Raw genomic sequence first — 72,089 nt, forward strand, 5'->3', positions numbered from 1 at the left:
GTCTGGGAAGAACATACCAGATAGCTGATGACATGGCAGAAATTCAAGTGGTATTTTACTGTGGACAAAGTGACAAAAATCCAGCCCCAGCCACCCTCAAACTCTGCAAGTTGCCAGTCATTGTTTTCATTCCTGTGACTTCAGCCTTTGCTTTTCTGGGTGCACCTGCTTCCTCAGAGAAGCCAAGCACTAACAGTGAGGTGAAGCTGAGCCATCGTTCTTCCCCCTCTCCCCTATTAAGCACAACTTGCTGTTTCAGTTGAAGTTCACAACATTTTTTTCCACATACTCTGGAGAAGAGGATTTAAATACTGCACTTGCTGCATACCAGTTGGCCCTAGTTACCGTTTAGTTGTGGCTTGGTGCATTTGTGAAGTATGAGGAACACCATTAGGATGAACAGTACAAAGTAAATAATGCCGTACCCAACAGAGTTGAGTAATGCCCCAATATTTACATTTTTAATACATATCGCACACATATGTGTAAGTTTAATAAACGTTTACACACAACAGAGCTGCAAAATGTCACAATATTTATATTTTTAGTACATATCTCAAACGTGTACAAGTTTAATAAAAACTTACACACATAGTCAATCACTGCAAGGTAGTTAAAGCTTACAACTGAAGCTTAAAATTACTAATTTCATAGCTGTGAAACAGAATTTCTTCTGGAAACTCAAATTTTCTTTTGGAAGCCTAATTTTTAAGAGATGTGCAGCAAGAYAAGCCACATATTGCTTATTTGATAGGCAAATTACTTCATCATCGAATGTATACACTTTTCATCTTGTTTAAGAACAAGCAGATCATTAGCAGAATTGTTTTCCTACTGGCTTCTGAGGAAAGAAGCGTGTGTGGATTAGATCACTCCTTTAGCTGTGTATACATCTTTCAGTACAAAAATGTTATTAAGAGAATATCTRGAGTAAAACAGACAGTAGCAGAATGAGTGGAAATCTCAGAGAAAGCATTAGGAGATAAAAGGTTGTGGAARGACAGAACTGCTCTTCCTCTGCCATCTGCTATAGACAGGAAAGGACAAGACAGGGTATGAAAGTAATGGTAGTCCAAACCTAACTGTATACGCGACTATTCTTCACACCCCCAAGCGTCCATAGGAGGCTCTCCTCACCACAGGGTAATAATTCTCCTCCTCCTCCTCCTCCTCCTCCTCCTCCTCCTTCTCCTCCTCCGCCTTCTCAGCTTTCCTGTCTCCTCAGCTGCTTTCAGACACTACAACAATGGCTTTTCCTAGGATTACGCCAACAACACTAAAGTGTTTTCCTATACAAAGAAAACAACCTCCTGCCCTCCCTACCCCAAAAAAGTTACCTGAAAATAAACTTTTAAAGTCCTTCATCTGTGCTTCATGGCGTTTAAAATGTCAGTGCACACAGAGGCAAATTTCACCTGCAATGACACAGCTGAAAAGTAGTATGATCTGAGTAAATAAGAGAAAAAAAGATGAAGTGTTCTCAGAGGCACTGACTTGACTCACTTAAGCATTTAATGCCTATTGATCTTAATGGATCTTAGGAACTCATATTCCTCGGTGAGCCTAGGACTTGCATTAAGACCTCTCAAACAAAAAGCCAAGCTCACACACAGGCTTTCACCTGCTAAGCAAGTTCACTCTGGGTCATAYTCATGTCAGCTTTCATACAGGCAATGCTGGCAAAAGGAGCAGCAGTCATTTTCCCATAGCTCGGGGCCTGAAACAAGCTCTTGCTTATACAGAAGTAAATTCAGCGTAATTCCATTTACTTCATTTGACGGGATTTGGCCTCCTGCGTGACACTGCCTGTGGTAAAAGGCAGCTGAACTGCGACATTTCCTTCCCTCCCCCTCCGTAAGATTGCATTTTAAGGAGAACGTTTACCAAGAGCAATGCCAGCTTTCTGCACCATTTTCAGAGACTGGTAGCCTCTGTATAGAGAAACACACCGAAGCGGGGCAATTTTTCATAGAAGAGAATCAGGAAGCCATGTACAGGCACAACACACGCTATAAGATAACTTACTTCACACAAGTCCATTTAAAAAAAAAAAAAAAAAAAAAAAAGAAGGAGGGGGGGAATCAGGCAGACGTAAGCACAAAGGGATCCGCGTGCTCGCCAGGACAAAAGGACGGAGAAGCTGGCGCTGCCCGACCGGGCAGGAGGCGAGAAGCAGCCCCGCCTCGGGAAGCGGCGCCGCCGCCATTTGCGGCAGGCGCGAGGCCGCGCCCGCCTCCCGCCTCCCGCCGCGCCGCCATCCCGGCGGAGGGGGAACGCAGCAAGAGGCCGGGACGGAGGAACATCCCGCGTCGCTTACGCTCCCCTGACATCATTGTTCTTCCCACTGAAAATTACGGCAGCTGGAATCCTCTGCACCGCAGCACCTGCTGCTTATGCCAAGAAAGCAAGCAAAGTGTGTCATTGCTGTTGATAGAAGGATAAATATAGTTGAAGTCAGATTAATATTTCCAAGATTACTCATTTCTACTTCAAAAGAGAAGCAAAGATCATGTGCAAAGTGACAGCTACCCATCTGGGACTAGAAAAGTCACCATATGGATGTCTTTTTGCTAATTATAGATAAATTTCTGAACAAAYGGATTCAAAAGTAGAGACCTGCGAGTTCAAAACTGCACTTGCTCTGCRACCTCATTCAGGCAGCTCTCTGGCGCTCGCTCATGAATTGAGCGTGGCCTTAGCAGGTCACTGCTTTACCCTAAACATGGCAGTTTTGCCCTGCTGTCACACAGCCACCTTTTGTAGCCCCATCCAAGGGAGCTTGGTACAATGCAGTTCCATAATTATGTAGGCTGGAGGAACCATTATAATCTTTTGCGATGGTGTGTCACTTCTCTGGGCCTCGAGATGTCCTTGTGCCATTTCCTGCTTCATTTACAACACAGCTACTGAACTACAGTATATATTTTTGAAAACATTTCAAGTGGATTAACAGATTTTTTAATAACATAATTATCACTCAAGATAAGTTGTTCCAAAAGCAATTAAGTTACATCAATGATTAAGCCTGTATTTCTGACTTTCTCAAAGTTGGTTCCTCTTTTCCTACAAGATTAATTCTTGTCGCATTTTGTCTCCTGGATTGACTGATTAATCCTCTATCAAACTAGTGAAAATGATGCATGCATATTCATAGGTTGATCACATTGTTCTTCAGCCATGGCTTTGATACTCCAAACAGACCAGGCTTCTTGACCTTGAGCAATGGTTTCTATACTTTAAATCGTAAGAGAAAAGCTCTTCTGAACCCTGTAATTTTTGGCCTCCTTCTAGGGCTGTGAATGCCAGATAATACCCCAGCAGCAATTATACCAGTGCCAAACACAGAGCCTGTGCTGTCTTTTCACGCCTGCTTAGCATTTTATAGCTTTTATACATGGATTGCATTAGCCTCTTTGTCATGAAGGTAGGAATTAACTKCAGCACATAAAGACAGGTGATGTGAAGAAAACTGCCATCCCCAGTCAATGGCGAGAAGCAGGCTTTTCTGCAAGACTGTTCCATAGTTCYGTAGACTCTTCTGTAGCCCATGCTATGTTCGTTCCCTTCCACARAGCCTCTTTTGCTGCTGTCAACACTGCATAAGCACGTTGGACCTCACGCACTGCTGCCTCACGGCTTGGAGGTGAGAGACATGCAGCAGTGTCTCGTACCTGACCAAAGTTCATTCCAGCCAGATGTGGGTTAACATTCAGGGCAACGCGCCAGGGACATTCTTCATGATTTTGTGCTCCCAACTCAGCAGGATCACACATTCATGTAATGAAGCCAGACATTTATCTTTCTGTTATGCACAGTTATACCTGTAGCAGCTAGACATGCTACAGCGTCTGTCTCCTAGAGATTGCCAACAGTTGTCCTGGATATCTTCTGAGACAGAGAATGAGATGGAACACAAAAGAGACAAACACATGTGGCAAGTGCCTGTGATCCTTCTATTTAAGAGAAAAAGAGCAGATTTTCCAGTGAAATGTAGTTGCCTCAGAAGCTGGTGCTGGCAGGAAAGCAGGCTACTGCTAAGAGCAGACCCTGGCATCTTACATATGCGCACACACTATGTAGAGTGGAGACATAACTGTAAATAAATGAATGCATTTACTTATATGACTTCTGAAGCAGGAGGTGATTTTTTTTTTATTGAACATAGTTCTAGCTTTTTTTTTTTTTTATTGAACATAGTTCTCATCCTGTGCATTTGCAATTAGATTCACATTCTTTATCCTGGATAAAGTTCTTGTACCATCAAGGAACTTTTTTTTCTACTACATACCATACCACCCCATTTAACTACAAGAGTCAGCTCCATCCACTTCACTAAAGCCTCATTTCCAGTCTTGTTTTGAACAACTTTGTTACACTTCACCTACACTAGGAAAACTGGAAGCTTAATGCAGGCACACTCATAAATGCAATTTGCCCATCCCCATACAGGCCTCAAAATGTAAGACCATCTTAAGTCACCCAACTCCCTATGACCTGCAACTTTTCCTCCTCATCTCATAGGGCTTTTCACCCCTGCTTTCAGGAAGTAAGCTTAAAGCACGCAAATGATTGAAGCCTTCTACTAAATCAAGGAGCCTATGTTTGCCAGGACAAGAACTAGGAAATCAAAAAAAGCTGCTAGCAGCCTTCCAAAGAATCAGCTAGAATCCAGCTTTAGATTCAGTCCTACCCCAGTAAAACATAGGCAAGAGCAGAAATCTGCCCCTGTACCTCCTGTGGCTTGGCACTAAAATCCTCTGTCTTGCTCCTGAGCAGTTTCCTTTGAAAGAGGATAACAAACATCTACCTCTTAAGATGGTTGGTAACTTACACACTGTTCACTACACACTAAAGGAGAATCTGTTTCTGTTTGAAGCCTGCAAGACAAAACTTGAAAGAATTTCACCTCCAAAAAGCTGTGAGCGCTGTCTCTGCCCTGTTTATATCCAGACCAGCTGGGTTCTGCCTAATGGTTAGTGCTGGCCTGGAATATGGGAAACCATCAAACCTCTTGCTTATCTGAAAAAGTAACATTAAAAGTTCCAGAAAAGAAAAATTCTTACCTTAATGGAGAATARGTTACTTTTAGAACTAAGTGTTTTAAGTTGTTCTTTATGTCTTTCATCCAGACTATTCTGACAATAATATGAGATTATGGGGAGAGGGTGCAAAACTGTCTGTGTTAATGAGCCAGTCCGTCCTCTAAGGTGACATGAGATGGGTTTAGCTACAGTTGCTGCCGACAGAGGAGGGGCGTCTGTATTCTATGATGAATTCCCTGAACTTTACTGAATTCCCTGATGATGATAACATAARATGTTAACGCGCTGCTGGGCTGGTATCTATAGGAGATGGCAATGTAGTAGGTCATGTTTAAAGTACCTGAAAAATAGCAGGCACTTTGATTAAATGGCTAGTATATTTATAGCAACTGATAAATACGGTGAACTAACTTTTAAGAAGCTAACATCCCACTTAAAAAGTTTCCAGAGATGTTCATGTTTTGCAACAGAAATCAGGGTGTTCTTTGCTCTTTTCCCCAGGCTTAGCTTGCTTATGATACCTTCTTTTACATTCAGCTGGAGGATCACTAGGAATAAATAAAAGAATTCATGTGGAATTTTTACCTATGGAAATACCTGTTCTACCTCTTTGATGCTGTCCTGCATCTTAATGTGAAACTGAGGTGAAAGGAAGACGGGAATCTCTGAGAAGAGCAGAGAAAAAACAAATTTAGCCTGCCTGATGGAGTTGAGGAGTTGGCATCATCAGGCTGTTTATCTGCTAAAAATATGAAATACAATATGAATCATTACAATTCCAAAGAAAAAAAGATATATTTGTAAGGCAACAGCAGCGGATGCTTATGCTTCCTTAAAATTAGCTTCAGGCCACTTGTTTGTATCCCAAGATGATATTCAGGAAACAAAAGAAGGAAGTTTCTGTACTGCGAATTTCTGCTAGASTCAGTTCAGAATTAGAGCAGGTGTGAGATGAGCACTGTCTGGGAGTGAATGCATGCAAAGCTCTGGTCTGCTTGGACTGCTAAGCATGCAGCCCCTTACATAAACTAATACAAAGATTAAAGTTTTACATGTAAAACTTGTCTATGCAGGAAAGCAGTAGTGTGAATTTGGGTCCTTTGATGCAATGCTATGTTTATAAGTATATGCAGCTATAYCTAGAAGAGATGGATTTAAGGTAATGACCAGTATGTCCTTGTCTAGGACATTCTAGGTGAGATGTCCTAGTCAAAAAGTTGTTAAGAACAGATGTGGCACAGCATGGCAGTGGCGTGTCTGTGTTTTTGTATGTGTATGTACCTATACAAACTTTTAACCAGGCGAAACATGCATTCTGATAGATTTACCCAAGTGATAGTAATTAACAGAGATATACCCTATTAGGCATGCAAAGTCCTTATGCTACAGAGTCTGCAACTGTCTATGTAAAATACGAATCCTGGATGGGACGTTACAATATCTGCCTAAAGGAAAATCAATATACTTCACCTCAAAGGACTTTAACAAAGCCATTCAGAAATTTATAACATGTTTCTTTGCCTTAGCACAGACTAACAAATATCAAAGCACTCAGATAGAAGTAGGATAGATTTTCTTTTATAAAACTTTTATTGGTCAGATGAAGTGTACATTCATCCCCCTACTCAAATCTACGATGGATGTTTTAAAAGCATCTTATTCATTAAGCCATGCATTATGCCCTGTAGAATCTCTACTAAGTACTACCTCTAAACGAAATTATCACAATGATTTTGCTAACAGGTTAATCTGATGACTATTTTTTTTCCAGATAGGCTATTAAATAATATAAAGAAAAGAGAAGAGCCTTGCCCCCACAGGTTGGAGTATTTGTTTCTCTGTTTACTATAAATAAGATTGTGATAGACTTTATGAAGTGAAAGTTTTCTCTTTTTGTTTTCCTTAATGGGGCATGTCTTCACCTGGCAGCTATTCTAAAGTTTTATGTTCTTCCCGTGGTAAAACTGTAATTTTGATAAGCCAGCCTAAGTTAAWGAACCTTTCTGTGACACAGTATATGTCCACTGTGTTTTGCAGCTCTGTAAAGGTACAAAATAGAGCAGAGCACACCTACTCCGCAGGTGAGCCCAAGCACAAGAGTTATCTTCAGGCGGCCAGGTTTAGGCCGGGAYGCCAAGGCTGGGCCACTCAGCAGCCAGAGGGGCTGGGTGGCAGCCGCCTGTCCAGGCCTGGGTGGCAGCCACTATCCCAGCCTGCGAGCCAGCCCCGCGCGGAGCTGGCCAAGGGGCMGCCACCAGCCCGGCCTGCGAGCCGGCCCCGCGCGGAGCCGGCCCCACGGCGGAGCTGCCCAAGGGGCACACGTGGCCCAATGGGCCACACGCCAGCTCCAGCCTCCAGGGCAAGTGTGGGATGGCAGGACATGGAAGGTGCCTGCCGGAGGCTTGGCCAGGGGCCCTCACATTAACCTCCGACACACRGGTTTTGGCTCTGCTGTGTTCCTGCACAGGGCGCTGGGGAGCCAGCTGCTCTCCCGTTTATTATCTGCCCTGAAAGCAGCRAAGCTGCTGCCGGAGAGGCTCTCCCCCTTCCCTCCACACACAGGGAGAGTGTGCTGATACTCTCCAGCAGAGCCAGTGAGATGAGGAAACTTCATGGAGGCGAATCATTGCTCTTGTATTGTAACCTGGACTTTCCTAGCTCAAATAAATGTTCAGACCAGCTTCTAAAACAATATGCATATGAGTGTAAATATAATCTGTATAATCTGTCTTGCTCTGTGAGGATGAAAAAATATTTGGATTTTAATGTTTATTGATTTATGACATTTGCTTTTACCTGATCGTCATGATACTGTGTATAATGTTCTTAGCAGGGGACCACAGTACCAGTGATATCAATTCTTTAGATGTAGTACCTAAATCAGAACTAAAACTTTCAAACTGTGTTTTCCAGAATGAATAGAAAATTCTAGCTACCAACTATAACCAGTGTAGTCAAAGCAAGTTTTTGTGCTCTCCAACATACACTTCGAATGTAATTCTGTGCTTCCAAGCCCTTAGTTTCCTCTACGCTAGCGAGCAGTCATGGTTGCCATTCACACAGTTAGGGCTTCTAGAAGAGGCGATATAAAATGGCCCATTATTTTGACATCACTATCTAATGTAGGTGGGTTAAATCACAGTCTTGTTTTTTACGTAATCATTCTATTAAAGCATTATTCTTCCTTGGTATGTGGTGTCAGGATGGTGGTCTTAGAAATGGAAGTGAAGAGCTCCTATTAAAAGTGTGAAGCACGGTGACTGTGCTTTAATACACAGTGTTTCATGCTTCCCATGAAAATTTAATATATATTTTTTGATGTTTCAAAGGAACATCTGACTTAACAAGTGCTTGAGCCATTATTCACATATATTTAAGTGTCTGACATTGTTGTCCTTTCTTCCTTCTGCTTCCACCCTCTGGAGAATGTGACTGAGAAGAGAACAAAAACAAATCCCAAGAATGTCTTGTAGTCCCAAGGCACTGAGGACAAAACAAGGATAAATATATACTTTAAAGCCTGAAGTTACTCATGAAAGCTTATTTTAATCTTTCTTCTATCTCTTGCTTCTCTGGTTGCTGTACAACTGATGGAGATCAGAAACATAGGGAATGGGAGCAAGAGACCCTGAGTCAGGAGATACGCATGACCCAGCTAAAGTGGAATCGAGTTCAGAAATACATAAACTCCTCACGTCTCAGCAAGGGATAAGCTTCAACCTCGGAAAAACATCAGGGAATGAAGAAGCAGGTAATAGGATTGCTCTGTTCTGTCAGTAGCCTTTTCTTACAGGATATAAGCAAAGAGCTTTTCTAGCAGGTGGAGAGAAAGGAGGTACATGTACATTCTCCTTTTAAGGAACCTTCTCCTAGAAAAGTATTTTGACAGGTAGGTATAAGTTAACATAATTGACACATTCCTATAACTCTAGTAAGGGTAGCCTATTAGTGTGGGATGATGTAACCTACATGACAAGAGGTTTGAAACTGAGGGAAGATGAAAGAAGATGCAAGATGAAAGAGCTGTGGAATGCGATGGGCAACTTCCACTATTTTCCCTAGCACCTCTGTCTCCCAGCTCTCATAGATTAGGAGTGAAACACCATCTGCATATTAGTGTGAAAGTATTGAAAGAGCCACAGGCAGCAACAGGGGGCGCCATGAAATTGGACAAGTATTTGAAGGATACTTCAAAGGGTTTTACTTTAGAGAAGAAAATTTGATTTTTTTATCTGATTTTTTTTCCTCTTATGATGCAATGGCTTATAAAATTCCTTGAAGAAACCATTTCACCTTCCTTCTGTGCAAGGAACAAAAATAGCAAATTCTAAAGATTATGTACGAGATCTCATTTTTTTATTACTCAGTAGAAAAAAGAAATTTATGTATTTTTTTCACCCCAGTGTCCCACAGAAATCATTACTACATGCTATATTATTTTGCAACTTAATATTACTAAATCACTTCATTGGCCAGGCTGACTTTTTTTATTTCCTACCTTTCACACAAGCCTGGCTGGAAGCCCTTCTGTCCGGAACCTGTGTTTAGGATGCATACAAACAGGATATTAAAAAAAAGCAACATACCATTTTCGTCATTATATTTAAATAACATTTGTTGTGTGAATCTGTATAACCTTCCAATTTCATAGACTACAAAACTTCACTCAAAATTCTTACAAAAACCTTTCCAAAAATATATCTGTAACTTCTTTTCCATCTTTTCCAGTATGTGAATAAACCTCAAGCATGTGGATACAAGGTAGATTTTTAAGATTTAAACCTCTTTTTTTCCTAGCAAATTTTTGGAGACTTCTATTATAATACTCCACAGACTGTGATAGAATCTCTGGTATGGAATGCACTAATGAAGTATTTTATTGGCACTCACAAAATGTGAGAATATATTTTATATAATATAATTAATAGTTACTGTAATATAAATTTATAATTTGTGTAATTTATATTTATGTGTATTTATAATGTATATAAATGTATACTGTCACAAAATGTTCAGGACATGCACTCAAAATGATAATGGCATTTGCTGTGTTAAAGAAGTACTGTCACAGTGAGTGTTCAGTTTTATTCTGTTTGTGTCACTTAGTACCTTCCAGATGCATAACCTGAGGGAGCAGGAATAAGGCAGGCAAAGAAGATTCAATATCATGTGTTGGTGCATTATGTCTAGCTACATGACAGATGGTAATAAATCTTTAAACTTCAACAGCTGCTTGTAAATAGCTAACTCAAAAATAATAATGTAAGAAACCTTATAACTGCATTATTTCTTTATCTTGTGCTGATGTACAAATGCATGGGGAATCCATGGGAGATAAACCCATAAAATTCCCAATGTCTGGAAATATTGTTTCCTCCACCCTGAGTGCAATTCTCTAATGCCTGGTCCTTATTCTCGTTCTCCTCTGCACCACCTCTCCTCGTGGCGCATTAGATCTCCTCTCTGCTTAGATCTCCTGCTCTCTTTCTTCCTCTGCTCCTCACACATGGCCTTAGCAGCTTGTGTAATATGCTCCTTGTTTCTAAATGCTTCTACTTATCTGTAAAATCTCTTCACTGAACAGCCTGTGCAGATACAGAAACAGCTAGAGACAAAATTAGGGTCAACATCTTGTGATCATCCATTTCACTACTGGAATCAATATGCTACCACACTTGGAAATATTAATATATTGTGAGGAATACACTTTCTGATTTGGTGGCTTTTTCTGAATTTTGGCTTTGCATGTTATAACATAGAAAGAGCATTAAAATCTTTGTAATAGTGTCTCATATCAAGGCAACAATAATATATTTTCAGTTGGAACCTTTATCGTCTGCAAGAGCATTTCACAGATTTATTTCCCAAGAGCATTTCACAGATTTATTTATTTCTTCTGTTTTGTCATTCTCTTACCCTATTTTTGTCCTTTTAAGCCTCCAAAGCCCTGACCTGGCATCCCTAATATATAGCTCAAGAAAGCTCCATTTGAAATCAGTAGACTTTGGACTGGAAAGGATTTCTGGAAGCTCTCTGGTCCAGCCCCTCCTCACAGCAAGGTCAACTTCAAAGTTAGATCAAGTTGTTCAAGGCCCTGCTTGAGTGTCAACACAACTGCAGATTCACAGTATCTCTAGGCAATCTGTGCCAATGTTTGAACTCACTGATTTTTTCAGGTGTATCTAGTTGGGATTTTCTTTGCTGCACCTGGAATCTTAGTGCTTTGGCTTTGCATCTGGACAAAGTCTCCTTCTCTGGCTGTCCCTGTAAGCTCCCAGGAGGTAGTTGAGCTTAGCAATTAAATCCCCTTCTCTAAGACTGAATGAGCGTAGGGCTCAGGCTGTGCAGTTGTGTTGAGAGGTCCAGCTCATAACTACTGTGGTGGACGTCAACGAGATTGTCCCCATGTCAATGTCACTCTTGGTCTGGGAGGCAAAAACTGGACACAGTGTTTGGGATGGGAGTTAAGTTTGCTCCGAAAACTTAAGTTTGCTTCCCCAGCTCTCTCAAAAGTCAGTAATCCTCCTTTCCCTTTTGGAATTAGTATGTAYTGCATGCATCCTGCTACATGCTTTGTCTTTAAAAAATCACCTTTGTCCCAAGCTAACAAAAGTAATATGCTTAAAGAGGTATATGTTTAAGCAAACAACAATATAGTCAGTTAACAGCAGGAAATAAATCTCTCTCTGAAGGCAGAGTGTGCTGGCCATCCAGCCTCTCCATTACTGGCGCTTCCGTGGCATTTTAAAGACTGATGGGCAAGGTGTCTAATCTGTTTCCCTAGCAGGCGTTCCATAAAACATTCCATTCAATTCAAATACGCTTGTGAAGACTCCGTGTAGTTCTGTTCAGAACAGATAGAAAACCCCTAATTTGTATTCACTTTATCAACTCTTCTTTGAGTGCTGACTAATTCTGAAGAAATGAGAAAAAGACCAAATGGAAAGCAGTCATGATTTCAAGTTCAATCACTTGCAAGTCAAGATTRAAAATACCATTACTAATCTGTTCATATTTCTTGTTCTCTGAAATAGTTTCAAATGAAGTGGCTAAATAAATATCATTTCATTATAGATTCAGAGTTCCAGTACATAGAAGCTTAAGAGCCAGAGGCGACAGAAGTGCTGGTTGTACTGGRACAGACATATTCCTGCTGTAATTCTACTGGAACCTATCATCTTAAATTTGATCCACAAAACACTAATATGAATAGATACTTCAGTAATAATTAGGTACTGCATTTTACAAAAGAATAGTTATATGACAGATGCCAAGCAGCAGTGATAAGAGCAGTTCTAGACAGCCTCAAGTATCCTCTGCGAAATAAATAAAACTGTGAGTTATGTTCCTGTTCAAGCTATATTTTAATAATTGGCTCTGGAAAATTAAAACCTAACCTTTCTCATTAGCCTGCTAAGTAGCTTTTCTCACTTGCAAGCTCTCAGGAGCCTTTGCAGCATGGAGACATGAGTACCTTTATAAGTTAACAAGCAAAACAATTATGTGAGCGTAGCCTGAGCAGCTAATCCGGTGTTTTGTCCTGCCTTCAGCTCCGCATGCCAATCGTTCCATGTTCTGCTCTCCAGGATCCAAGCACAGCACAATTCCCTTGCTGATTATACCAGGGACATGCGTTCCTGCTCCTGCCCCACCTCCTCTTCTCATTCAACTCTGTTACTCCTGTGCAGCCAGTCCTGCTGAAGATTCCCACCATTTGGATCCACTCCTGTCCCTTCTCTCTCCTTCCCCAAGAGAGAGTCCAAACCACCATAATCTTTATGTCAGAAGAAAGATAAATCTGTTGTGGAAAAAAGAGTTTTCTGGAGCAGCATTCCAGGGTACTGCAGTYCTCCTGACACGACATGCTGGGGCTTTCCTGTTTTGCAGAATGCTTCCCAAGGGTGAAATAAAGCAAGTAAAATGTTCCTCGTCTGTATTCTGACTTATTTATATGCCTGTCTGGACCATTCTTCTTGATTCAGGTGMATCTATAGCAGAGATAAAGTATTAATGATAATAATCACCCGATTAAGTTGTAGCATACTCTGAAGAAAGATGTACTGATAATTTGTCGGTGTCCTTGTAATAGGCAAGTTAAAAGTTTGAGTGTTTCTGTAGCTCTAGCAGACTCTTGCAGCAYACTGCTGTCTAGAAAATAGTGCTGCTGTCTGGGCTGGTATATTTAAAAACAGGACTGACTGCCAGCTATTTATAAGTACTTTTGCTTGTGCAGTTTACACTAAGCAAATGCACTGAAGTGATTTCATTAGTTTTTCTTCCAATGTAATATTGACTAATTCACCTGAAATTTGCAATAGCTAAAGGCAAAAGAATAGGAAAAGCAAAAACATTGTCATGAAAATTTACCTAAAAGAAAACCAACATTTTGAAAAATTATTTTCTGTCTTGTAGACTGTTTAAAACCAGGAAATCTGCATTCTGAGGAATAGATTCTTTGTATTCCTAGATCTTTTTGTTCCTAGATCTATTGCCCAGTCCTTAAGCAAAAAAAAAAGTGAACTAAAAAAATAGATAAACTTTTCAAATACAGTAGATATAGAAAAAGGTGTGGTAATAAGCACTTTTTCATCATGACTTGAAATTTTATTTTTGTTGATGTTCTAAAGTGATAGTTTAATTAAAAATCTGTTTTATAGAAAAAAGTCAAACTTTTTCACATAGTGAACAATAGTTGTGTACAAAAGAATAATGGCAAATGCACAAGTTTTTTTTTTTAAATTCGATCTTTGAGAAAAGCAAACATATGTGATGATTAGTATCTACAAGCTTTTCTGAAAATTGCAGCTTGCTTGATTCTGTATGCAAATTTCTTGAGTTGATGCAATAATATTTAATCTCCCTTCACCTTGGATAGTCTGTAAAACTTCACTGCTTTCTTGATCCTCATACATCTTTCTGGAAACTCAGATGACTTGATGCAACCTAAAAAAACACTATTGCACTTAGCATTTTAATGACATTATAACATTTGCTTCTGTTACTGTTCCTTGACAAGACCTTCAACTTTTTTATCAGTAGCCAAATTACACTTATAACATTAAAGAAATCTTCCTTAAAGTACAGAAAAAGTGGCCCTTCAGGAACAGGTGAACACTGCTTTGCCTTGCAGTATGTGTTCGTGAGGGCAGCAGGAGGTAATGGGGTAAGAGAAACCACAGAGTACTCAGAAATCTCAGCAGCGTTGGGAGGGCGATCACAGATGCTCCACTCAATAAACTAACCATTATCTGATACTTGTTTTTCATATGCATCACTGCAAGGTAGTCCCAAACTAACTCAGGATAACACCTTTCTTAGATTGAGTGGAAGCACCATTATTTATATCAAATTATATGTGTGCACATGTGTATGAGTATATACATATCTATAAATGAAATTGCAATTCACCTTTCTCTACATCATTCTACACTACATCATTCTACACTACATCATTCAGGGTTTTTTTTATAATGAAAAATAATTTCATACATTAGATCATCTTTCTGACCACAGATCTTAAATGCCTGTATCGCAGCACAAGTTTGTTTACTAAATCATCTAGATCACTGATATCATCTCTTAATCCATATATCAGATTTGCAATACCAATTTTAGGATTTGCAATATTCCAAACTGAGAAGAGCTGATCTGATGTTCTGCAGCTGGCCTGCAAACAGAGCCTAGCAATCAAATAACAGGGGCTTCCAGGTAAAACATGCTCCTAAACTGCTAGCTAAAGCCTTACTCGCAGAGTTCCCGGGCAGTGTGTTTACAAAAACATAAGCAATATTTATTCTTTATGACATTTCTTGAGTATTCTGATCCTCCATTTTTTTGGTGTCTGATTATTTGCTCATTATAATTAGCCTGTGTATTTGTGCATAGTATAACCTATCAAAATTCATTTCTGTTAAAATTTTCCTTTAGGCCAAGGTTAAAATTATAGTAAAAGTTCAATTTTTTGAACAAACGTCCATCTGAAAAGAATGCAGGTGAAGAGTTTATCAAAGGATTTGACAGTAAGGCATTTCATCTGGTTGGAATGAAATTTCCATTTCTCAAAGATTTTATCTTCTTTGATTTTGTTTAGTGCAAAGACTTAAAAAAAATCCCAGTTACACAGCAATTTCATGAAGCTGGAGCCCATGGGCACAGTCAGTCAAAGCCCAGTGATGGCAGCTACTGTCACACACCAAACAACCTGTACGCTTTGCAGTGTTTTTTGCATATTATAAATGTTGGTGTAGGAGAACAGGAGATTCCGTGAGCAACCCAGGCCATGCTGACAGACCTGGAAACAGAATGCAGTTGCCTTTGATTTCAGAATCAGGTGGATATTCCATTCTGGATTTTTTTTTTTTTTTTAAATGAAAAAGAGCATGGGTGGATTACCTAGAACCTGGTCAAACAAAATTTGTTTCCAATTGTTTCAAAACTTTCAATTTTGAAAACATTAACTCCTGGAATGGAAAGTTATTCTTGGGTCTCTGCTAATCTTCATACTGCCAATAGCCTGAAAAATTAACTGCTTTTCAAGTTTTCCTCCRTTCTAGTCCATTGTAGGAGTTACAGGATTGGCTTTGATATTTTCCTCAATAAGCACTAACATTTCTGATTTTACCAGGTATACTAGCACCCCTGATTTTAATTTTTAAGACAAATTTTCCCATTTGGTCCCTTCTGGTCCCTTCAAACCAGAATCAATTGGTTAGTTACTGAAGGAATGAATTGCTCTTGGCTTTTGTAGCTCCACAAATGTATTGAACCAGGTACTCTGGGCAGCATTCGCTCTTTGTTCACATACCTTCCTTTCAAATGAAGCAGGGGAATGGGAACTGTTTATTACTGATGTTGGCCCATTAAGAAACCTACCTTGCTTGCATGGGCTGTGGTATATTGAGGCCATGGAAAACTAGACGAGAGAGAMACATTTTCTTATTTTTGAGCATGCAGCCTGTATCCATTTTGTAAACATCAAACAACACTCACCAGTCCTCTGAGCTTTGCTTTTCACATTCCAAATCTCTAGGCAATCCATGAAAAATAAAAAGTAATGCTTCATTAATAATGAGGGCTTAGTGACTATTCAAACGAAGACTGAATGAGTTGCCAGTACAATATAATTGGGTGGTTACTCCAAGTGATTTGTACACCTGCTGCTTTTCACGAAACGTCACAGCTTTGCTACACCTCAGTTTCATTTTTAGACTCAAATCAACTGCCAGTGCAATTATTCTAAATTTTACTGAGTATGATGAAAGTTTGCTATACACAGTTTGCCACATTATTTTATTTCCTTCTTTTCCTTTATTTCCTTTATTTCCAATTCAGGCATTGTGATATCTTTTAAATCTTGATGCCACAGTATGGAATCTTCATACTGTAAAAGGACATGAACACTGTGCCAGACAAAGAACTAAATTCAGAAATTAGAAGAAAAATAAGTAGGATTCCAACCTGCTAAACTAAATGCAAACTTTTCTCTTTTTTTACAAAAAAAGCACTGCCAATCTTTGCTTTTTTTTTTTTTTTTTTCCTGTGGGAATTTGTCATGCTTTTTAGGGCTTAATAAAGTAGAGAGCTTAGCATGAGTAGATGATATAGCATAGGGCGTGGCGTTTGGAAGATCTCGCGATGTCACGGGAAGTTAGGAGCATAATTAATGCATGCCTTACTGATAACCCCATGCCTTTCTGAAAACCCCATGCCTTACAAGGCAAGAAGTAGAGGTTGGTCTCCTGAGTGGGCAGTGGGTGAGCTCCCACATTTTGCTGGGGTATGTAGGCAGACTGAACAAAGCAATAAACGCCATTTGCTGCCTCCCCATATTGGTGTCTGTGCTCTAGGGCCCTGGGRTGAGGACAACCCCAGGTCAGGCCAGCTAGCGAACGAGGCTTGCCGACCCCCGTCGGCAACAAGTGGTGACCCTGACGTGATTGCTGGACTGGCAGACCGCGGGCGGTCGTTGTGTGGGTTCTGGAACCATGAAGACCTTAATTAAGGTGAATTCGTTACTGGGCAGGGAATTCTGTGAGACTGAAAAGGTTTCTGTGAGACCAAAAGCCGGGGCCTGGTGTGTGGCCCGCCATGTTAAGGGCGGAGCGGGCGGTGGCAGGACCGGAATTTAAGGTTTCTGTGGGACCAAAGCCGGGGCCCGGTGTGTGGACCGCCTCGTTAAGGAGGGGGCAGTGGCGGGACTGGCTGATTGTTTGCAGCCGCGTGCCTGGGAACGATGCTCGCGCATCTTATGGGAACGGGCAGACAGGGGCGCCAGGGATGGAGAGCGGGCTGGCTTGGGGAGTCGACAGCCCTCTGCGCCTCCGGGTTCCTAGGGCAAGGGAGGTGGCCCTTTGAATGCCCGACCGGCAACACCTGCAGCTCTCCCAGGATTTGGCCCTGCGCCAAAGTACCCTTGGGAGGAACTCTTCCCCCATGTACAACCCGACGACCCCCRTCAGCAACATTTTCCTATTCCTAATAATTTAATGCCACAATCGAGCATATTCTCCTAAAACAAACAACAAACAAACAACCAAAAAGTCCCTCTGCTCTTTAAAAACCCTTCTAGACTACTTTGAAATGTAGAATTACAGCAAAAATTACAGCTTGCTTGTCTGATTTATGCCTAATTGGAAATTAAAAAATGGTGTCATAATGTTAGTTTTACTTTTTTAACTCTGAAACAAAGATTAGTAGGCTTTAGGAAAATAAAGTGGTTGAGTTATTGGAGCCTGTGAATTGCCTACTGTGCCCATGCGGGAATGTTTTCTAATGTGTGTGTCTCTATCAATCCAATGACAGCACCATGCTTCAGATCTACTGGATACTAATTACAGATTTACCTGAGAGACCAGCATGGCTCCCGAGGAGCTGTTGCCCTCTATTTAGCAAATAACTGATGCTTCTGAAAGCTGCCTAAGGATGTGTAATGCTAAATAACCTCCTCTGGATACTGTTTGGCAATACACTTTTTAGAAATAAAAGTTTTCATGAACTTCAGCTATTCCTTTTCTCACATTTGTACCTCAGCCTTGCAGAGATGCTGCAGGGCCACATGTAGCCCTGGACACTCTGATTGCCTTTGAAATCAAGAAGTCCATTTGCACAGACAAGAGATTATGCCCTTGARGCCACTCTTCAAGATGCCAGACCTAATGTCCCATTAACACTGTGATTAGTGAGAATCTTCCACTTCACACCGTATGAGAACTGAGGGGCATCYGTTGAAATTATGAAGCAGAATATTCAGCATGATGAAGTTGTGGATCTTGTGTTTCCAAGGAATTGTGGAAGTGGAAAAAAGAAGGCTCAAAAAGAATGAGCTAAATTCATGCAGAGTAGGTCCAGCAGAACCGTCAACACAGTCTGGATACACCCTTACAGTCAAGAATGATGCAAAATACTCTTTTTTTTTTTTTGCAATTATGAGGATAGGTTGATGGAAGAATTGCTTTAAGGACCCTAAGTACTTTTGAACCAACTGTTTTTCATATCTGTGAAGCAGATGAGGCTCACCTGGACCCCAGGGTGCCGACTCRAATCCCCCTTGTCTATTGCATGTATCGCATCACTGCGTGAAGGGGCAACTCAACGTGAGCAGCAGAATCAGGCTGTGAGCTGCAACCACTGTATATAGAAACTTGGAAGCCTTGGAGAAAGAGAGAAAACTGCAGTTTTTAGTGAACACTCTCCAACAGGTCATTAATACATTCATAACCTATAGCTAGAATATACTTAGTGAAGGGTAATAAAGGTTTTATACTCAAAATAAATGTGGTAGTGATAATGAGAACAGGTTTGTTGACTCAGTTCAGGGTAATCTCTCTCTCAGCTTAAAGGAGAGAAATTATTCTAAGCCAGCATCAAGAAGAATTAGACACTTGCTTATACTCACTGCATCTTTTTGTTTGAGACGCGCAGCAGCGTGATCAATTGTTCCCATCTCCTTTGGAAATCAACACTTAAACTTCTGGTTATGAATCACAGCCTCTCAGTTAAAACAAATACGTTGTGCCATTCTCTTCTGATTGCTCTTGTCTTTTCAGCTTTTCATTTTTGGATAATAAAACGCACATCACTAACTGCACTAAATAACATGCTGAAATCTGAAATACGCACTCTGGGTAAAGAAATGAAAATTAAACYGATACAAATTAAAACAGTACAAGTKGTACCACAGTTTGTAAATGTATTCAGATTGCATTGTGGAAAAATTTGTGTCATTTACATCACCTACCTGATATCTTACTCTACAGGAAAATTGGAGATTTATCCTTAAACACAAGAAGAAAAGAGAGAATCTAAAATTGTGACAGAATTTCCATGAAGGTATGATATTTCTTATTATATATATATATATTACATATATAATATATTTTTTTTCCTGTTACGTTAACAAAGGAAGAACTTTCTACAAATGGTAAATGGTTCAGACTCCCAAGCGCTCGGTCGTATCCTGCCTCTTCCTTAGGTTTAGTTGACAAACCCAAAGCCCGGATAAGGCTTTCTGCTTGCTCGCTTGTTTTCTGCAGGCTTCCCTACAGAGATTCTCACCAGTCGTTGTAGAACTGACCGGTGAAAGTACTGCTAGACACGGGATGGGAGGCGCGTCTAGGCTGCAAACCAAAGATGTGCCTTTCCTGAAAGTGGAGGTCATACTCAGTGCTTCTGGTAAGAATTCCCTGTGCTCAGGGAGAACAGGCTAAAGACAAAAGATCCAGCATGGCTTAAACTTCATCACATCATAATAATGAACTGCTGTGTTGCAGGAATGGCAGTTTTCCACACCAATTTGCTTACAAGTGTTTATTTTGTATCTGTCTTTTGCTACACTACTTAGTGTTTTTTATAGGATACAGGCGCATGTTCTTTAAGCTTTAATGGTTCAGTTCTTCCTACTTTCCAAAGAAATAATCACACCAAGCGCTTTGGGGATAGCTCAAGAAATGATTAACAGGAAGCTCCAGTTACTTGTTATTACTGACTTTATCTAATTACTGCATGCTGCTTTGTACCGAGCTGTACACACACRCACACAAAAGCCGCATACCCGCCCCAACAGAAAATAAAATTATTATAGTAACTCCTGCTATCTGATGGAATGTAATGGGATTATCTGTTCAATCTATTCACCCGGTGCCCCAACACATGCTTGTTCAAATCAATAGTTATTCTTAATAAAGAGCTGTAAAATGTATCGCTATTAAGAACAAGACAAAATTTAAAACACCATTCCTTTTTGAAGTTTATTTTTGGCTAAACAAAGTCTTTTTCTGAAAAAAAAAAAAAAAGGAAAACATGTTATATTTTAATGCAACAAAAGCTTAAAAATGGGATTTTCTAAGGAATCTAAGGAGATCAGGCACCTACTCCCTAAGCTCCTTTCAAACGGTAGCATTTTGTGTAGGAAGCGCCCGGAGCCGAGAGGCAGCGGCGGAGGCCCCCGGCGGGGCTGCGCGAGCCTGGCCAGGTGAATCCCACCTGTGGAGGCCGCAGGAGCTTCCACGGGTGAATCCTGCTGTGCGGGAGGTGCTGCACATGGGCGCTGCCGTGGCGAATCCCACCCCGGCCTGCTCTGTGGAGGCCGTGGGCACCACAGGCCAGTGGGGCAGCCCGTTCAGCTCCAGCCGGCGCGTTGGGAAGCAGCAGGAGCAGGGCCGGGCGCAGGGAGCCCCGAGCCTGGCGAGCCAACATGGGGAGGGGGCCAACGCGCAAGGCGCAGCCGTCTCCTGTTCAGCCCTGTTCTCTTTTCTTACAAATTTGAGCCCAAAGTATTAAACGGGTCTTGCTTTGACACAGTATTTAATCATCCATTAACGGACACAGTCAGGCCTTTAGGAAGTGGGTTTTGGAGCAGGCATATTAACTGCTCCATTAAACAAACGGGGCTGCACTGAACCTCTGACTAACTCAAACTGGTCCTTGCACTGACACTATTATATGTTTGCAAAGGTTTATGAACATTGATTGGACCTGTTTATATATCTTGGAAGTCACCAACTGTTCCTCTCAAAGTCTGGATATCTTTTTATCATCTTTTGTATCTCTATGGAAGGAAAGATGAATTTTCCAATATGTAACTTGCTTTTMGAAGAAAACAGATAAATGGGACATGACGCAGTAAATAAAATACATACATGCCTAAAATCRCAAACGTGCATTGAGCACATTCCTGTAACAGCAAGAAGTGCAAATAAATAATCTTACATTAGAAGTTTGCTTCTTCTGCCAAACATGGTGCAATAGATGCCCCAAAAGAAGAGCAACAAAACAATCTATGCTGTGGCCTGCTCCAAGTGCAGGGTCCTGCACCTGGGGAGGAATAAACCCAGGCACCAGTACAGATAAGGGGTTGACCTGCTGGCAAGCAGCTCTGCAGAGAGGGACCTGGGAGTCCTGGTTGACACCAAGTTAACCATGAGTCAGCAGTGCCCTCRTGGCGATGAAGGCCAATGGGATCCTGGTTGCATCAGGAGGACGCTGCCAGCAGGGCAGGGAGGGTATCCTGCCCCTCTACTCAGCTCTGGTGAGGTCGCACTTGGAGTACTGGGTGGAGTTCTGGGCTCCCCAGTATAAGAGGGACGTGGAGCTCCTAGGGAGGGTCCAGTGGACAGCAACAAAGATGATTAAGAGACTGGAACATCTCTCGTATGAGGAGAGACTGAGTGAGTTGGGCCTGTTCAGCTTGGAGAAGAGAAGGCTGAGAGGGGATCTGATTAACATGTGTAAGTATATGAAGGGGGAACGTAGGGAGGAAGGGGCCCAGCTCTTTTCAGTGGTGGGCAGTGACAGGACAAGGGGAAAYGGGTATAAGTTGAAACACAGGAAGTTCCATCTCCAGGTGAGGAGGAACTTCTTTGCTGTGAGGGTGCCAGAGCCCTGAACAGGCTGCCCAGGGAGGTTGTGGAGTCTCCTTCTCTGGAGGTCTTCAAAACCCGCCTGGATGCCGCCCTGTGCCACATGCTGTAGGTGTGCCTGCTGGAGCAGGATGGTTGGACTAGATGATCTCTAGAGGTCCCTTCCAACCTTGAACATTCTGTGTTTCTGTGATTCTGTGAAGTGGCGAGGCAAAGCACACAGAGGCTCCACTCAGGCACCATTTCTATTGTCCTACTTTGCTGTGTCAGGAGCAGCAGCAACAGCTTAAGCTCTAAAGCTTTTTGACACTGCAACAAACCAAGCAAAGCTTCGGTGCACACTGTGGAATTTGTGGTACACTGCATGTATCTTCCAAACTCAGGAGTGGGGCTGAGCATCCCCAAATGCAGCTACCGCTGCGACCTGTTTGCCATGCCAGGGCTCTCGCGTGCGGGCTCTGGCCGGGCTGCCCGTCCTGCCAGCCAGCACCATCGCTGCCCATCCTGCCAGCACTTCATCCCCTCACCGCTGCTTCCCCAGGCTCTCTCACTGTTGTTAAAATGAGCAATCATCAGTGATTCACGCTCCCAAAAAAGGCAAAACCCAACAATTCCCAGTGGCGATAAATTATTAATGCAATTGTGCCAGTCACATGGAGCTTAGTGCTTTTAAAAATGGAAGGAGATTATCTGCACAGTTATTTTCAATCAGTTTCATCTCTTATTAGGGGGCATTATGCAGAGGGCTTCCTTGCAAGCAGCGGTCTTCTTTGGGAGCGATTATTGCACAGTCATTTCTTGTGAAACACTAGGCAAGCTCTGCGCTTAGACAGCAAATCAATTTTTTGTTTGGGGTAATAATTACATATAATAGATCTTTTGTAGATAGATGTATTATTCCAAATATAAAAGCCCATTCTGTTTTCAGTATCCTTACCCATTGACAGCATCCTTGCTTTGAGCTGGTCCTGCTTTTACACCAGTCTAGCAGACACAAGCAGGCTGCTGCCCCACGTCACTTCTTGCAGCAGCTCTTCAGCAGTCTGCAACACGATGGTTGCAAGAGCGGGACAGCAGTGGGTACCCGCGGCCGTGCTGCTGGGGCACGCGGCTTTCTCCGCAACAACAGGTAGGGAAATCCCTCCTTCTAGCTTACAAACATGCAAGTCTACATAGATGTAATTAAGGCCAAAGAGATCCAAAGAACTTTTCCAAGCATGAAGGACATTTCTGAGGGCTCKGAAACATGCCCCAGGGTGATTTTCTTTGTAGGTTCTGACAAATACCGTTCGAACGTGTACCAGATGTGGGACTAGTGCCATGACAGTCTGTGCGGGGGGATGCGCAAGAGCTTTGGGTGCTGTGGCGCAGAGGACRGCGTTACCTGCTCCGTTACATCCTGTAAGGCTGATGCCATGTGCAGCCAAGGGGCGTCTCAGGGCACTGCAGCATCYGCCTGCCGAGGGGGAGACGGGAATCACGAGGGCACGGGCACCGGCGCAGAGCGCGTACACGCAGCCTGGTTCCTCACAGAACTTAAAGGTATTCTAGTGCAACAGAAGTGCTAGCAGAAAGTTCAGCTCATGCTTAACTGCCTTGCTTAACCTGGGCCAAAAAGTGGCTCTCACTCTAAGACCCTTGCTTTTCGCTCTGAGCATTAGATTATTTTCTGACATTGACGGGAAAAGTGATCTTTAACGTACTGAGCTGTCAAAATACTACATCAGGATTTTGCTGTATTCTTTTCATATTTCATCTCTGTATTTCAAGTACTGGCAATCATCATATTGAACACATCTTCTGCAATATGGAGAACTGTCTGCTGCTCGTGGTCATGTGCCATGCTGCCATTTAACAACATGTATTCCCATCTGTGAATTCGATTTCTGGCATTTGGCTTGTACCTCATTTTTCCCATCTGAAAGGCTGGAAATAGTTTCTCACTATTATTCTGGTAACAGTGTGGGTCAAACTCATTCCGCTGTGAATGTGCATTTGCACTTGCAGAGAGTGAGTGATTGATTGGTATCAGGTAGAAGTGACTTCTCCCGTTACGGTTCTGGCATGTTATTCTGCGCTTAATCAGTTCTACTGAATGTCAGTCAAACTACCAGATGTGACTCTAATGGATGGCTGCTAGTTGCCTGATGTCTGTTTTGTCACTGATGTGGCTAGAGTGCTCCTACAAGTTAAAAAAAAATGAAGAGCACAGATCTTAGCAAGAGTAGCTGTATCTATAAAGTGAAGAACAGCTGCATGCCTACACGTCTGTGATCTCTACTTTTAATATACAGTCAGCTGATTTGGCTAAATTAATCACAGGACTCTCTGCTCATCTTTAAYGAGGAAAGATGCAAAACAGTACTCGAGGTTTTTTGGCGTGTTCTATGGGGGGCAAAAGAGTGAAATTAAGTAACTGGTTAGTTAAATGCCTAATGAATCTGGAACGCATACATTATGAATACCTTCACCAAAGCCACCACTGAAATTTATATCATGCTTATGTCTTCTAGGCTGAAGCAGAGTCCCATTGAAATAGACACTGTCACAGAGARCGAAAGGAAGATTGTTCTCACCCAAAAGGAGCTTAAAATTCAGTCACATGGAAGGACTGCAATTCTTTTTCATTTAATTAAAAACCAYAAATCCATTCAGTCTTAGATCAAATATAAATCAAAGACTATAAGTTGAAATATCCCCTGATTATGTTTCAATTTTGGTTTCTCTCTGAGATTGGGCCTGGAATTCTGGGAAGCTGACACTCAATATCCTGAAATTACAGCCCACATTTATGACAGATCTGGTTAGACTATTGAATTGCAGACATTTAAAAATATGGATATTTATTTTAAAATAAMCTTTAATGATTGTGCATCCAATTGCACCAGAGTTAAGCTTTTCTTACAGATCTGAACAGATCCGATACTTTTTTWAAATCAAAAGGTCAATTATTTCATTGTTAAGATTATATTATATTGCTGTTTTACTTACCACATAAACGTCTACTGTGTACTTGCCAAGTGTTTCAGTAGCAGTTAAATACACTGCCTGCACAGTTCAGTTATTCTCTTTATTCATTAGCTCCAGTGATATTATTTGTTTTTGTGGGATTTGGAAAACAAATCAGGCAGAAAGCCTGCCTGCCATTTGAAAACAAAAATAAAACGCATAACACTCTCAGCCAAACCCTGCTATTATATTCAGTTTTAATAGGATCACCAATATTTCTCAAGAAATATTGGAATATCACTTAAGGAAGTAAGTGCAGAATTAGTCCTCATTATTAGGGAGTGGAATTGAGCAGGGAATGAAGCAAATTAAGTGCACTGAGAGCAAACTTTGAACATAGTTCCATGTTGTCTTGACCTTCCTTCTTTAAAGGACTTTGACGTTTTAGAAAGTATTAGRAATATTTTTGGAATAAATATCTCTCAAAGCTCAGGATGAACTTAAGCAAGCTTGTTTCAGCAAGTGCTACAAATGACTACTTTTGTTTTCTTTCCTTTTTTGCAGGTCAGCTTGTTTTTTCATATCACAGAACTGATTACTGTTAGTTCCTAAACCAGAAATTCAGCCCCAAATTGAACTCCCCCTTGGGACTTGCAGAGTAGGTTCTAGTCCTAACACTGACGTGTACTCCCTGCCAGCTGACARTATAATCTTCAAATCCATTCCCCGTGGCAGATGAGGTGCCACACAATGGTGGCCAATGGGTCACGAAAGCAATTTTTCTAAGTGATACCTTAAAAAAAAAAACTAAAGAAGATTTTCTATTTTGCTTTTAACTGTAAATCCAAAACTGAATTATAAACTTTGTAATAAGAATAGAGGTGATAATTATGGATCATTTTAACCACTGGTTGAACATGGCTCCTTCTCTTTAGAACCATTAGAACATATAGATCAACATCTACTACAGAGAAGTGCACCTTAATTCACTAAACTAGAATATTTGTATTCCTTTGTTGCTTTTAATTTTCAGTGAACGTGACGTTACATCTTACACACACTTCAAGCAACACTGTAAAGATTTTGCATGTTATTAGCAGCATAAGAATAGATCAAGATTACAGTCCTAAAACTACTTTTATACTGAYGCATGTTTCATAAAAGCAGTAAATTTGGTTTTTGGCATTTTTTTCTGATTGGTACAAGATTTCCCTTTTCTTATTACTGACATATCGTTTAAGAGTACTAAAACGTAGCTTACCCTTACTTTCATCGTATCTTCCATTTTTCTGAATAAATGATACCAAAAAATGCATAATTACTCTAAAGGCTCAGAGTTCAGCAGGTAGGTTTTTACTCCATCTTATTCTTGGTGTGTGTATATGTATGTGTGTCTGTATAGACACATACTTTTCACGTGCAAAATTCCTAGATCACAAACAGACAGGACACAACGAGCTGCAGCTTCAGCAACTCCTTGTAGGCAAATGCAGCACAGAAAGTGAGTCAGGAAGATCCAAGGCGAGCTCACAGGACCAGGATGCAATTTCAGAAAAGAAAGTGTAATTGACCAGTAAGGATATTTATAGTACTGGAACCAGAGAAGAAACATGATACTAAATGTCAGAATGTCAAACTAAACATGGTACTAAAACTCAGAAATTGAAAGGGACCAATTAAGGACAAGTAAGGGAAATAATGTGTATCATAGCTGAATTTCTTACAAAGGCAACAATCACCTTTTTAATGTGCATAGCAATGTTGCCCTATGCATGCTAGGAAAACGGAGTCCCAAATAGGAGAAATATATATTGCATAAACGTCTATAAAATAGCTAAACAAAACACTGCCCCCCTCTGCCAATGCTGTAACTGCAGTTCTACAACCGATACGGGTAAAGTGCCTCAAAGCCAACATTAAAAGAGCTAAGCAGGTGCAAAATGTTACTATTTTTAATGTGAAGACTTGCCTACTGGAAACAGAAGTTTTACTCCGTATGCAGGAATGAGGTTAGGCCTTTAAAAAAGGCAGTAAACAACAAGCACTCCACATCCCAAACCTGTGGTCCTTATTGCAGTGCACCTGAGATCTGCAGGATTTCCAGCGTGCCCAGCGCTGCACGGTGCCCGGGCTGGGTTAGGGCTCGGTCCTTCAGGGCTTTCTGACCAAAGGCAGGCTGGTATCAGCAGCACGCTGACATGCCCTTCCAGGCCACCTCTTCCAAACATCYTCCTCTTGTATGTGGTACAAGAGTTTGCAGTATAAGCCACAGACTGTAAGGAAGGAGCGTTGGAAACGAGAAGCGCGAGGCCCAGAAGGACCGAGGGGCCTATTGAGTAACCCTATTGAGCCTATTGAGCCTATTGAGGGATAGGCAGCACCAAGAGCCTGTCTCATGATGTCTTCTGATAACGTGCAGTGGAGTTACAATGAATARAGGGTTTTATTATGCTCCCTCTGCAATTAAGGACACAGAGGGAGAGCAGGGAGGGAAGGGGGTTTCACTCATCTCATGGCAGGTGCGGGGGGCTGTAGAGCCTCCTGTCCTGCCTCTTTCACAGAAGGGTTTCTAATATTCGCTTCACACTCMTAGTGCTCTTGATTGGAGACAACCTTAAATATTGATGCAGCAACACACCAGCCCTTTAAATCATTCAGCTCATCCCCTCTGCTCATCTATACACCAGCCCCATCACAAGGGCAATGCTTTGACTTAAAGAAAGAAGGAGAGAAAGAGAAAGAGAGAGAGACAAAGAGAAAAAGAGAAGGAAAGAGAGAGGGGGGAAAAGAGAGAGAAAGAGAGAAAGAGAGAAAGAGAGAAAGAGAGAAAGAGAAAAAGAGAGAAAGAGAGAAAGAGAGAAAGAGAGAGAGAACACACACGCACACGCACACACACACTCTGAGGTCTTCCCACATCTGAAATTAATTAAAGGTTCATCTGAAAAACCAACTCCATGGAGTTAAATCACCAACTGTTTACTTGGGTTAATTAAATAAAAATTAGTGGTGTAGGCAGCACCCCTTCACTGCTTGGGTCTTAGATGCTAGTTCTTGARAGGCCTGCGGCATTGAAGAGATTTGGAAGGGTCGGGCGGTGGAGCCCATGGTGCCTGCGATGGAGGGAGCTGCAGGCTGGGCAAGGCCGCTGTGGCGCGTGGAGGCCTGGCTGTTGCCACGGGCCGCAGCAGGGAGCCTCATGCCTCCTCCTGCGGCACCTCTGCTCGCCGCGTGCTGTGTTGGGGCAGCAGGAAGGCCGCCCTATCGCGGACAGCCCCGCTGAGCACAAACAGCAGTCACCGCGCGGGGATGCTGAGGAGCCGTGGGCCTTGCTGGGGCAGGACAGGGGCAAGAGCAAGCCAAGCGCAGGCGGGAGCATGGGCAGTGCCGCCTGCGCCTCCGTGCCATCACAGTGCAACCACCGCATGCCTCTTGCCAACCGGTGACACGGACCCTCGCTGGGAACGAGCTGCCGGGGCAGCCACCGCCACCTCGGAGCTGCGCGCGGGGACGGCCACAGTGCACCCAGGCCACAGGAGCCTGCCTCTACTCCCAGCACTCCCACCAGGTCACGCAAACCTCTGCAAAGCACCTCGTTGGCTGGCGGGATTGCCTTCTTTTATTTTTCATATCTGTTCATTCATATATTCAAGCCCTTTGCTTGCCCTGAAGGTCCTCCATGCATTTGTGATGACGGCAAGAGGCAATCCCAGCCTGTTCTGTCTGCCTATTATAAAATATGTATTACTATTGGCTAAAGAAGCTCCATTATCTTTTCTGGGATAAAACGTGTGAATTATAACATATGAAATAAGCCCGAGATGTTTTCTATCCCTTGTGGCAGACAGAAGCAGTTGAGACAGGTATATCTTTCTTTTGATCTGCAAAGTCAGGGTCTCACTGTCATTAAAGGCCTCTGTAGTCCAGCTCTGTATAGAGCTGTAGTCCAGCTCTATATGCTCGGCAAGCAAGTTTCCAAGCTCGGCCTCCGTTTGGGACATGCGAGTCCCTACAGATCCTGCAACATTTGGTGCAGCCCCAAMCATCTTGCTTAATTCATTATTCACCATTTAAAAGTTCGACAGAATTCCAGGCATGGAGAGAAAGAGGAAAAAAAGGAAAGGCAGAGGAAGATGCTGTCCAAGTGCACACTGTCGTCAACAGTATAAATAAATCAGAAAGCTCATATGCTAAAATACACAAATCTGCGTTGCACAATGGAAACCCACAACGTCAAGCCCACCCCACAGGAGGCGTGAGGGCCACGGAGCGGGCAAGGTGCCACGACTAGGGATGCCCATGGGTGGCCGTGTCCCACAGGGATCAGCTTCTCCGGCGGTGACAGCTCTGTAGCAGTATCTAGCGGGCATCATGTGAGTCCATGCAGCAGCCTGAATCTGCCGATGGGAGACCAAAGGTGTCAGCTTCAGGCACTGGGAAGCTCTTTTTTCATAAAAGGATTAATGTAGCTGGAGAAGATAAAGAATGCAGGTGTAGCCAAAGGCAGTGGCGCTGCTTCCAGGTGGTTTGCAGCAGATGAAACCTTTTTGGCGAGGACGAGCACCACGGATTTGATCCAAGTGCCAAGATCCTGCAAGCCCTTCTCCTCAAACCAAAATCCAGGTGATTGCAAATCATAAAAGGCAACTTCTGCAATACAATCTATAAAAACCTTCACATTTTCTCTGTGTGGCTACTAAACTTGCATTTCCATTATACTTGGTTTTGATATATTTTTGCAAAGAAAACCCTAGATATTAATGGATCTATTTGCCATTTTTTTGGCATATCAGTTTACAGTAAAAAARAAAAAWCTTGAATTATTTATACGTTATAGAAGTTTTATGTATGTATCACAACAGCTATGTTATCCATATAGATTGGCTAAAGTCACTGACAAGAGTGCCACAAAGGTAGAAACTAAAGGCAGCAAAACACAAGAGGAAACTCAGTGTTATCAGAGACCTTCAGGCTGGAAAACYGCGTTTGAACTCCTCCATTTCTGATCAGAAGCATTACATAACATGGCTAAAACTCGGTAAACACAACTGCCTATTTCCGGATCCAGATCCATGAAGACATTTGTTTCCTAGGAGGATGAAAGTTTCAAGTTATTTATTTCTGTCAATGGCAAAATTCTGAATAAACCTAAGGGAAAATACAGTTCCTGGGTGAGTAAGGAATGTATTTGGCTCTGACTTGTTTGATTATAGAAGTATTGCTAGCTGAGTGTTCCTCTCTTTGGAAGAGCACATCTGCTAGGATTGCTCACCATTACGTTATAGTCACCCCTGAGTTAGAAGCCCTTAGTGCCACCACCTCTGCCTGTGGAAACTACTTGAAAAGCAACTTAGCAAATTTACTGTGTCCTATTTAGCTGTTAAGACCTACTCTCTTTACAGTAAGCAAAAAGACAGTACTTGTCCTGTACTTGTCTTATACCTGTAAAAACWACTTATCAGTAAAGTGTAGTTTCTTGCAAATCCACTAAGAAGTCATAAATCAGAGCTCCAGCACACTCCTGTCAGGCAGGCAGGGGAAATAAGGGCCAGGCTGGCTCGCACAAGCTGCCTCTGGGCGCTGCAGTATTTCCCTAACTGCAGAAAGTGGCCGCTGGGGTCGCAGTCTGTGTGTTAAGACAACAGCAGGTGCACAGGTGAATAAAATAACTGAAAATGAAACCACACAGGCAGCTTCACAAATAGAGCACACACSTCAGTAGGAGGCAAAGGGGCATCTCCCATTTTTAGCTTTCCAGCAGGACTCACTGTTTGAGTTAGTTGTTCAGGGAACAGCACAGTATTAACCRCATCCCTGTGCTTCACAGCCAGCACCATCCAGGACTGCCACTTTTCTGTGTCGTAGCTGCTCCTTGCTGATGCTGGCTTTCCCTTCTCTGGGGCGGCAAGAATCCAATACCGCTTGGTAGCTGAAACTTTTTTGGGGCTCTTTTCCTTTCATGGCTTCTTTGCACTTGCTTTAGCGTGGAGCCGAGGCAGCAGCGAGGTAGACACCGGGGAGGAAGGCTCCAGCAGGCGAAACTCCCAATGAACATCCCACGGAGGAGGAAGCACCAGCGGTGGTCGGGGCAGATGCTTAGCCTTAACAAATGCCTCCACGAAGTTAGCTCAGGCTTTGTGCGGGGGTGTTGYTTCAGCTATAATGTATGCCTGGTCTTTAGCAGGGAATAAATTTCATTCATTGTTCTCGAAATCCTTAAAGAATAAAAAATTAATAATAAATAAAAGGGAGAAATTAATTTAGGGCCTGATACTCCATGATGCCTGTGGAAATGCAGTGGGTAGGTGTGTGCCTGCCGGGGATGCTCAGGGACTATCTATCATGATTTATCTTCAGATTTCCCTTAAATATGTTCCCATAACCCCACTCTGATGAAAGGAACATGAATGAGATGCCAGGCTACTCTCCCATCAGGAAATTGGAGTGTTACCGACCCACAGTGCCCGCCAGCACCTCCTTCCCATCGTCTCGTGGCTCACACCCGGCTAGAGCCAACTCTGTAACTACAGGGTGGTGGAACCAGGGGCATCCAGGCGGGCTGTGATGGTCCCGCTGGGAAGCAGAGCTGCTCTGCAACAGATCCTGGGCTGCGGCACCGCTGGGACAGGCACCCGCTGCGGCCCGGCCCTGCTGCGGCTGGCACCGAGCCCGCGCGCCCGTCAGCAAGCACGAGATCAAAGCAGGCAGATGAGCAATAAAGTGACACTTTTTCACACAATAAATAGCTTATCATTAGCATTACATAAAGTGTTATGACAAATTTAATTTTGGATCTATCGACAAAAGCCTGGGAGTCATCCTTTAATCATGAACTTCTCAAAGTTGCCTTTGAAGAGGAAAGTCTCTGCTCCTGCTCTGACACCTCTGCTTCTGGATTTTGATTTACTAGCACCAAAATTAACCAAACAAGGCTGATTTTCAGCCTTCGCCCCTGGGCTTCTCTTACCCAATCCTGACGCTCCTTGGGGAAAACCATTAYTGAAATCCTTTCCCAACAGGCCCCAGTGAAAGAGACACCTTCTGTATCCTGACTTAGCCTAAGGTTTGAGATGAAGCTCCCTTTTTTTTTTTAAGCCAAGCACTCTATATCGTGAATATCARACTGAGTGAGTGCTATTTGGCAGAAGACTGAAATAGACTTGAATTCCTTTTTGGTGGTCAATGCCTAATGCAAAGCAAGAGGAAAGCTCGGATGTGGGCTTGCCAAGCATAAAATTCAAGKTACTGAGGAAAGCTCCAAACAAACCTCAAAACTGAACAGAAATATTCTCGTTGTCAAGTGAAATTAAGAMACAGTTTAAAGCAGAAGATAATCCAGCAGTTCCAAACGTCTTTTTTGAGCCTTTTTGAATATAATTGATAAATTCAGATCAGTATTCCTCAAGTATTTCTGAAACCAACATCCATATACAACACATTTGAAAAGCCAGAACAGGAATACCCAGTGAGAGGTTGATGTATTGAGTGCATATTTTCCTGCTTTTCAACGATTGCTCAGAAGCACCAAACACTCCCCCAGTAGTAAACACAGCCCTGCCCTGCGTGCCCAGTGAAACCAGCTAAGTGCTCCCAGGGACGCAAGGGCCAGTGGTCACGAGCACTCACAAGATCAAAATCAATCATTTATCCTCTCATTTGGGGTCATGAAAAACAAAGATTTTGACTTTTTTCTCACTCTTTYGGCCTAATCCTGCCACTCAACGGCCGCAAGGGCACTGCTGATGCGGCCGTCTCTGCACGCGGGCTGGGGTACTTCACAGGCCAGCTTGGCCTTCAGCAGGGGGTAAACCACGTKTGGCAAAACACTGCTCGCTCGCACGGAATCAGCCCAGGCAACARCTGGGCACACGACGCAGCTGTTGCACTTGCTGGCCGGGACGGCCGCGCACGGAGCGTGGAAGAGGCAGCGCCTGATGCTGCATCCCCTGGGCTTGGGAAATGGGGGCTCACTGCAAAATGGGAAATACTGTCAGCAAAGAAAGGGATGTTTCAGGAGTTTCCCTTCCGCATCAAGACAGAAACAATGAAATCTGTCATACTTTCTGGCAAAGCTTGGGACCTTTTGCCTCTTCCTGAACTGCCTCAGCTTCTCCACTTCTTAATACACCTTGTGCATGATTCCCACCTACTGCAACTATTTAATGCTATGCACCCTAGCACCTGGCAGTGCAATGTAAATAACTAAATATTCATTCTTTCTGCCATAGGCAATTTAAGCTTCATCTCTGCTTATGTCTCATATTTCTCCCCTCATTTAGAAGAAACAATATTTATCAATAATTGCAGAGATTGCTCTTCTCTATCAGCCCTTAAAATAATATCCAGAGGGTTGCATAGTGGCAATTARAGATGAATTCTGACACTAGCCTTATTTTTTTATAATTGCAAGAGAAAATGTGAAACTCAGATGAGTCTTGTTAGTGCTAAGTGCACTCCTACTGACTCCAATTTGTTTTGTTCTATTAATTTATCATGTTACATTTGGAATGATTTTATAGTCTGCAAGGAAAAGGTCTCAAAAGCATAAAGTAGTGAGATAATAGAATGAAGATGCAGCTAACTGTGATATTTCAGAGCAATTTGAGGACTATTTGTGAATACACTATTATTCTAAAAGCAACCCTGTGGCTTTTTACGTCTGCAGCACATAGAGCATTGGTAGTATTAGCATGTGCGCCAGTCTCGATGGCAAAACAACCTGAATCCTGTCCCTAAGAGCTTCCAATGCTCCAAAACTACCACTTGGGCTGGAAAAGCTCCCTGGGCTTTTTGTACCTGCAACTGCCTTTGCGCTGCCTGGGATAGCTTTCACCAGGCTCTTTTAGTCGCCTCTTGAGTAGAAGATGAAGCAAAACCAAGAATATCAATCTCTATGAGAAGAAATTTGCTGATGGCATCATTTCCATCATTTCTAACTTGCTTGCTTATTACAGTGAGAATACATATTGCTCCAGCAAGTTGTCAATGCGACTTGAGTTGCAACCTGATGCTGCCTTTTGCATAGACTGAGTGATGCCAAACTTTGAGACCTTCAGTGTATGTTATTGGTTTCAGCATTCCCCAAATTTATGGCTTTCTTTTTCTAGCAGAAGCATAAGGTGGGGTTTTTTTCAAGCCTTTCTTATTTTACCTACTGAGATTTCCTGGCAGCTACAGGTAAACAAAGGCAACGAGACTGATATCGTATGTATCAATCATGCTGATACATATGTATTGCACGTATATGTACACAGGTATCAACTTCTTCTGTGACTTTTGTGGCACGCACAGAAGAGCCAAGAACTACAAACTCAGCTGATCTTGCTGATCAAGGACCATGTTGAGCCCCTAACACAAGCTGAACTGGTTCTCTAGGGCATTTTCCTCCTTTTCCTGATTGTAAATGCCAAGCAGAGGTAGTGCATTGGACGGTGGTTATGCAGAAGGAATCCTGCCGCCAGCACATGCCGGTTCTGCAAGGCTTCCACCCTGGCATGAGCTGCAGCTTGGATTTCACTGAGACTCCACCCGCTGTAAAAAAATGTCTTTGCTCATTACTGACATCTTTGCTCCATTTTGACGGGAATTCTCGTACTCAAAAGTCCCTGCTTTGCMTAAACACACTGCTTTTCATTTCTCAGCTCTGTTCTTAATGCATCTAAGCAGAGCTGCCGTTAAAAGCAGTAGTCTGCCCGTGTCCAAACTCCAGCAAAGAGGTTCACATGGACAGTGATTCACACTCATTTGTGCAGAGGTGTTAGCAGTTCACAAATGTCAAAACTGTCCTATGTTTTGATGCACAGAGATCCTTCCCTTAAACTGGCCTATTTGATAGCACAACCAGCATTTCTAAAAACACTGCATGTGCTTCTAAGGCTTCGTAGGGCTGGGAGAGGGACAGTCCAGGAGGCTCGTGGGGAGGGCCTGTAGACTTGGCCACTCGCCCTTCCTGCCCCTGCAATTCCTGGGAGCAAAAAATAATTTTTGCTTAGTAGTCTTCTGGATGAAAATCAATTACTTAAAGGTCATACCTCGCAAAAAACACAGCCCTGGAAAATGCAATGAATTAAAAATCGTTCGYAGCATAAATAAAGTATTTCAAATGTATCTGAAGTGTTTAAAAACAAAAGTCAATGCAGAAATTCRTTCCTTGGAGGAATGCCAGGGCAAGTCATTTTCAGAGGAAGCCAAAGCACATTATTGATTTATACCAGCTTCAGGAAAAAGGAGAAGCAAAGCCCAGGAGTGYGGCATGGAACGTGGGGCGGCCACGGCGAGCCGGGCACCCGGCTCCCGCCACCGAACCTGGCTCCATCCCTGGGAGCAGGGCCAAAGCTCTGTCCCTCCAGCTCTTCCCTGGAAAGCCCTCCCTAGCTTCACACGGGTGAGCTGCTTCCATGCTCCAGCTTGCAGCTACCCTTGTGTTTTGCCCTCACCCGGGTGCAGTTAGACGAAGTCCATCTTTCGCTGCGAGAAAAACCAAGTTGTCCGAGCGTCTTGGAGGCACCTGGGTGGAGATAATACCTGGGGCTGTGCTCCCTTCCCGAGGAGCTTTGCTGTGTCGCGCACCATCACCATGGCAATAGTTTCCACTTCCAGTAATTATGTTGATATCTCCTCTCTGAATATCTAAGGTAGTTATAGGCTGTGGAAATAAAAGTAATTATATTCCAGGCACTGCAATAAAGCTGCCCATGGGGTTGGGGACATTGCTGAGCTTCAGAGAAAAGTGCATTATGAAAGACATGAAAATAAGCCTGCACCAGTTTGAGAGAATATGCAATTTAATCCACGTAGAAATCTTGTTCATCAGTAATTACAGGAGGAGATAAGAGTCTTCTCAATTAAGATCAGGCAGAAAATGTTTTCATTTAATGCGTCCTGAGAAGTATCACATCAAAAATAGCTAAACAAAGACTTTAAAACTTTCTGATGTTTTAAATATATTTCCTCCTTTGAAATTTAGAAACGGTTCAAAGAAATGTCAGCTGCTGGCAGGCCACAGAAAAAGTGCTTGTGTTTGAAAACAACAAGGTCATTTCCCTTAGTTTAATTAATTTAAATCCAGACCTGACCCTTCGGCTAGCACTCGCAGCCCAATGGGGGCATCATCGGGGACAAGCCTGCGACAGGCCCCGCTGCGGCACACACCGCCGCACAGCTTCCCACGGGGATCAGCTGCAAGTCTTCCCTTCATGGCTATTTGTATTTCCTTCCAACTCCCTTGTCTGTGTCATGCAGCCGGGAAAAAAGTAGCCACAGCTCCAAGGAATGGTCTCGATTGCGGCCCCGCGCACGCAGCAGGGCTCGGGATTCAGGATTTCACAGATGGCCATGGGCATCTCTAAGCCTGTGGTATTGCTGCATGTGGTGATCCCTAAGCATCCATCACAGCTCCAGCAAGTGGCCTTCAGGGCTGCTCACGCTCATTAACTAATCAATTATACTCTGTCACTCGTTTTATCTGCAGATAAGCAAGTGGAGGGAAAGCAGACACTGATTCCTTCTTTCCTGCTTCAAAACCCCTTCCTAGAAGCACGAGGCTGGTGCTCCAGTCACGGCAGAGGGGGCTCAGCGTCCCCGATGGTTCTCCAAGTGCTCTCGTCAACCTGTCCTGGACTGAGCCCCTTGCCTCGTTCGGCACTTGTCCTCAGGCTCCGCCGACACCTCGGTTGAAATCAAACCCTTCATTGTTCACCCTCAGCACAGCGTTTGCAGACAGCGAGAACACAATGAGTGGATGAGAAAGAGTCATTGGAAGGCAAAGAATAGCGCTGCCAAAAATGAAGAAATACAATAGTCATGGGCTGCAGACAGAAGAATAGGAAAGACAGACACACAGAGATTAAAGACAAACATTGATCAAGGGTAGAGAGAAGTGCAGACAAATGAGAATCTGAGATCAAACCCTCACAGAAAGGAGTACAATGAGCTATGAAGAAAAGAGGGAAGGAAATGCAAGGCTCCCAGCTTCACACCTGCTGCCTCTGGGTTCCCCATCAGGAGGAATCTATGTCTAGAGAAGAGGGACATGAATTCCTCTGCATCACCAAGGGACAAGAGGTTTTTGCAGGGCATCTATCATTAACCCTCCCTTTCCCACTTTACCACGATGCTCATCTTTCTAACACAATTTTCAGCTTGTTTTGCTGGCTACACTAAAGCCTCACTGATGTGCGTGTGTGGGATCTCCTACAATGATGCCCTGTCACCAGGCCTGTTTCTACCCCAACCCTGCCACAAATTGTAGAGCTCCACAACTAATTGTGGAGCTCCTGTCAGAGGACACTTCTGCCTGCTCTCCCTGGCTAAGTGAGGCCCTGCTTCACAGGACAGATATGCCCAAGAAATGAGCTGAACCAGCAGAGACTGGGGAAAGCGACTTGCAGCCCAAGCATCTGAGCGCAGATGCTGCCAGACGCACGCACGGCTTGTGGTCACCTACGCAGCTGCAGGCCCTTCAGATTGTGGCTGGGGATCGGGTGTGACATGGGTTTAGCCCCAGGACATGGCAGATCTTATTCAGGCTAGTGCAAATTACTATGACTGATTTTAGTTGAGATAGGGATTTGCTCCTTACCCTGTCTTAATACTGCAGGGTGACAGGACATAAGAATGATTGAGCAAGTCCATTTTCTATAAAATGGGAATTTTTCCACTGTTCCCATAGCTCATCTCCAACCAGAAATAAAATCCTTCTCCTTCATGGTTTCATGTAACAAATTCACTGAGCTATCAGTACAGCAGTGCCAYAGTGGGTTACCTTTGGGGAGGAATGGTCCGAGGAAAGGGGGCGGCTCTCGCACTCAAGTGGCTTTTAAAATGTTTGGGGAGCTCTGAAGACCTGCCAAGAGAGCAACAACAGTTGTCCCAAGCCAGGGGACGCCTAGAAAGGCGGACAGGGACAGAGCTGGGGTGTGTGGCGCTGGCCACAAAGCCCTTTCTCATGAGGACACCTGGTGGCTAACCCTCCTCACAAGTGACAATCAGCAAGGACAAGGAGCTTGGCGGCTGCTTCCCATCACCTCTCACCTGAGCWGCTCCTCATCTTTCCTCAGCCAGGGAAAGGAAAGGCAAGATCAGAATCAGGCCCCACTTTGTAAATCAAAACCATCTCCCTTTAAATCCCCAGCAGTTTTTATGAGCTGCTTCCTCCCTGCCCAGGGTGGCATTCAAACTATGCTTTGCTGGAGATGTTTTAAAGCTTCATAATCACACTTAAAGGCTTGTGTGTTAAGGAGGACATTGGTACCTGCCAGATTAGCAAACCCTGGCTCAGGCCTGCCCCACTGCCAAGTTGAATCCTATTTGATTTCACTAAATCTCTGCTCTCCATTGCCATTCAAAGCAGCTCGCCTGTTTTCATGCACCTCAAAAGAATGATGAGTTCCATTCTCCCCTTTATCCCAAATATCCCTGTGATTACTTTTGCAGCTCTGACCGACGTGATGATGTGATTACCGTCAACAAATTTGTTTCTGTCRCTTCTTGATCACAAATAGTATCACAAGAGAAAATAGTTGCCTTCACAAATCCAAGCCCTTACCCAGTTCTCCCAGCTCTGGGCTAGACCACTCTTGGGGCTGAAGACTGACGAAACGTGTGCTGTGCCCTTAAAGATTTCATCAGTGCACTCTGTTCATTGCAAGGGAAACAGCAAAAAGGAGGAAAAAGAAACACAAAAATAGCACATGCAGAACCTATCCTGCTTCCGCTCCTCACAGAGATGCTCCCTTCTGGCTTCAATGGCACAAGCTGTGTGAATGAGGCAAACAGCATTTGATCTATATATATTATGGCTAGACATARAATGTTTAGATACTCCTGCCTATAGTGTATTTTACTATCCTGATTATAGAGAAGATAAGTTCAGTATTGAAGAAACAATGCTTGGATTTCCCACACAGCACAGAATAGTCACAAAACTCACCTTTTTGAAAACATTTCCGTTTGTGCTGCCTCACTGACTCATTCAACACTTCAGGCACTTGCATTTCAACTGCAGACAATCCTCTGACTCCCAAAGACACGTGTGTGCACACACGCTTTCTTTCTCCATCTTCCTTAACTTTAACCTAGCTGCAGAAATGCTCGAAAGCAGCAAGGGAATRGGAAAGGAGTTCAGTATTTCAATTTTCCAAAGTCTAAACTGAACTGGGCATTCACCRACCCTAACACAAGTGGCCTATATTTATGCACAGGTAAAAATCAGGTACATGTGTCTGTGTCTTGCCACTAGGCTCTATCACAAGCAATTGAGTCCTCGATAATAAATGGTTCATCAGACTCCAAGTGATGCTTGGTAGGTGATTGCTCCCATAGGCAGCCATCAGCTGGTGCCACTGGGATAGTTACAAATTCCCTTGGGGTTTCCTGGATTTTTGCAACAAGAGGCAGCGAAGTCAAAGGCGGTTTGGGGGTGCCATCTTTCATAGGCTAAAACCTAATGTTAAGGCAAAGATAAAAGCAAAAGATTTCTTTCTTCCCCCTCCCCCTCAAATATTTCTGTCTCTAGCACACTGAAGCTGGTCTCCGTGGACAGTGCAACATTCCCCAAACTCGTATTTGGGCTGAAACAACTTTGCCATATTTCAGTTGGGAGTACTAGCTACTTTGCTAGAAGGAGTTTTAATACTCAAAAGAGACTGGGAAAAGCTTCCCAACTCAGCCAGAAGAGCAAATGCATTCAGAATTAATTTCAAGGGAATAGTGCCATTCAGAGTCTTCTCTGATTTTTGCCTGTATGCAAGCTCAAGTCCAGTGCAAGGCTTGATTCAGCCATTTCATTTTCCTTTGGGCAATATGATCATATCCCAAACTTAAAACACGAGGCTGAAGATTGATTATATTGCCTTTTATAATTGTGCATTAAAATCCTAAAATTATATTTCAGCTTTACCACCATCCCATTCCTCACAGCACTCAGTACACCTTCTCTTCCCTTTTCTTTTATTATTCTGTTGTGCTACAGCGTAAATGACATTTCAGTGACTGGGATCTAGCTTTTTAAAACGTACCCTATGAACTTGCAAAGGTTTTAAATAAACAACAGCAACAACAAGAGTTTGACATACATTATCCAGATGATAAAATATTGCCTTTGAAAACATGAGACCAGCATCAACAAATGGAAGAAGGGTCACCCCTGTCCATTTTATTTGATTATTCTGATGCTGCAAACCCATGCATGGTGCAAAGCACAAATTTGGAGCTATAACCTGATGATYTAGGAGCCAGTTTAGCTGAAACACCAAACCACAGCCCAACCTTTTTGAGGAAGCATTTGGGGAACAGACTGGTAGCTGCTGCAACATGAGCAGGAAACTTATTGTAAAAGACAACCAGTATAAGACATCATGGAGTTTTTTATCACAAGGAGTCACCTTGGCTATCTTTSGGAATGCCTCGACCCCCCCTGTAGAAACACTGCAGCGCTTTGGGGAGCAGCAGCTGGGGTCCAAAGGGTCTGGGAGCACTGGGAAATGGGAGCTGCAGCAAGGAACAAGGGTGAGCCTGGCCAGAGCCCATGCTGCCTCCCTTCTTTGAGCCAAGGCTTGTCGAGTTTTGTGGCACATATTAGTGAGGGTAGCATGAACAAAGACTGTAAATGTTTTGAATAACTGCTCATGCCCAGAAATCCCACAGCTAGAAGATTCCAATACATCTTCCTTCCTAGGGCATGGGGATCTGCCTCTGGCACTCTTCCGTGCTCACTCTGACTTGTAGTGTACTGCAAATATGGTCTTTTCTATCTTCATTTTGGGTCTGCAAAGTTTTAGTGAAAGACTAAATACAGGTAATTTCAGTCATGATCTGATAAATGTATTTTAAGACCAAAGCACATACAGAGATGAAAGGGAGCTCCATATTCCTCCATATACTCAGCGGCAATTTTGGGTGGAGATTTCTCCCTTTGTATCCACAGCCGGTAAACTTTTTCAGCTGTCAAAAACGAGGCAGGCAAAGCGCCACTCAATGACAGACAGGATATAATCATCCTGTAAAGCAGGTTACTAACTGTACACATTTATAGATTCCTTTTGAGATATGAGGTCATTTAGGATTGAGTTTTGACCTCTCTCTCTAAAAGAACTCAGTCTGGTTTCCACGTATTTTGTGCATGACCCTTGGGTTGCAAAGTCTGGGAATATTAAAAGTAAAGCACAGAATGTAAATGAAAACTGAATGTATCTCAGGAGACAGCAGTGGAGCGTCTGGCAGGATCCTGCACGGCACAGCACATTTTCATTACATTTTTCAGCTAATTGGCTAAATGTGTTCCTTTTCACCTAACCACACCTGAACGCTGACCCTAAAAGTCACCCTAAGCTGCCCTTTTACAGCTATGATGTTAATATTATACAGAAAATACTTACAGAAATTCAACCCATCTATAGTGCCAGACATGGACATGAAGTTACTGCTGAAGGAAGCAACGGGCGTCACATGGATCTGTCGACAGTGAAGTTCAGTTTCCTTCATCTGTCACTGTCAGAAAGAACAAGTTTCAAGTCTTAAAACAGCAGCACAACAGCCTGCAAGATGCAGAGCCTATGTGAATGAGGAGGAGRAGGATTTGCTTCCTATTCCTCTGGTCTGCCCCACTTTGCTCCCTCCCAATGACTCTACTCTGGGCTCCTTTCTGCTGCTTTTGGCTGTGCTCGCACTTGGGTGAACTCTGTTAGCTCCAGTTGTCCTCCAGTTTGTGGTGCTCCTGTGGGTGCAACAAGCTGTCAAGAGCACTGGTGATCAGCGGCAGTGCAGCAAGTCACGAACAGCACACGCCAAGCTCGGGGAAAGCTGCCCGTTCAACCCAGCGCACACAACTGCCCTGCACTGCAACCTGCTTTGCAGACCAGTGTCGCTTGTGGCCCACGTGAGCACGTGCACATGCAGCATACATAGCAGGGGCTCATAACACTCTCCTTTTAATATCCAGACTATTAGCGCAGTTAATTAGCGTACGCAGGTCTTTCCCGGACAAGCTTCCTTAATGATGGATTGACACGGAGCGATCCTACATCCCTGCGGGGATGAGCGAGTAGCTCTTTTATTCTTTCATTTTAATGAAAGCTTGGAGCCSAGCAATAGCTTGGTACCTCACATCAGTCTTGTTAGAGTGCTATTCATAGCAATGCTCCTATTTAAAATATTCATGCACTTTGCCCAGTTTGATTATTAGTGGGTAATCTTTAGAGCACTTCTCTGGATTTCATTGGGGAGTAAAACACATCACATCTTGTTTCTGCTCCTTTGCTTCTCCTTCCATGTTCAAATTCCAMAAGCTGCCAGGTGCTCCAGAGCACTGCTGGGGTGCCGCAGAGCCCCCGCGCTCCTGCTCCACCGTCCATGGACATCAGCACAGTGGTCCCGGAGCCAGATTCTGTGTGGAAGAACTAGCACCACTCAGAAGTACCTTCCYCCCTTCCCCCCATTTTAGGAAGTAAGTTTGTAAGTAACATTTATCATTCCTGCAAGGTAACCTGTATAGCGGGTCCTATATCCACCCCTATAAGTACACATGAATGCACAGGTAACTCCATCTCCAGGCAGTCATTACCATGCCAAGCCCCTTGGGACCTTCCCTGATCACTCGCGCTCCTTCTTCCTTCTCCTAAGCACACGTGCTGTCCTGCCGGTACAACGCTCATGTCCACGCACGGCTGCAGATTTAACACTTCCAGGGCTCTGAGGCCTTCAGATTTGGGGGGATTTGGGTCATCGGTACTAAAAATATATYAATTTCTCCCAAACTTACCTTTGAACAGCATGCTCAGTTGTGTCCTGTTTGATGTTAGTTAAACGGCAAGGCACCATCAAGGAGAAGGTACCAAGCAGATATAAACAAATGTTCTGAGTGCAGGATATTTCCTTTCTTCTGCAATAAGCAGCACAAGCAGCACCCAGGAATACCTGGAGATGGCTGTTTGAAGTGGCATCATTTCTAAAACCACTTGAGCAGCACAGCAGATTCAGGACATTTTTGAGGGGGGGWGATGAGGGGAGATCCAATATAAAGGTAAAAATATTCTCACTCTCTCTAAAACTCAGGGATGAATGAAATGAAAAAAAGACAAATATTTAAATTAACTTTTTGAAATTTATAAAGTTATCTGAAAGAGCAGACTTAAAAGCTGGCGCTATCTGATAAAGGGGGGCAGCTGACATTATCTTTTCAGATTTATATTAGCTTTTGAAACTTCATGCTCGGAAGGATCAGAAAGGAAAAACAAGCAAGTGCATCGAGAAGATGAGTCAATTAAGAAAACACAAGAGTTTTACAGAATGAATGAAGGCAGCTGCACACTACTCCATTTTTAGACACACTCCAATTTTTTAAAATACGATTAGGGTCGTTTCCAATTGTTTCAAACATTAAGATGGGTGGTATTAATTTGTTAGGTGCCCTCTCTTCTGACTGATCAGCTCAATGAAGATTAGCTGCAGGTGCTTCCGAAGGGCTCACATAAGGTAATCAGCTCGCAGCATGGCTCAATTTGCACTGCCCAGGAGAAGAGTTCCCCAGCACAGCCAAGAGGAGGATTAGAGCAGGTATTGGAGGCAAAACATCAGCAGGTTAGCAGAATTCCTCCCAAAGGTTCCTCTAAACATTTATTCAGCTTGTCTTAAAATATACTTTATAAATAGAATATGATTGGTATGGCCTGAACTGTGCTACAAAATACTTTAAAGGRCAGGACAGAATGAATCCAGAAGGGTTCCCTTAAAAATAGTATGGCCCCCCTGGCAGATCTCATTCTCTGTGGAATTACGCTTAATCTTTTGGTGATGCTCATGGAGAAAGAGCTGTTATACACTGAGTAGGAARAGAGAGCTTTTAGGAGATCCTACAGTTTAATTGATAAAGGCTTCTTCAGAAAAAAAATAATAAAAAAAAATCAGTCTGGAGTCATAAATGCTCTACCTAGAGCACTCAATGGAAATCCTAATCATAAATTCATAATAACGATGAGTTGAAGGAATTATGGTTTTCCATTGAATTCAGTGATATCCCAGTTCTCAGTTCCAGGAGATAGGGGACAAATAAATGGAAAAAGAGAAGGAGAAATGGGAYTTCTCAGTTGAAGCTAAAAAAGGGTCGATTTCCAAGACCAACTCCGTTAGTGACCCCAACAACCACTTCTGGTAACTGGATAAAGAGAAATAAACCTCTAAGTTCAAGACAGACGATACAGGAGAAGTTAGAGCAGCTCAGGCAGCTATCATAAGCTTTAGCTAGATCCTCAAGACAGTATTGAAGTTTGTTACATTAAATACACTCAATGCATGTTCCATTTTGACTTTCTCTCTGTGTGTTCTATTATCTCAAAAGATGTTCAATATATCTCCCAAGTCAAGGTGAGGATTTGGCTACCCTTAAAGCTGGGATTCCTACAGTGCTATGTGTACCAGGAAGACTTCAGGTATCCAGAGGTTTCTCASTTGTCAAGCCGATGTGAAGAGCTAATATAGATATTTGCATCAAAGAAATGTTTTGCACCGAGTGCCCTTCGTGGAGCCAGTGGTGAGGGCCATGTGAGCAGAGCCCACAAGGCTCTGCCAAGCGCCCTGYGGCTGCAGGGAGCCTAGGGAACCACAGACCTCAAGGGCTTCAAGACTTCCAGGGCTCCACTGCAATAGTTTAGTAACTACCCTCTTTATCTTGTGCTTATCTGGGATACCTTCTGCCTAGGRCTACCTGCAGGCCCTGTTCTGCAAGAATTCGTAAAAACAGCATCACAAGATGGGGCCATTTCAACARGGGATGTTTAATCTGTACATTGTTCAGCCCTTCCAGTCTGTCCTGCTCATCGCATCAAACTGCTAAAATCTTTTCAGAAAAAAAAAGCCCTGTAAATTTGATCTCAATTCCTATTTATTATGCACAAAACTTTCAGTTCTTCTTACATAAAAACCCATCACACAATACGTGTCAACATACGGTGACTCAGTTAATGGGTAGGTGGGAATATATGACAGGTAAAATTTGTTAATGGAAAACTTAATGAGAGTATCAAACAAAATACCTATTAGAATTAGGGAGGACTGGAATATTTTTTAAAATCATTACTAAAAAAGTACACAACATATTTAAAGGTGAGATGAAGAGTGAAAAAGAGAGCATTAAGTTACTTCACCATAGAAACATCCTATGTAATTGATGCCTCATTTACTGAGGATTTACACAAGAATATTGTGGTTGCCTTAAGCTATACCCAGCTACAAGTCTTCGGCTGCTATAAATAAGATTTGTTAAAGTTTTTTGATTGGAAGATAAAATGAAGAAAGAGTTTAATCTCAGGAGAAACCATGGTTAAACATTATAATTACTGAGACCAGCTCTTTTAATATTATGTTAATTTTCATGACCTTATTCATCAAAAGACTTACGAAAAGGATGACTAAACCCTAAATGGAGAGAGTCAAATGTATTCTGCTTAAGCAACAAAGGATTTCAGGGATTCATGGCTGATGTTTAAAACTCAACACACAAAGTAATCTGACTCATAACTCTCTGCTCTGTAACACTAGAAATCTAAGGAGATACTCAAAATTGTTAAGCAACACTTGGGAAAGCAAAGGATTTAATTAAACCAGAGGTTGGCCCCTTTAAGGCATTTCAAAGTTAAMTAAGTGATATGGCAAAGAGGAATTTGATTGGTCTCCTTTACTACTTCTACTCCCTATTTTGAGCTTTACATTAAATATTAATCATTTTAAACATTCACTTGCCAAATTCTTGTTGTGAATCTCATCATTTGCTGTCTCAAAATACTGCAGTATCTTCTCTGGCTGTGAGTATTCAGTCTTGTCCTACTTATAACCACTCAGGTTACTGCAAAAGCAACTCAGCTTTTGCTGCCCAACTCAGCAACTGATAAGCAGGCAACTGTAATTGCCCTGGCCAATGAGAGAGGCCCTTTCCTTTTAGCATGGACACATCCTCAGTCTAGGAAGATGAGTCCTGAGAAGGATGTGATCCCATGCCTGCCATGCTGGAGAAAGCAAGGAGGCAAACCATGACAAGCATACGAGATGGGAGGGAAGAAGAGATTTACCATTCAGACAGCTCCTTCTTCCCCTTTGGAGAGAGGGGCCCACAGCAGATGCTGAAGGGTCTCCATGGGAGCAGAGTACTTGTGTGAGACACCCATGGCAGGCAAAGCATGGCTGAAAAATGTGGGACTGGCTGGATACTGATGTCCCATTCAGCTCTGTTCTCTCCCCAGTAGATATCTTCAGTATATTGAAGGATGCAGACAGGTACTGAGTTAGAACAGACCATATGCTGAGTCAGACTTGGTACAGGTACAGCCAGCCAGCCAAGCACCAGCGTCTCCTGAAGTAAATAAATACAGCTGCAGGGAAGGGCAGGATTTTCCCAGGCAGAAAGAACTGTGTATGTGACCGCTGCCTACAGGGATGTGCTCACAATGACAAGGGTATAGCTTAAAATCTACAGCTGCCTGGGAAGTCAGTCTCTTCTTTCACAACTGCGGTATTTAGCACAGAGAAAGAGCAAAATACTGACATGGCAAAGGGGAAAATAATGAAGGACGTGCTGAAGATGTGCTTGGAGCATCAACGCTGACCCGTGGCAAAGGAACTAAAATGATGGACAGCAGAGAAGCTTTTGCCATCCTTCACTCCAGTTTCTTTCTTGCTTCCTGTGCTTTTTAAGGTCCTTCACAGCTCTTACCAGGATCACTCAGTATTGACACACCAAGCAACGATGGCACTCACCTCTAAATCTTGCTGACTGCATTTTCGAGAGAGCGCCTTTCGCTTTCTCTAGAGCTGTCTTCACACTTACAAAAACCTCTTCACAGACACCTGCACTCATGATACTCCTTCAAACTCCTCCTTGAAACCCTCCTTTCCCATGGCGCTTCGTACAACTCACACACTCTTATGCGGCTCACGTACAGAAAGCCGTGCCTGCAAAAATGAGCGCTACTCGAGATGTCTCCGTGGTCTCCTGTAGATCCACGTAAACAAGCGCCGCAGCACTCCGTGATGCAGGGGCACCAGGCAGAAGAGACCCTGAGAAGGTTTATGGTAGTTAGCAAGGTGCCGAGGGTCTCGAGAAGTTTTAGGTTTGGCCTTACCCCAAAAGCCATGACTCCTGCCCTGGAGCTGGCATGCAGGCTGAGATGAGGCCTGAGAGGCAGAAACTCTTTTTCAAAAGCAGCCAGAGAAAACAAAACTGAAGTTCTTCTCTGTTGCATTTCTTCACCAAAATAGAAATATACAACATTAATATTTTATAATCCTGATATATAAAAATACAAGCTCACCTTATTCAAATGCTGAGCAAATGRGTCCTTTCTGATCTATTCTACTCTTTCAGGTATCTTACTTCCAATGCAGATTTTGCATACCTGCCCATCTTCCATAAGAGATGTTAGCAGTATTTATACTTGTGGCCAAGAGAAGACTATAACTTGCAGATAAACTTATCAAAAAATCTGACATCCTTGGTTAACACAGTTTCCTTGATATAATGAAAAAGATCAGATATATGATTTCTCCTTTGAGCTGAGAGATGCCAGCATGTAATGCAGAAAAATTTATTTATGGAGGAGTGCCTGACATCCAGCTCTACTAATTACCTTGCAACCTCCTGAACGCTTGGATTTGATATGCTATTTCTTCCAGATACTTTGACATTTTAATTCATTTCAATAATCTGCATAATGCTTATAATTATGTCAATAACTAAAATATAAATATTCATATAGCAATTTATATTCTTATGCAAATAATTTGCTCTACAAAACTACCAATAAAATTAAAAAAGCCCTTACTTAGCACAATTGATTATTATTAAAAGYGAATAAATGCATTCTAAACTCAGTGGGGTAAATTCAATGAGGGATTTGAGGGGGTTTTTTGTTACCTTTTTTAAAGCATGGAATCAGGAAGCCGACTTTCCCAGTCCCAGCAGCAGAGCTGCCYTGTGTCGTGGGGACCTGCAGGCAGCTGGGCCGGGGACAGAGGAGGCCCCGTGGGCGCCCATGGGAGCAGCGGAAGGCGCCTACCCCAAACACCTGTCTGCCAAGAGCTGAGCAGTTTAACCCACCGTGGTCCTAAACCCCTTCTCAGACATTTTTGGAATGCAAAGCCCAAGTTTGGCAGCACTGGGGAGCCTACACAAGCAATTGATACCCATAATAAACTACTTCACTCCAGATGAAATCCTAGCACAGCCGAAAGCCGCAGCTACTCCCACTGACCAAAGAGCCAGAACAGAGCATTTCTGGAGCTCTGCGCCCCTGACTCCTGCTTCATATCAAGTCTTTATCTTCTTTTCTTCATTCTTGGTAAAAGCAAAATGTTATCTTGTCTCTTTTATTTCTTTCTTTATCATAGAGTTTATTACAGTGCCTTTTCTGCAGTGAGGATGAAAATAATGTCACTATCACATTGTATTCATCCTAGTGTTTCAAACCTAAATTGCAAAGCACAGACTGCACGTCTCACCTGTTGGCTCTTCTTGTTGTTCTTCAATTTTATCTGATGTGAACTAAAGAGGGTAGAACATCTCTTTCTTTCTTTTTTTTTCAGCCACTAAGAGAACTCATTAAATTAAATACAAATATTTCAGCTGTTTTCAAAAACACCGATTTTTGTTGCAGTCTCCTACTGCGTCAGACCAAGACCAGGGCTTGTTTTCATTATATCCTATATTGACCCTCTCCATGTTCTTTCTACTACAATTCCATATGCAAAGCATACAAAGCAACATATACAATGCTACAAGTAGATCCTGCATCCCACCAGCCCGATCCACTGCAGGCCTTTCTGTGTTGAGCCCTACCTGTTCTGTAGCTGGATATCAGCACATCTTCCACATTGCAGGATTACAGCAAAGAGCAAAACCCAACAATTAGCAAGGACAGCAGCCCTGGCAAGGGGCCATTCTGTCCCCACCACCCTTTGGGGTTGCAGGGAAAGCTTTAAGATGAGTGAAAAGTGCTGCTGGGGGTCACAAATGCAAAGGGAGGGAACTCTCCACAATTATTGGGCTGGATCATGAAGTCAAACTCATAAGACRGGAAAGATCCTGCACAGGTTTCAGACAGTGCATGCTTTAGCTAATTTTATCAGGCTGGAGGGGCTGATTAGCATAATTAATCTAAATTTCTGATTACCCAGAGGAAGGCCAAGTTCCTGCATGCACAGGTGCAATAAAAAGCTGCAAATTTCAAGCAGCTAACATACAGCAGCTGCTCAGGATGAGTATCCCAGGCTGTTTTCCCTGGGACAGACCTGTGGGGATCAGGACAGCAGAGTGTAGGAAACTGAGCCCTTTGCTGAGAGGGATAGGATGAACGCTATGCCCCAAAAACAGAGAAAAAATCATAAAAGAGATGGCAAAGGAGAGAGACAGGGAAGGAAAGCAGAGAGGCTGAACATCTCCACCTGTGGCCCTGCAGGGAGAAAGGGGAATGCAGCAGCAGAGCGGTCCCGTTCCTGCCGGGCGCACCGCCGACGGGCGCTACACCCTCAGGAGACAACGGCCTTCCCGCAGACCGATGCTTGTCAGCGCGTGTCTGTGCCCGGGTCTAGCCTGGCGCGGTCCGGTGTAACAGGCCCCGCAAAGAGCCTGACAACTCCCTGAGAGGTGATGACAGGAACTGTGGTGAGGCCCAGTTGTTCTGTTGCGTCCCTGGAAGATATTTTAAAAGCGTGAGATAAGGAGTTAGTGGAGTAACCAAAAATGTGGATAAGAAGTGTATATATATAAATATTTTATTGATAATTTTGTAAGTTATGTATTTGATCACCAAATAAATCAGGCAGGGTTCAAGAACTGCAATATTGAGAACCCACCTCAGTTCTTCYGCTACGTTCTACAGTGTCAGAAAAGCACAAGCGCTTACATAAGCTGTAATGACAAGCTCTGCCCTCGGGGTGCGCGGGCTCAGGGGCAGCTCCCTGCGGCTACCGGAGCGCAGGGACGCATGGGGTGGGAGGCAAGTCCTGCCACGCCGTGGGTCGCCCGCGCATCGAATGTCCATTTAACAGCCCTTGTGTCAAATGGAGCTGCTTTATTTTAGATCCTTAATGACTTAGCTCAGAAGAGGCCATTTCTCCTGGCTGACGTCCTGACCTGAGAACACTAACTGCTCTCCTAGGGCTAGGTGCGGTTGCTGGTGGCTCTACCCAGAGCTCCATGTCCAAGCAATTCCCTGCTGTCAGCGAGGCAGGAGGTGTGCGAGGAACGGAGCTYGGCCGCGGCTCCATGGCGGCCCGAGGCCTGGCATGCGCTTGCGCACCSAGTTGGTGCCGGCGGCAAGGCCGCACTGCTCACCCCGACTGAGGGTGAGCTCCCCGCATGCCACCATGGCCAGGCAGCAGGGCGCTCCTAGGGAGGCCACAACACCAGCGCGGGCCAGGGCGCCTGGGCTAAGAGGAACAGCAAGGACGCTGTGATTGGAGATAAATTAATGCTTTGTATGGGAGGCTGCTCTTGCTGCGATTCYTGCACTCAGCTCCCTCACTACTGCTCCCTACTTTCACATGAAAAAAAAATAGAAAAAACAGAGAGCAATTTTCTAATCAATTTGCTGTAGACTTCAGAATAGTTTGCTAAACATATGGCTTCATTAGAATATATTAGATTGTCTTAAAAATACCTTGTTTTAACTATGTCATAACCTACTAAACCCCTGTACAGGCATTTGAGAAGGAGAACCACGACATATTGGGTGCTTTATGCACTTCTTTTTTATTTTGCATATTTTTTATTATTTTCTCACAATATGGATAAGGGTAAAGCTCACAGCAATTACCAGCTATCTTCTGTAGTAGTCAATACTCACAATCCAACTAAGTTTGGGTAATTCTATACCTGCAGCATTTTGTACCTCAGGAAGCCTTTTCTCTGGATAAGCTGTAGGAAGTCCTCAGTCTTCGTAGGCCTGACATTGCAGTTTGCTTGCTCATTTATAAGTCTGTTTCTAAGCTTTTCTAGTTATTTCCACTGTGCAGCTACAGAAGCCAGGGCTCACTGGTGAAATGGTATAGAAAAGGCTGAGATAGCAGACTAAGAGGCAAATGAATCTGACCATACTCTACAATTCTCTTGGTTCATATTTCTATAGTGGCATCTCTTGCAATGCTGAAAACCAAGAAAACAAGTAATTGGCTATAAATCTAGGAAAAGCCCTAAGAACCGGAAGGTTGGTAAATACTGTTTTTCCTCATCTGCATGCTTAACCAGTCACAAGTTTGTTAGAGCACCTTAATCRACGGTTCTGTCATTCATTTATTTACATCGATCAATGCTCACTGAATACCCAGGAAAAAAATCAATATTATCTCAGAGAGTCCGGGTGTACCCACAATGACAGAGGCATGTTATTGTCAGACCTCAGGCTTTACTTAAAGCCACCAATATCTGTGCAAACACAGAAAGACCATAAGAACGCTTCGTGAAGGCCTTTTGCTCAGAAGGAGGACTTTCCACATGGGATTGCAGTCCCTGACACTTCACAGRTGTTTTTAAGGCAAAAGAAAGCATCCAGATCTGATGCAGACATAGTTGGTACTAGTGAAATGGATGCTTAGAAAAGCCAATGAACGTGTCCAGGAATAATGCTCAGAACACAGACCAGAGCTGTGATGGAGTCGTCACAGATGCATGGCAGGTGACAGTYGTCCCCAGCAGCCACCACCGGCGGGCGAGGCAGGAGGTCAGCAGAGCCCAGCTGCCTCCACCCACAAACACCCCACATGCTCCGCAGCCCTCGTGGCTCCCACTTCCCAACACCCCCACGTGTTTCACAGCCCTCGTGGCCCCCACCTCCCAACACCCTCACATGCTCCGCAGCCCTCATGGCTCCCACCTCCCAACACGCTGCGCTTCCTGCAGTTGTTTATAATATCCAAATACCACAGATATTACTCTCCTGCATGTACCTAAATGCAAGAAGAGCATAACCTGCAATGCAGGAAAATCAAGAAATAAAGACATAAGCGTCAGCATTTGCCGAGCTGTAGTAGTGGGGAGGGACACAGAGAGTGGAGGAAATAAGTGTTTGGGTCTGATCCTGTAGATATTGCTTTTAGATTGGTCGTATAGGACACTTCCTTGTACCCTTTTTTAARTGACAAGGAATGAAACGTGCTTCAAGCAAAGCATGGTTTGCTTGAATACCCATCTTGGTAGAGACTTAGTCAACTTGATCAACCATCTTGCTTTCACTCCGCTTGATGAATCCAAGATGTCTTTCCCTGCATGACAAGTGATAGATTTCCTTTTCCCCTTCCACAGTAAATAAAATCAGTAAATTATTGCTGCAGACAGAGTGAAGGCAGGGAAGTGAAATGGCTGCCAGCACCAGGCACTGCTTTGCAGCTTGCAAACCACCCCTGCTGCTGCTAACAAACAACATTCCCTGTCTCTCCTGCTCCCAGAGAGGCATTTTGGTCAACTAAACCCTGCTATCAATTTCAATGCATGTATTATTTTGCAGCTGGGGCCATATGTTTTTCCCAAATGGTGGTGTTGACAAGAGCAATGAGACCCTTTGTCACAGCACACATTTCGCAGGTGCAAACACGCTCAGTCCCTTCCAAGAGTGCCACGGGCTCTCTGTCTTTCCTAAACACTGTGCAACCTTAACCTCACTTAGATTTTGCCTCCACAGCTCCTGCCGGCCACTTCCAGGGCCACACACCTATTACAATTGAAAACACACCATAATTTCTCTTCAAAATTTATCATAGCTAGATTATTACCTGATTATTGCCTTTTAGTTCGCATCCTCCTTTTTGCTCTCTGGTATTTGATGTGTATACTTAGAGACAGAAATGCAGAAATGACAAAAAGCCGACTCTTGGTGTTTCTTTCAAGACTGGCTCTTCGCTCGTGATTCTCCTGGCAGTTTTTCCTTGCGACTACTCCAGTTTCACCCATCTTTCTCCTCAGAGGTGACCAGGGCAGCTTAGAGTATCCTAGATTCAGTCCTTTAGGATCTTTTGCACAGGCATAACTACAACTAGGCTGTAAACCCTCGGCAGGGACTGCTCAAATGCCATGGACACTTCTGCACTTCTGCTTCACAGTAACCAAGAACTCCTTAGGATAAGTGAGCAGCCTTTGCACAGAGCTGGGCTGGACTCTTGAAACCAAGAGCTGAGCCTCCAGCTTTGCTGTATTCTCACCCTTTTGTCCTCTCTCCATCACTACATCCCTCACTACCACCCATTCTTCTCTATTTAATATTCTACTGCTCCTCCAAATGGATGTCATCTTTGAATCCGAGTTATAAGCAAATTAATTGGCACATTTGTACTTGTTATGCCAAGATCACTACTAAAAATAACCAGAAAAGCTTCTTGGGGAATTTGAAATGCTTCAGTTTGACACTTTCTCCTCCAGTASAACCCGTTGTTAGATTTTGTGTACTACTCTGTATTCACCTTTATGTTTTCTCTGTAAAGGTATGCACAAACCATTAGTCCTGCACCGAAATTAAAAATTTGCTATTCAGCATTACTGCAAATATGCTCCTGAAATCCAGACTGATTACATTATTTCTCCATTACTACGTCAAAAATAATACCTCAAACTTGATTTACTGGGCATAAAACCACATCATACCAGATGCCACTTTGCATTTACATTCTTTACTTATTCTTGTTGTAAAACAAAACCAAAAACTATGCTCTAAAGACTTGCATTCTGTTAAGCTAGGAGTGTACAAATGCCTCCACTCCTCAGTTTTTCAGAGCTTGATCTTCTAAAATACAAAATCTACCTTTTTTTATATATATATTTCAGTGTAAGGTTAGAAGGCTGTAAATAGTCATTTCCCAATCTCCTCTACAAGAAGCTCTCCCCCAGCATCCTCATTAACAATCAAAGCCATGTCTAGAGCAGAGCAGCTTCTCAGAGCTTCAGCTGCTGTTTGGTGAAGCAACGTGTTGCCTCTCCTACCCTTCAATGCACAGCCACCRCTGTTGTTAGCAACGCTGCTTCTTCAAGCTATGTTTGGGGGATTAGAAAATACTTCTCTAGGAGCTCATATGTTTTTSGTAGAGGCCAGTTCTCACCATGAGTGAGCAGAACAAAAAGAGTCCCGTATTGGGCTGTGTTGGGCACGACACCGTCATCAGATGAGCATTTCATATTTGCTCTACGAATTTTCTTCCTAACTTTCAAAGCGTTCGCATGGGGATCTCCTTATCTAACCTCCTCCTCACACCAGTGACTCCTCTTTGATTCCTTGGTCACCCCGAGACAGCCATGATGGCAGCTTGAAGACAGTCCCGTCCCGCGGTGCAGCACTGAGCAGATTCCAGAGGAGCCATCCATCCATGTGTCTTCGTGCTACGTATGGCCTTGTCAGCGCTTTGCCTGCAGGAAGCTCATGAGCATATGTGACAAGAAAGAACGAATGCTGTTTCCAATTCTAAAATGCACTTTTTCTCCTTAAAGACTTCAAATATTTTTAGATATATGAACAAAGAAGAATGACACAAATACCGATGGGAAGAGGGAAAGCGTAGGAATGTTACACTCCTCTTTGCAGTTTCCTGGGAAAATTCCCTAAGTACACTGGTAATAACTTGCTCTTATATAATTCATGTTATTTTGTGCAAAAACAGTTGTGGCATCCAGTTGGATTTTACTATGAGAGTTTTTAACTACTCACAGCATTTTTACTTATCTTTAGGAAAACAACCTATTTCTGATGAGGAAAGAAAAATCTCTTTATAAATCAAATTTATAAATAACAGAGGAGCTGCATAAATGATGTTCTTTTCTAGCATCATCTGTCCAACTATTTTTTCTACAGTGTACAGTCTTGGAAGACTAAGGCAGTTAGGAACCGAATTTAACTAATCAGACCTAAATAGCAAAATTAAGTAGTACTCTCCGGCCATTTCTGCTCTTGTACCTTCATTGCTTTGATAATCCATTAAGTTATATTTTGTTTCCATGAAGATCTGGAAATATATCTCCCATGCAGGGAAGCAGCTAATGTAGATCATTTTCCCAATTCTAGCTTTTACCATAAAAACAGCCAAAGGTCTAATGACAGTAAGTGCAGCAATCAGCACCGCAGCTCCACCAATAGCACCAATGGGCTCAAATGCAKCAAAAGGAAGCAGTTTGCAAGCAAACCTCCTAACGTGGATAAATTAGCAAAACTCACTCATTYCATGATGACTGTGGATATTTTTATTCCAATTAGGGGCAAAATTTTAGTGACTAATGACTGAATTCATATTCATTCTTACCTTGGAGCTAYACAAGTAGAAGGATATGATTTTTTAATGTGAGAAAACTAAGCCTTCTTTCACGCATTTTCTAAATTTCTGAATTTTCTAAGCGGCCAGCTCTCACTAAATACTAGTCTATGTTGTTCTGTTCGCTAGCTCTCGCTCTCTCTATTTTCCAGGTGTTGAATTCAAGCTGAAAAGAACAACAGGATTCCTAAGACCTACAATTTAAACATCTATTGCCCTAATCGTCTATATAGAGCTCATGGAAAAACGTGGTCAGCAGTTTCTCTCTATATAGATTTTTCTTCAAAAGGTGTTTGGAAACTGCAAATTATTCAACTTTCCTTTGCAACTAAAATGAAGTGTATATTTCTAAGGTGGTTTCATTCCAGTGTGGATACTCAGTTTTGCTGATCTCTCTGAAACATTAACTTCCAAGTATGTTCAATGTCAAACTGAAGTGCCCACCTGTGGCTTACTGGTTTAGGGGGACATAAATAAAAGCTCTAAATTTCACCTGTAAATACTGATGTCCTGAAATGGCTGTCAAGATTTTCAAAAGATGGAGAGAAAATATAATTTCTGTGACTGAAAATGTGACAGGACTCTTCTCTCTTCAAAAGAAAGTGGACAAGAAAGGAGGTTTCTGGGGAAAAGAGGAGTGAGGGAGTGGGTTGCTACGCCAGAGGAGCTCAGAATGAGCCGGGGTTTTAGCAAGGGCCCTCGAAACGCAGTTGGCCTCCCCAGCTCTGCTGCAGGTGCCCAGTGCTGGATGCTCCACACGCTGCTGCGGTTTCAAGAAGGCGCGAGGCACACACAGCTGGTTTTGAGAATTAGCTCCTAAATGCTTAAATCTGAGCCCACAGGATGGTGCCTGGAGCTAACCCGCATGCTTCTGGCAGGTGAACCGGGCTGCTTTGCTGGGGAGCGACACTAAYGCCAATGCTGGGAGAGCGCGTGGCCGCGTGCGGGGAATTGTCTCCTCCGTGCCGCAGGACGGCGGCTCATGCAGGGCGCCGCGAAGCGCCCCCCGCCAGCCAGCCCTGCCGCGTGTCCTCTGTGCGACACGGGAGGTCCTTCAGAGGACCTCTTGGAAGTTACYGCAGGCACACAGCAAACCAAAGCAAAGCAGAGAACCTGGGCACTGCAGCAAGGGCATGGTGGCCGCCCTGCTTCTGAATTGGAGTCCTCTGCAGTGCAAACCTAGTGCGTTCACATGAGAGGAATGCTTCTCTTCACAGCAGCAGAAACCTATTCCTCAGCCATTTCAAATGGAGTTTCTGATCAAAGCACCATGCATAAGACCTGTAACTACAGATGGAGAAGCAAACTCTTCTTATCCCTGGGGGGCATTATGGAGAGCTGACTCTATCTTTAAATCCCAAACAGGAGTCTTCAATACAGTTCTCCCTCTGGAGAGATTAAAAGATGTCAGTGTGCACGACAAGTGCTAATCACTCTTTAATGCACTACTAGATGACGCTGAGATACTCCGATAATGAAGTTTTAGAGAACATGAATAGAACAGAATTTGTTCCTGCAAATTATTGCCTTGCTCCAAGCAGCGCTGGAGCAACTAGAGGCAGCAGCASTAGGAGAACTAAGTAGGGCAGCAACAGGGAGATCTAAGGCCTGATGATTAATGTTCCCATTGGGCTGTGCCAGGAATGAGATGAGCCCTCAAGGCACAAACTAACTCTGGTGAACAGCACAAGGAGGTCACGGGCTTTAGCAAACCCCAGCACCTAGAAGCATTTGAACTGGTTCCCTTTGCCTTCTGGACAAGGGTTAACTCTGCTTTCAGGAACACGAATCCAACATACTCCCTTCCAGCTGCTATTCTGCAAAAAGACATAAACAAAAGCAGCCCAACGGCAGAGCTGCAGAGAGCCTGCGAGGCTGAACTGCTGTAGGCAGGTAGAAATCTTCTCTGCAATGACACCACTAAATATAGCCGATGCTGCCTTCTGAACTGCAATGAAAAAAAAGGCCCTTTGTAGTTTCACATGCCCTTGAAGACACTCAGTTTAAAGCATGGCTCCTGCAATAACACTGCCAACAAATGGTGCAAAGGTTTCAGAAGTTTCACTTTTGGCATCAGAGAACTTCTTACACGTGTTCCTTTGAATCAAGCGCCAGGAACTCATCTCTGCTCCATAGCAGGGCATTCACTACAGCATTTGCTACAATTTGCTGTGAGCTGCTGCCATTRAAGTCTACATCTCCAATTGAAAACACTATTAAAGCCAAAAGTCCAAGCATAAAAGGGGGGGCTGTGGTGTGGGTGAGAGTAAGGTTTTACTTACACAACAGTGATCTAATTTCTCCTACAGAGGACATAAAAAAGCAAGGAACCATATCACACTCACTGTATGAAAGCTAGAGCATCTCACTGAGCTAGTGACATATGAACCAAGCAGAAAGGTGCAGCTCTGCTCGAACCATCACTGCTCACTAGTTGAAGGCCACTGTGGCTGCAGAGCTGGAGTTCCTTCCGCACGTGAGCCRTTCACTCCTGCTGCCTTTGTGCACCCATCTCCTCCGCACAAGGAGGAGCTACCTTGCATCTTCCACGGTCTGGCTGTGTGACGTGCAGTCAATATGATTACCTGTGAGCAATCCTTAGGCTAGAAGAGATCTTAATCGACATTTTTTTTCAAGAAATTTTAAACACAGAAAATTGGAAAACCCAAMGAATGAACCCTGAAGCCCATGCACCATCCCTTGGCAGGGATGTACCGTTACCTCTCCCTAGGATGGATGGCATGACAGCAAGGGCTGCACGGACATGAATATCAAGCTCCTACAGAAGCAGCTGCAGTGAGTTAAGATTTGTTCAAAATAGTTTTAACACAAATTGGCCATTTTCAAAAGTAATGCTTTAAATCAAATGAGAAAAAATCCATATTTCAATCTTTCTTCTTTCCCCACTTCCTCTTTCCTTCTCTCAAGCCATTGCAGTGAGGGGATGTTGCATCACCTTTTCTATTTTAAAATCCTTTTCCAGTTTCCAACATTTTTGGAACTCTAAAGCAAAAAAGCGATGTGTCAGCACTTCTCGTCTTCATAAATCTCCACTATAGAAGTTAAAGAATTGAAAAAAAGAGAACACAATAAATTCCTTCATGTTGCACACGCTACAAAATGGGCTGAAGCACAGAAGAGAAACACGGGAACAGGAAAAGAAAAAATAATTTCAAAAATTTATCATAATCTCTCAGGTTTCATTTATGCCTATRACATTTGCATGTTATGATAATTACGGTTGAGTTCTGCAGATCTCAGAGTCTGGTCCACAGCCCAGGAGAATGTCAGAAGTCAGAATGACTACATTCAGCATAACGATCCTCACAGTGGTTTTTACAGGGCTCATTATAGCTGCTATGGACATTTTTTCTTCTAAATTTATCGCCTTTGCCTTTGACAAGAAAGGTCCTCCGAAAATCCTTGCCCAAGCTCTAAGAAAGATSTGTAAAATATTGACCAGTTCTGACAGTTTCCATAATGACCTCYGAAGGCTTGGCAGACTTGCAGACCACCTGAGATCTTCCACTGAACAACTACTTAACTTATCCTGAATCCTTAAGCTTGAAGATTACCTTGAACCTCCACCATTTGAACAGTTGCAGGTTTTTTTTTCTTGAACTTAAATTATTTTTCATCTCTTTTCTCTTTTTCAGAAAATGAAAAACATGAGTGTTATCACTTTTGCCCATTTCCAATGTGATGCCAGTGACATTTACCTCCCACCAATCAATAAATCCAAACTTGAAGGCAACAAAAACTGCAAAAAGTGATAGTAAAGCATATGATAAATACACAAAATATGCAGGTCTAACTTGTCTATGAGCTTTTCTTTCTGCCAGCTCAGGAGGAGTTAAAAGCCCTCCACACAGAATAATGTACCAGGTCATTAGTACTGCAACATTAATATGGGTTGTCAATTCTTCGGCAAACCTCTAATGATAAACTGCAACCTTATACCATGCTGAATGTTATGCACCCATCCATTTAGCAGCAGGAAGAATACATCTGCTGTGCGTTATTACTTCTATGAATCACAAACTTAATTTTGAATTAGGTGATTAAATAGTAGTGTAATTCACTTAGATGATAAAGAGAGAATATTTTATTTGTGGTTCCAACTGTTTACCTGAAATTATATTAGCTGGAGCTTAGGGCATAATTGTGTGAAAGCTGGTCAAAGACTGAAAACAAACACAAAGTTTTGTGCTTAGAAGCTAGAAGACTAATGAAATTGTGCAGAAAGTGATCTTGAGGAAACAAATATACCTGGATCTCTATGCCTACTTCCTAGTGCCAAAGTGGGCGAAAGATAAATGACTGTTTTTGCATTGCCTTTGACCTGCTCAAGCACTCCAGCCTTCCTTTAGACCTGCTACTGGGCACAGTTGTTACCGGTCAAGTTTGGGGAGAGCAGCACCACCTTCCCCCAAATGCTGCAACGCTGCTTACCTCTCCCCAGCTTAGGGTTTTACAGGTCTACGGAATTTTCTCTTTCAGCTATCCTTTTCTCCATTGATTAAATGACTGTCAACTTTAGTTTTGATTAACTCAAGCAGAGAAAAAAAAAATATACATATTTTTCAAATAAATCCCCAAAACAACATGTGCCAGGCTTTCCAGGAGAGTCAGTATTTTTTCTTAAACTACTCTGTCCTTGGCATAGAGAACTATGCCAGAAGTAGACAAACCACAAACATATGTCGCCTTGCAGGTCTGGTAAGCTCATGTCCTTTTACATTTGTTCTATAAACCTTATTTTCATTTCCAGATTTGCATTTGCATGTGAAATAGCACTGTGTATGGAAGCAGACTGCCCCCGACTGATCTAGCTCCCAGATTAACATATAGTTGAGCTATTGCTGCTAGTAACAATTGTTAATAAGCACATTGCCAGTACCGCAATGCATAAGACCTAAACCTGCTCTGCTCAAATACAGAGGTTCCGGCACTTACGTGGCATAATTTTGTATATATACAGTATTTGTATATAATTATATCTATTTTATATATATATAAATTTATATATATAAAAAATATATATGTTTGAATATATACGATAATTTTGTACACATATGGTATAATTTTGTGCCTGTTCCGTATTCTGCTGTTTAATACACCTACTTTAACGAGGTAGGTAGGATATTTCTCAAGGTAGCATCGTTATCCAGAAGACGAACCTGCGTTTCTTCTTCACAGGACTGGCAGGAACAGGAGGGCAGAGAGCAAACTGCAGCCAACACAGGGCCGCTGCTTAGTGTCCAACGAGTCTGGAATAGTCACTACAGAGTTTTTAATTATTGTAAGGAATCCACAATACGGTGTGTAAGCTTCCCTTTCTTACTCCTGGCTTTGTGAACTTTAACAGCTCCTGGCAAGCCCTGCTGCAGCTGGTTCACCACGTGTGCCGTAGGCAACGTTGCAGTGTCCCCATGCAAGTGGTGCATGAGCCCAATGCAGACTGCAGGCAGTTCTGGAGCACTCAGGAGGGTCCGTGCGGCTGCCAAGGGAATCGCACCCTGCTCCCCACATGCATCCCACACCAGGGAGCCYGCACCACCAAACTGTGCTTTGTTCGAGTGAAATACAACATCCGGCCTCATTAACTGCATACTTTAAGTCTACATCACAGTAATTACCGTAAAAATAAGGGTTATGGAGTTGGAGCACATCCCAGTACAATAGAATGAGAGATACGGAAACCTGAAAATGAAGGATTTATTTGTTTTGGAAGTATTTCCATCACTAAAAGATAGGAGTTAGTCTTAAATTCAATGCACCAGCTAAGAGGGGAATGCCCGTACCGCCTTGAGCTACAAACAGGAGACCATACACATAGGTGGATGGCAGCAATAGTCAGTGAGCCCTAAAGCCAGCAAAGTCAATTTTCAAGGACATGGCCTTTGCAACAGTATACGGAGAAATGCCATTAAAGTGTGCCAGGAGTGCAACACTGCCTGGCAAAGCGGCCTTATAGTTCATAAAATGTGAGAAAAGCCTCACTTCTGAGCTTAGGAGGACTCCTTATAAGTTGTGTGTGTCTGACAGCAATAAAGAAGCAGCAGAAGAACAAATTTATAGCAGATCTTGAGCCATAGCGAATAATGTCAAGTTACTTATTTGCTTCCATTGCTAATGAATGAATCTCTATACTTTTCAGACCACATTTTCCAAATATATGTATATTATTACCAAGCTTGGAATGAATGCTTTATTAACCAAAAAATCAATTCAAACCCAAGTGCAGGTGTAGTTAGTGAAAGAGCCCTGAGCAGCCACCACCCTTGAAGAGCAGCAGTTGCTGTCGCAGACAGCAAAGCAGCTGATTTATAGGACATGGAGACTCCGAGTGTCAGTCTTCTCTGTCCTGCCACAGTCTGCTACCTAGTCCAAGGAGACAAACTTCATTTGATTGTCCCTAGTAAAAACTTCAGGATAACAGCTTCATTTTTCATTGTAGATTAAGAGAAAAGGCCTAGCTCCAGTTTTGTAAGTGCATGCTTATCTCCTTTTAAAAATAAGCCAATTTATTTTTGAGACAATACAGAAAAGAATGTGGWAAAGCTCTGACAAGCAAGTTCATTGTTCACCGTGTGTGTTGTAATGGCAAGGGAGGAACACAGATCTCTATTTGCTTTCAGTAGTTGCACCCCAAATGAGCACACATGCAGGGGTGCCAGCAACCCCTTTTTCAAGATAATATTTTCAAGATAATAAAGAAAAACTTGCACATACATGCCAAAGCAGGAGCTACTGCAGCACTAGTCAGTGTGAGAGAAACAGGTCCATTACCAGTAAAAACAWTAAATGTTACAGAGAAAGTTGAATTTATGCATCTCAGCATTAATATGAATATAGGGAAATATTGTTCTRGCCGCGATATCATTTGTGGTGCATTTTAATGAAAAACCTGAAACAAACAAACAAAAAAAGCATTTTGCTTCTTTCTAGTAACACATGCATAGTAAAAGAGCAGCGCTGGAAGACACTATAAAAACCAGCTAAAGATATTGCATGATGCTTTTTTTTCCGAAATATAACTATATTTGAAACACAAGTATATTTTAAACCCACAGTTCAGATTCCCCTTGCGTTTGGTCCCCCYGACACAGCTTCTAACCACAGCCGCAGAGAGCAGGGGGATTCTCCGCTGCTTCTTTTGGTGAATCCTAACTAATGAGCAGCGAGGCCTATGCACAGTGGTGAAGTTCTCCACCAGGGAATAAATACTGAACTGCTAATTTGAACCACCAATAGATGTGTGAGCACATGCACTAACAAAAACAAATAGCTCAAACTAGAAATACAGCAGTTGGGTTCTACGTTATTTTGCTATCCCCCAAAATAACCTAATTTTTACACTTTTGTAGAGCCATACCCGAGCTGGAGTGAACTGAAAGCGCAGCACAGGCTCACGTCGCCATCTATGCCTAAGGTAATTCTGTAGCATAAAAAGAGCAACCTAAATACAACTATATAAGAAAAAAATGATTAAGAGAAGCAATAAATCAGATATCACAAAAGATGTCACCCAGAGAACACCGGGGACAGTGGGCAGCCTATTTGAAAAGTCTTATCTAAAAAAAAAAAACCCACCCAAAATCCAGCTACCAGGCCCCAAAGTCCTCTGCCTGGCTTCTCCTTACTGCCCACACAGCCAAGCAGTGGTGACTGCTCCAGGGTTGTGCTAGCCAGGCTCGAGGCAAAGAGGAACCTGAACCATGCTTATTTTATGTACATTTTGTGCTCCTACTGTGGCCGTGGGCTACTGAATACGTGGAGTATCATTAYGGATTCAGCTTCAGAGCCATAGCTGGTTTGTTGTGAGCTCCRAAAGAGCTCACCTCCCAGTCGTGCACCTCCGCTGCTGCGGCCTCRCTGGGCTCCCTTTCCAAAGAGAGATCGTTCTGCATCTCGGTCATGAAATAGTAAACAGCTCTGAGCCTTTTCACAAAGTCATCCTCAGAATATGCTAATACAAGAAGATATTTATTCTAATTTCCTGAATCAATGATGATGATAAAAGCTATTAATTCTGTAAAGAGCTGTGCCRCTTTCCTAATGGGTGTTGCTACCAAATAATTTGCTTAGAAAACCAGCCACATTTGTAAAGGAGATGAAATTCAGTTCTTAGAATAAAGACAGATTATTCTTACATTATGGTCTTTTGTTTTGGCTTCCCTCTATTCTGCATACTCCTCTTACGACTGTTCTTTTTTTCTATTAAATACCATCTTTTTCCCCCTTTTCGCCTCAGCTGTCTCTATCTCACAGCTTTTCACCATAATCTTGCCTGATAAATTTTTGATGCCCTGAAGCTGAAAGAGAATGGGCATCCCCTGCTTCAGAACTAACCACCTTCCTTGAGGAAAACCCTGTGCACTGATGCTTCGGAACAGCGGCCCAATTGCTTTTATTTGTTCTTAACTGCTAGTGGGTTTAATTTCAATGATACCACCCTAATTCAATGGCAATAAATCATACGCTGGTACCATTTGACTTCCACTTCCTTACAGCCTTTGCCTTGACAGTTTTAACAAGTTGACCAGCATCATGCAGAGCGGCCTTCCCTTTGGCCTTGCTGAGCATCTGGGTGGTGATTCCTCTGTTGTTCAACAGTGAGGCTTCCGTGTCTCATAGCAAAGCTGTGCCTCAGGCTTGTGCACCAGCAGCAAGAGCTTATTATCTGCTAGCAAGAACTCTCCCCTTCCTTGGGCACTGAACTTGAGCAAAAAGGTGGAAACCACCCATGACTTTGACTTTGCAGTTATTTTTGTCATACGCTCCCCTGCAGCCTTAGACTCTCACATCGAGGTCTCCCTTAGCCAGACATTCATAGTTCAGAGAACTGGGAAACATCTTGCTGACGATCCTGGCTTGCCACACCTTCATACCCTGTGTCCATGTCTGGCACTGCCACCTCTTTGTGGACATGGCACCACCTCCACCTCAGTGACCTCAGTGCTGGTGGAGAAGCCTCGGCCTCACCTTCATCAAGAAAAGATTCCGCGAGAACTGAAAGTCCTGCCCCCAGAGTGCCAACGCGTGGCATTACATGGTCTTCATGGGTGCATTTTCAAAAACTGAGATGCTTTTACTTGAAAAACATGTTAAGTAAATGAGCACAACTCARTACTTGGCACACCTTCATCCTGAAACAAAGCTGAAGAAGATCTTTGCATAATCATCACATATGTCTCTGTGATACTGTAATGAAAAATCTACCATCAGGGTTAAGAAAGTAGAGTGTTCTTGTCATACAACTTGTCTTTTTTTTTTTTTTTTTTTTTTTTTTTTTTTTTTTTTTTTTTTTTTTTTTTTTTTTTAATGTTGTAGTTCACTCTATGATAACGAATGTGAGAAAATCTGCAAGGTAATCTCAGGCTTGGGAAATGGTTTCCCTTGCCTGCACGCTGTTTGAACAGCCTTTTTCTCCATTCCTCTCCGATCATCATCGCTCAGGAGTTTGATTATAATTTTCTTCTAGGGGCTCATTTTATAACTAGAGCCAATTTGATTCATTCTTTCTTCATTAGCATTCGGAAACTTGAAATTAGCTCTCATTATCACCTCACTGCCATGGTGCAGGCCCCCAGGGAGGACCCCTGGGCACTGCCACACTCTGCACTTGGCCAGAGCTGCTCGCTGTGCCTGCGCTGGCCCTGCAACACACAAAGTTCTCTCATCCTAGYGCATCTCGCTAGGAAGGCCAAGGATGCCCCTGAGCTCTGCACCTCCCGCAGGGACAGCAGGAACCCAAAACTTATGCACTGGGGCAGCTTTAGAATTGCAGGGTGACATGCCGGCTGGAGGGAAATTCAAGGCAGACAGTGGAGGACAGAGGCTCTTCTCCTTCACAGAATCACAGAATATGCAAGGTTGGAAGGGACCTCTAAAGATCATCTAGTCCAACCTTCCYGCTCAAGCAGGSACACCTAGAGCATGTGGCACAGGGTGGCATCCAGGCGGGTTTKGAAGACCTCCGGAGAAGGAGCCTCCACAACCTCCCTGGGCAGCCTGTTCCACTGCTCTGTCACCCTCACAGTAAACAAGTTCCTCCTCACCTGGAGATGGAACTGCCTGTGTTTCTGTGGCTTTCAGCTCCCCGTTTCTCCCACAAACCCTTCCATGCGCCGCAACTTCAACACCGAATTTCTACTCAGACAGGAAAAAAACAGGGATGATTAAAGCTTTCTACATCCTTTAAAAGCAAAGCAGAGCTTCGAGAGGCTGCCTGGCATAGGGGCTCAGCCGGACACCGCCTGTTCGAACAGACGGCCTGTGCCGGGCTCTCCTCCTTGCCTCTCTTCTGGCTCAGGAGGGTCACCAAGGGTGCCGACCAGTGCAGCCAGGCCCTGGCCTCCTGTTCTGCTCTGTGGCGGACAAGCCCGGCACTCCTAACGACCGCGCTGCGCTTTCGTGTAGAGAACTGCCCTTGGGTTTGTGCTGAAAAGGTGCTCAACTTTTGCCATAGAGATTAACATTTGGAATTAGCTGTGTTCCATGAAAGCTCAGGTGAATGTAGTTTCTGGAGCGCAGCATCCCCAGAAAGCAGCCAGCCCCTGGCATCAGAGCTGGCACCTGCCTCCCCGTGCTGCCGGCTGCTGCTGCAGGGAARGACGGGTCCGTGTTGGAGAGGATGCCGGGGAGCAGGAGCCCATAGAGCCACCACGAGCAGCCCCAGCGCTCTGCAGTATCTGCTCTTGCACAAGCGGCCGTTGCAGCAGCCACAAGGGATGCAGAAATCCCCCGGCTGGAGGAGCACAGCTGCTCCATGGTGCTCCCGGGCCCAGAGCCATTAGCGGGCGCAGAGCGGAATCCTCAGCACGCCAGTGAGGGCACCACCTCAGCACCACCAAAACGCAGGGTGACGCTGGAGAGCCCCCGAGGAAGCACAGCGCAACTAAGGAGGACTCCTAAAAGCAGTTTGTGGAATCAACTCCCTAGATCCCGAAATATTCTGTCAAAAATGGAAATAAGCAGGGATTGTCCAGGTATACTGTGGATACCAAAATAACCAGACCAAAGATCAGCAGTGGCAAGAGGTGCTAGCCTCTTACAGGTGGTATCACCAGCAACATGTTCCTAGCTGAGCAAACGCTGAAACTTCTCCTTCTGTTCTTGACATCTTTAACTTTTTACATACAACTAAAGGTTTAGGTGCATTTGTTTGCTTTTCAAATTCAGTATAATACAAAAACCAGAAYGCCATATTCTGAAAATGTAGAAATTGTATTTTGACATGATTGCTCAGTATTTTCTAAACCAAATGTTGACAGTTTCAAAGTACATGGAATTTGAAATAAGCYATATCTGTGATGGAAATTGTTTTGCTTAAAAGACTGCATTCCACTCCTCCTAAAAGCCTGAGGATTCAGATTTGCGGGGAAGCTAGTGCCTGATAAGCCAGGGTATGAATTTACTCTTTTAAACACAGAGCAAGTTGCCTCTCAGAAGCACTTTGACCACAAACACCGGGGTCTTGCTGTGCCTATGGAAAAGGTCACTGGTCACCCCTGCCGGTAGCTCCCATCCCTGCTGCTCTGCACGGAGACGTTCCTGTCGGTGCCATGAACCACAGCATCCAGTTTAAACTGTCCAAGCTAATGCTGTGGGTTTTTCAACAACTTCAGATTACACTAAATAAATATTGCTGCAAGAGTCACTTTAAAACAGTATCCTCTGAATTCACACCTGATTTACTTAACATTAACTATTAATGTAACTCTAAGTGTGTCCATACAGAGAGTTGGTGCAAAACAGCTATGGCAATGTAGATTTGTTACATAACTTGCAGTGCATTAACTTTTCTGTGTGGAAAAACTCTCAGTTTTAACAGCTGCTCTGCAAGTTTATTCATGATGTTCTGCAAGTGATGCCAAGCTGTTAAAGCCTTTGCCAACTTCTTGGTCCCTATTTCATATCCAAGCAATTCTCAGAGATAAATCATGCAGAGCATGTAAACGGGAAGAGATTACACTGATAAACTGATGCACTTTAAAACTGTGATCTAAACCAGATTTATGTGCAAGCTCTAAGGACTAAACCCAGTACAACTTGTCTAGGCATTTAAGGTGTTGAAGCATCTTGTGTTATCTAGTCTTAAATGATCCTCATGATATTTTAATAGGAAATAATGATTTAAAAAAAATAACTATGCAACTGTGATGTAGAAAGTACAAACGTCCATATAATTTTCATGTCTGAACATTTCACATATTCTAAAATTTTTTCAAAAAGCAGCAATCCGACTTTAATAGAACAGACTCTGCCTCTTTTTCTRAAGTAAACACATTGACTATCTTGTAGATAATATTTATATTACCATATATGTTRTTTCAAAAGAAAGTAAAAAAGATATTTAAACAAAAGACTTTTTCATTTTCTCTCTGAAGGGTTAATTTAAAATTTCTATTCGCCCTAGGAGCAGTACCAGCCCCAGGAGAGCATTCCTGAACTCGGACCGCATGAAGATAACACAGAGCTCATAAAGCTGGTGTTACCAGGGGAAGGAAAGGCAGACATTAACAAAAAATCTGAAGGAAAAAATGGACAACCTGCCTTGTTTTGACAGTAGTTAAAAATACATCAATACTTCTAAGTTCAGTCTATGCAGGCAGAGACAGAAGTCTGAAAATACAACAAAAGGAAAGGCCATTTACTGGGATAAAAAGAAAATACCTTGTAAAACACTGACTCGAGAGGACATGTTTGATCAAACATAACCTTTATCGGCTACAATGCAAACCCACATGTTCAAGCCACTACAACATTCCCAGGCGCGAAGCAGAGGACGCAGAGGTGCAGCCCTGAGCATTGCCTGCACTAGGTCAATAAGACTGCATTTCTTTTTTTTTCTTACTTTGTGCATTTACTAACACACCACATACACTGTATTTGTATCTCTGGGATTTTCTGTTATTTTCTCCAGTTTGCATTAGATTTTGGTACAGCTTTTCTTCTTTGCAACACATAACCACCAAAGCCAGGGCTCCAATGCCACTGTCCATCACCAATATGAAAGCCTTTTATGAAAGGGCTCACATCTAAACAGGCCAAATAAGAAACGGAAGAAAGCTTGTAACAAGAATCTTAGGAACTGAGAAACGTGTAGCCCCGCAGCTACCTACCTTGCACTCTTTCTTGTCTGGCCCTCCCAGGCAAACCTTCCCAATTGACTCGTAAGTCATTATACAGAGGCATAAACGTTAGCTCAAATTCACAGAATGTCAGGGGCATAAAGAGAAATTGGACTTCTTGTTAAAGCACTAGATAATGATTCTAGTCCCAAAACAGTGAGGTCTGGTAGTGTCACAGCTTTAAGAGCCAACTTGTTGGCATGGCGGGTACCACTGCAAACGCTCACTCTGCTGAGGCTCAGCAGCGCCCACGGGGCCTGCCTGGGGCTCTGCTTTGGTGACGGCTGCAGGGAGGACAGGGATCAGCTCCCCAATTCTCCAGGGAGATCATCGAACCCGGAGCGTCCTTGTTTGCAGGATTACACAGAAATCATTACTGTACCCAGCTCCCTGCCTCATCTCTTGGGGTCACACACACAACCACTTTCCTTCGCCTTGTACCACTCAGACAGGAGCGGTGGTGCAGTCAGTGCCAGCGGCTTCTGGGGACATGTGGGGCAGGCGACCCTGGCACACAGCATGACACACGAGCCCACTGAACAGCAAATCATAGAATCATAGAACGCTTAAGGTTGGAAGGGACCTCAGAGGTCATCTAGTCCAACCCCCTGCACACGCAGGATCACCTAGAGCACGGGGCACAGGGCTTCATCCAAGCGACTTTGAAAGATCTGCAGAGAAGGAGACTCCACCACCCCTCTGGGCAGCCTGTTCCACGGCACTGTCACCCTCACTGTCAAGAAATGTTTCCTTAAATTCCTGTGGATTTTTTGGTGCCTCAGCTAGTGGCCATTTCCTCTAGTCCTATCGCTGTCCACCAATGAAAAGAGGCCGCCCCCTCCTCCTCACTGCCTCCCTTGAGGTATCTATAGACACTGATCAGGTCCCCCCTCAGCCTCCTCTTCTCCAGGCTGAACAGGCCCAGCTCCCTCAGCCTTTGCTCACAGGGCAGATGTTCCAGGCCTCTGATCCTGGTAGCCCTGCTCTGGACTCTCTCCAGCAGCTCCACATCCCTCTTGTCCTGGGGAGCCCAGAACTGGACACAGGACTTCAGGTGTGGCCTTACCAGGGCTGTGTATAGGGGGACAGTCCCCTCATTCGACCTGCTGGAGACGCTTTTTTTAATGCACCCCGGGATCCCATTAGCCTTCTTGGCCACCAGGGCACACTGCTGCCTCATGGTCATCTTGTCATCCACCATGACGTGCAGGTCCTTCTCTGTGGGGCTGCTCTCCAGAAGGTCAACCCCTAATCTGTACTGGTGTCCAGGGTTATTCCTCCCCAAGTGCAGGACCCTGCACTTGCCCTTGTTGAACTTCTTGAGGTTTCTGATTGCCCAGTTGTCCAGTCTGTCCAGGTCCCTCTGGATGGCAGCACAGCCCTCAGGGCTATCCCTTCATCCAGGTCGTTAATGAATAAGTTGAACAGGACCGGACCGAGGACTGATCCCTGGGGGACACTGCTAACTACACGCTTCCAACTGGACTCCGCACCACTGACTACCACTCTCTGCACCCTGCCATCGAGCCAATTCCTAATCCACCTTCCCGTCCACACATCTATCCCACACCTTTGGAGCTTGCCCAGGAGGATGCTGTGAGGAACGGTGTCAAAGCCTTGCTCAAGTCCAGATAGATGACATCCACCGCTCTACCCTCATCTATTCAGCCAGTCACTCCATCATAGAAGGCGATCGGATTAGTCAAGCATGATTTCCCCTTGGTGAATCCATGCTGAGCACCTTCTCCTCCACGTGTTCACTGTGAACGCAACGATCGCACTCCCAACCTCACAGCTTCCTGCTTCAGAGGAACTGATTCCGAGGGCCAAGCTGTAACCTAAAATTCGCACTACTGTTAGGTCAGGTACTAGCCTACAGCTCGTCCCTTTAGTAACCAGCACTCCAAACCTTTCCAAATTAAGCTTGATACCTGCTGTAAACTTTTTTCCATTCTCTCCCTTAGGTTATTTGCTGGTTTTCCTTCTGCCGTTGAACACCACTACTGCAGGAGACTTGCTCCCACTTTGCCACCTGGCCACTCAGCTTGGGAGCACAGAGGCAGATTGGGATGTGCTGGGATTCACCACTGGGAAACATGCAGTTTGGATTTTTCTCAAGAAAAGACACTTCCAGCCTCTGCTTCAAAGCCTGCAGCATAGGTGGGTAGGATCTGGTCAGATGGCCCTGACCATGACGTTACTGAGAGTTCAGTTAATCTTGTAACACACGTATAACGCCCACCCAAATGTCCCACACCTCTACTGTACTAAATTACTCACTGAAAGCTGCATAGAGTACAACAAAAGCCCAGGTCACCTGCCAGCCTCAGAGGGTCGCTTGGCGTTTTCCTGGTTTCATTGGTCCCCGTCCTTGGTCGCGCAGAGAGACAGCCTCGGCCGGCCCAGCTGCCACCCATCTCTGAGTCGGGAGGACTGGGTGGCAGAGCTGGGTGCCCACCTGCGATCACTGGTCTCGCAACAAAAGGCACAATTGGAAGGATTTGTGCCCTATAATTCARTGAGTGGATGGGCTTTGTCAGTAGTTGGAGTTCTACAGTGTACCATAATTTATTGAAATAAGTAATTTGTTACAGCATTTTCCATCTTCCTTTTATTGCTTGCCTTCAGGACAATGCTTTCATTCTCACATTTTTAGTTCGTTTTATTGTGTGCTGCTACTGCAGGGCAGTTTGTGAGCATTTAAAGATATGCTCCAACCTGGGGAGGAAATGGGAGGGAGGGACCTGGCCGAAATCTGATTTCTCATCTGCCCCAAACCCTACCACCCACTCCAGGCACATAGTGTGATACAACAAGAATTTCCTCTACTTGTCCTTTGCTGCAGGTAGTCATTCAAATGCGAGCAACCCGTGACTGGTCCCGAGGGGCACCTGTCACCTCTCACAGGGAGGAAGGATTCCTGAGGACACCAAGGAAACACCATGTCTGAAAGGAAATGCTGTAGAAAAAAACCCTAAAGGAGCCATATGTGTCTTTTTTCCTAATCCAAAAACATTATGTGTTAGGCAGACAGTAATTGAGTTCAGTAGAAGAGATGTAATAATACCACAGTTTCTCCAAAAAGGACTGGAGAGGAAATTGTCCTGCAAGAATGCTTCAGGTTAGATTAGCAATCAGCCCCTTGGTGGTGGAAAAACTCAATTTTATAAATTAACTGTAACACCTGCAGTCACATGTAGAGATCAAGGCAATTTTTCAAGTGGAGAATGATCAAACTTGGCCAAGCGCAAGCAAAAAGAGGAGAGTTTCCCCAGGGTCAGGCTTTCTGTGGGAGCAGCAGTTGTAGGCGACCTCGGCTGCTCCTGAACCTGGGAGCCTCTGCAAATTTGCGCACAAAGTCCCTCTGACTGGGGGCTGTAGTTTGGGAACATTAAGTAGGTTACAGATTGTGTATTTCATTCCTGCAAAATATTTTGAGGACATCTTTTAAGCAGCACTTTATCACAAATAGCTCTGACTTGGGAAAATAAACACATGCATATTTAACTGAGTTTTACTAGCGGTTTTATATCTATCTCTTTGGTTTTGAATTCTCACCCTCCTGTGGGGATGCTCCACTGAAGAATATTACCTGCTGGCCAGAAAGGAAATCTTTCCCACTCTCAATTGCAAATAGCTTTCATAATTGCAATTGAGTCTCTCATTTTTCCTCCACCATGCCCYGCTCTGTGCAGATCAATATCTCATTACCCAAGCCACGAGGTGAAGCAATTCTGGCTCTGGACACACGGCGAGTTTGTTCTCCTCGCAGTAACAGGACCGCYGCGAACCTTGATTCAGTGGGAGGTTTGCCCCTTGACTTTAAGCCATTAAATACT

General features: G+C 43.5%; 2 long non-coding RNA genes across 3 annotated transcripts in view; both read right to left on the reverse strand.

The window, feature by feature from the left end:
- Positions 1-2,052, reverse strand: part of LOC112953391 — a 2,996-nt gene extending 944 nt beyond the window's left edge. Inside the window, exons 1-2 of one of the 2 annotated variants that reach the window (XR_003250568.1) lie at positions 2,026-2,052; positions 1,338-1,446 (exon numbers count right to left, since the gene is read on the reverse strand). This is a non-coding gene — a long non-coding RNA (uncharacterized LOC112953391). The remainder of the gene's footprint in view (positions 1-1,337; positions 1,447-2,025) is intronic. The other variant, XR_003250567.1, reaches the window with a different exon arrangement.
- Positions 2,053-30,968: 28,916 nt separating this feature from the next.
- On the reverse strand, positions 30,969-48,912 carry LOC112953389. Its single transcript, XR_003250566.1, has 4 exons — positions 48,666-48,912; positions 41,221-41,332; positions 35,369-35,489; positions 30,969-31,059 (listed from the first exon to the last, which is right to left on the reverse strand). It is a non-coding gene; the product is annotated as an uncharacterized LOC112953389 (long non-coding RNA).
- Between the last annotated feature and the right edge of the window lie 23,177 nt (positions 48,913-72,089).

This window comes from Nothoprocta perdicaria, unplaced genomic scaffold, assembly GCF_003342845.1.
Source record: "Nothoprocta perdicaria isolate Ctin4 unplaced genomic scaffold, notPer1 scaffold_440, whole genome shotgun sequence".
Classification (NCBI taxonomy): domain Eukaryota; kingdom Metazoa; phylum Chordata; class Aves; order Tinamiformes; family Tinamidae; genus Nothoprocta; species Nothoprocta perdicaria.